Genomic DNA, 72,089 nt, shown 5'->3' with positions numbered 1-72,089 from the left:
TTAACCTGTTACAGTACATCTGAACACACACACACACACACACACACACACACACACACACAGAGAGAGAGACAGAGAGAGAGAGAGAGAGAGAGAGAGAGAGAGAGAGAGAGAGAGAGAGAGAGAGAGAGAGAGAGAGAGATGGAGGAACGACAGTGTTATTAACTTGTTACAATACGTCTTTGAACGCACACACACACAGAGAGAGAGAGAGAGAGAGAGAGAGAGAGAGAGAGAGAGTACGACTGTTTAACTCTTCCCTTTGCTGGATTCTTAACTAGTTTAAAGTCATCATGAAACAGAAGTTGCTCTCGTCTTCTCTCCTCTATTGTGTCGTTTCTCCGAGTGAAACGCTTCAGGAACAAGAGCAAATGTGGGCGGGGCTTGATTGTGTCTGTGGGGAACTGATTGGCTGGTTGGATGGTTGTGGTTTGCTATTGGCTGATCTCATGTGAGTGACAGGTTGCCCCGCCCTCATCATCAGAGAAGAGAAGAGATGCTGCTGTTATTCTGATTCAAGATTATTAACACAATAATCATGTGCACCGATAAATCATTTACAATAAATATTCTGCAATAAATATTCAATATTCCCATAAAAATAAGAATTGTCCATTTTGATTTCATGGTGACTTTAACGGTTATTTTTCTAGCATTACCAGAACGCTGGATGAACAACAAGTTTCTGCCAGTTGATGAACATAAAAACAGTGATTTCTATTTTGGGTTGGGAACCGAGAACCAGTTATCATTCAGAGCCGAATTAAAGATGAATGTTTTGTATTTAAAAACTAAACAAAAAAACATTTCCATGAAAATCTGCGCTTTTTAATGAAAGGGAAAGTTCACTCAGAAATGTTCTGTCATTATTTACTCGCCCTCATTTTCCTGTCAAACATCGAGAAGTAAAGGTTTTGGAAAAGATCAAAATCACATTAAATATCACATAATTTTGACATGTATTAATCTTCCCTCCAGCTAACAGGGAGCAGTCCCATGACTTTCACTATAACGTTCTCTAAAGGTTATTTAAATGTTAGGACTAAATGTTCCTAAAATAATGTCTATTGAACGTTCCTATAACATTATTAATAATATACGTTCTGTAATGTTGAGAGAAAATGTTCCGAGTACAACATCCTTATGATGTTATTAATATTCGCTGAATGTTTTTGGAATGTTTGCATAAAACGCTGAGAGAAGAATTTTAATGAAAAGTCTTAGAGTGTTATTTCTCAAAATCTAAATATTTTTTTATTTATTTATTTATTTTTTTTTGCATAGGGCTTTTCACAATACAGTCTTTCAAATCAGCTTTACAGAAAATCCATGATGTTCTAATGTTTATAATATCTTAAAGTCCCCCAGTGGTGTAAATCCAGCTTTTAATGTTGTTTATGTGTCTATGTGGTGTTTTTAATCTGCTTTAAGACAAAGCATGTGTAAGTTCATAAGTCGACAGCATTGCTGAGTATTTCCTCCTTAAAACTGCAGTGAACCAAAGACAGTCTCAAAAACACGCTTTGAAATCGCTGGTGTTTCTGACGTCACAAACTACCTTGTAACCAATCAGATCAACGTGTGATCGTCAACCAGTGGATCTCTGAGCTGAGTGAGTGAGTGGAGGCGGGGCTCATTTGCATATTAGCGTTACGAATACGAATACACAGTGCGATGCATTGAAGAAATCAACTAGTCACGACTGTTTCCCGAAACTCAACTCAGCGGCATATATATATAAACATATAAACCTCCACACACTCACACACAGAGAATCAAACCTCCACACACTTACAGACACTCTGTCTGAAGCAGAAACCCAGCAAACCTTCACACACACTCACACACAAACACACACACTCACACACAAACACACACACACACACACACACACACACACTCACTCAGAGAATCAATACGCCTGCAGACGCTCAAGGACGATCCGTTCCACTGCGCAGGAGATTCACATCATGCTTTGAGAAACAAATGAGCGTGAACGGTGTGTGTGTGTGTGTGTGTGTGTGTGTGTGTGTGTGGAAAGGAGGTAAACAACCCAGGCTAAGTGAGTGTTTACTGGGTACATACGGCTGGGAAATGGTGTTGACTCGGGATTAGAGGCAGAGGAATATGCGATGGTCAATACACCTACTAAAGGTCACTTGTGTTGATGGAGAGACGCCAGAGATCTGTGTGTGTGTGTGTAAGTGTGTGCGTGTGTGTGTGTGTGTGTGTGTGTGTGTGTGTTTGTGTTACTGTGTCTCAAGCGGTCAGTCCTGAGGGATGTGTAGAGGTTATAAAGGTCTGAAGAAGTCTTGTATAGTTCATATTCTCCACACTGATGTGCTGATGAAGAGACTGAGGTGTGTGTGTGTGTGTGTGTGTGTGTGTGTGTGTGTGTGTGTGTGTGTGTGTGTGATTGATTTGATCAACGCTGATGTAGCCGACTAACATGATGACATTATCAAACACTAGCCTATAGCTTTTCCAGTGGCGATCTTCAGTTTTCAACGACTCAGATAACAGGGAACGTTCTGGCAAGATTCTCTCAGAGTTAGAACTTATATTCAGAATTATCTGGTCTTTAATAATGTTCTCAAAACGTTAGCTCAAAAACATGCAGTTCACATCCAAAATCATCCAAATCCTCAGTTCTCATCCTGCTGGATCTGTCTGCTACCTTTCACACAGTTAACCACCAGATCCTCCTGTCAATCCTAAAGATGAAGGGCATCTCGGGAACCGCACTCCAATGGTTCAAGTCTTACCTCTCAGGTAGGTCCTTCAGGGTATCGTGGAGGGGTGAGGTGTCTAAGACCCAACATCTAGCTACTGGAGTGCCTCAGGGCTCAGTGCTGGGACCGCGTCTCTTCTCCATCTACATGACATCACTAGGATCTGTGATTCAGAAACATAGCTTTTCCTATCACTGCTACGCTGATGACACACAACTCTACCTCTCATTCCAGCCTGATGATCTGACGGTAGCTGCTCGCATCTCAGCCTGACAGACATTTCTGGCTGGATGAAGGACCACCACCTTCAACTAAACCTCGCGAAAACAGAGCTACTCGTGGTCCTGGCCAACCCAACACTTCATCACAACTTCACCATTCAGCTAGGCTCGTCATCTATAACTCCATCAAGATCAGCCAGGAACCTTGGTGTGGTAATTGATGATCAACTGAACTTCACAGACCACATTGCTATAACTGCCCGGTCATGTAGATTTGCCTTGTACAACATCAGGAGGATCAGGCCCTTCCTTTCAGAGCAACACAACTCCTTGTCCAAGCAGTAGTTCTATCCAGACTGGACTATTGTAATGCTCTCGTGGCTGGTCTTCCAGCTTGCACGGTCAAACCTCTGCAACTGATCCAGAACGCCGCAGCTAGAGTGGTCTTTAACGAGTCGAAGAGAGAGTACGTCACTCCTCTCCTCACTACACTGCACTGGTTGCCAGTTGCTGCTCGCATCAAATTCAAGTCACTGACGTTTGCCTACAGAACAACCACTGGTTCTGCTCCCTTTTACTTTAACTCTTTACTTCGGACCTACGTGCCATCCAGGAACTTTAATAATAATAATTACTGCGTTAGATTAAACTGAGAAGGGTCATAGCACTTGCATATTGTTATCCTACTGTTAGTTTAACTGCTTCTATTGTTCTCATTTGTAAGTCGCTTTGGATAAAAGCGTCTGCTAAATGAATAAATGAATAAATGTAAATGTAAATGCATAACCGAAAAAAACGAAACATTTAAAATGTTTAAAAAACTGGACGTTTTGAAAGTTCAGAGAACATTCAGAAATAACATTTAAAGCAACACTAAGGAACTTTTCCTCTTCGGTCGCCCTACAGGTTGGAAGCGGAATTGTCCATTACGTGTAAATCATTTAGCCTACCGTCACACACACGCTCGCTCACTGTTATCCAGCATCGGCTTTGGAATGAACGATGTCCACAGACAAGGTAGAGTATGATGCATGATTTCATGAAAGTATGATGTATTGCGACATCAGAAATTAAGAAAAACTAAATAATGACTATTGTAACGCTTGACGTAAAGCAAGTCAAATTTGTAGTTTTCTTATGTCTCATTCGAACTACAGAAACGCGACCCGGTTCCAGAAGTGCCTTTCACCCTGTTACGACTTGATGAACCACTGAAACTAGTTTGGAAACATTATTTTAAAGGTGCTCTAAGTGATGCGACGCGTTCTTTAGGCCAAAACATTTTTTGTCACATACAGCAAACATCTCCTCACTATCCGCTAGCTGCCTGTCCCCTGAACACACTGTAAAAAAAACGCGGTCTCTCTAGACACCACAGGCTCCACAAACGGCATCAAAAACAAACTGGGCTCACCCGCACCACGAAACATAATAAAAAGTGTTGCAGCCAATAACCGACAAGAAGTATTGGAGGGTGGGGTTTGGGGGGTTATTGCGCGTGCACGTGAAGGGGGTGTGGAGGAGAGAGAACAGAGAAGCATGAAGAGGGAAGTTTGAATTATGGCCGACACACGACCAAAGAGACGACGTTCCGATGAACAAATTGCAAAGAAGAGGGACAAGGATAAAGAACGCGCGAAGTCCCGAATTTACATCGGAAAAACCTTCGAAAGGTGGCGAGAACTCCGCCGGCAGAAGGGCTTCCAATCCCACATAGTTGCTCTGTTTTTGCAGAACAGGTAAATCCATTTTTCTTTCTAAACTGACGTTCATGTTCGCCAAACCAACACAAGGATGTAATTAGCTAGATCTATGCAGTCAGCGTTAACTTTGGTGAATACAACATGTATGTTTCTAGCAGCGATCAATCTCTATTGTAAATGATAAAGCAAATTCACAGTAGGGCGACAATTTGTGTGAACGATTGTTTTCAGCCACTGTTTGTTATGAATTTGAATGTTCATTTATAGGCTATTGACAACTTTGACTAAATTTGTTTACGCCGCCACCGTTGTTTATGCTCACTGGGAAACGCGAAGCTAACGTTATCTTGCTATTATTGCGTCCTTGTATGGGAGCTATAACGTTAGTTATAACCTCAGGTGGCGAAAAGATTTTAAGATAATGTTTCTCTTTTTCTGCATTCTGTTCTGCAATATATAAAAGCATTTATCTAACTTGGCGACATTACACATTGAATGAAGTATCAGTAAAACTTAACTTTGTTTGTAGTGACTATTTGGACTTTCCTTTATGCCGGAGGGGAGGAGGGAGGGTCTAACTAGCCTCCGTTTTGTTTGACAACAATTCGAATGTCAACAAGAAGTAACGACTCCCGGGATCGCTTAGAGCACCTTTAAGGTAAAAAATGTTCCTTAGTGTTGCTTTAATGAAACAAAGGGAATATTCCAGCTATTTTGGGGGTCAGAATGCTGCGTTTCACTGCGTCTGCAGCTTTATTAGAGCTGTTTTCAATATGAGAGAACCTTGACAGAACGTTCTGTTAGTTGTGTGTTTCCCATATGAACACACTGCAGTTGTTGTTAGTCGTGCACGCGTGACAGATTGCTCATATTGTCCTCTCATTAAAGTGTCAGTGACATTTAAAGCGCAAGATGCCGCAGACAGACGGCAGTGGAATGAGAGAGAGATATGAGAGATATGAGTGTTGTATTGCATGACCTCCTCTTCAGATTTCTCCTCCATCTTCTTCATGTCTTCTCTAAAGGACTTTCCTCATAAACCCTCCAGATGATCGCTTTCATCCTCTTCTTTCTCTCTGCAGCAACTGTGCAAATTATTACAACTGAAACTATATGCCTATATAGGAACATTTGCATACAATGAATTTTGAAATGGTTATTTCACTCTTTATTTCATCGTAGCTTTAAACATGATAATTCATATTATCAGAATAGAAATTTAATAGGTTTGGGTAAATCAATTAAATCTATAAGTAGCACATAATGAAAAAGAAATGAGGAAGGAATGAAAAACAGTTACCAAGACAGTTTTAACGTGACCTTCACTACAGAAATTAAATTTGTCTTAATTTTTCGGTATATTTTCTCATGTTTAGAGTATATTAGAGTAGGCTACTCTCTTTATAATTGTTTGAGGCGCCCTGTGAGATTCCCACTCATCCATATCTCACAGTAATGAGAGTTTCCAGCCGTTTCCAGTTGCACTCGAGCTCCGGGAGCCCCCGCATTGTCATTCCCAACACTAGTGTGTTTCTCCCGGTGAGTGGCCGTGAACAGGTCAACATCGGGATCGATGGGTTAGAGTCAACAGTCCAGCGCTCTCCAAACTCTCCAGAGACACCAGACCTTCACACTCGCTGTAAAACCTGCCGGCTCACTCGAGTCTCTCCCTCGGGACGGAGCAATGTCACAAACCCCGATGCTTTTATAATCTATTTAAAGTCCCGGCTGTGAGAGCTCTCCGTGTTTCTAATCCCAAAGTGGCTTTTAAGACTGAACTGCGAGGAGGATAATCAATTTTACACGGAGTCCTCAGAAAGACAGGAAGATGGAGAGGGCGGGAACGGGAACGAGAGGAGACTCGACACACACTGATGACGGAGCGGACCGCATTACACTAGATTAATCAACACTGATCAGCATTACCTCAGGGGCGGCATTCATCAATTCTGCAACAGTCTGGACCTTTTCTGAGAAGAAACAATTAACATGAAAGCAGACTGTGTGATATCGCGTATATACAACAGTTCAATTAATGAATCGGTTGAGTAAATGATTCAGTGACTCACTCAGACGACGTGCTTGTTCCAGTATACAACAGTTCAATTAATGAATCGGTTGAGTAAATGATTCAGTGACTCACTCAGACGACGGGCCTGTTCCAATATACAACAGTTCAATTAATGAATCGGTTGAGTAAATGATTCAGTGACTCACTCAGACGACGGGCCTGTTCCAATATACAACAGTTCAATTAATGATTCGGTTGAGTAAATGATTCAGTGACTCACTCAGACGACGGGCCTGTTCCAATATACAACAGTTCAATTAATGAATCGGTTGAGTAAAGGATTCAGTGACTCACTCAGACGACAGGCCTGTTCCAATATACAACAGTTCAATTAATGAATCGGTTGAGTAAATGATTCAGTGACTCACTCAGACGACGGGCCTGTTCCAATATACAACAGTTCAATAAATGAATCGGTTGAATAAATGATTCAGTGACTCACTCAGACGACGGGCCTGTTTTAATATACAACAGTTCAATAAATGAATCGGTTGAATAAATGATTCAGTGACTCACTCAGACAACTGGCTTGTTCCAATATACAACAGTTCAATAAATGAATCGGTTGAATAAATGATTCAGTGACGGGCCTGTTCCAATATACAACAGTTCAATAAATGAATCGGTTGAATAAATGATTCAGTGACGGGCCTGTTCCAATATACAACAGTTCAATAAATGAATCGGTTGAATAAATGATTCAGTGACTCACTCAGACGACAGGCCTGTTCCAATATACAACAGTTCAATAAATTAATCGGTTGAATAAATGATTTAGTGACTCACTCAGACGACGGGCCTGTTCCAATATACAACAGTTCAATAAATGAATCAGTTGAATAAATGATTCAGTGACTCACTCAGACGACGGGCCTGTTCCAATATACAACAGTTCAATAAATGAATCATTTGAAACACACACTTGTCCACTTACATGACGTATTTCCTCTATTCCACCCAAGTGGGCATGAAGACCACAAGTGTGTTTTATTACCCAGTTTTTACACACTTAATGCATAGTGTTAAAAAAATACAAATACGTTTTTACACAGCTTTATATATATTAGTGCTATAAAACGATTAATCACGATTAATCGCATCCAAAATAAAAGTTTGTGTTTACATAATATATGTGTGTGTATGGTGTATAATTATTTTGTATATATAAATACGCATATATGCATGTATATATTTAAGAAATATTTATTATATTATGTTAACACAAACTTTTAAATGTTCATTAGTCTCTAGGTAAAAGAAGGCACAAATTAGTAATAATTGTGCTTGTAATTAAGTGATAGAAACATAATACAAAACACATATAGGGCCTACATCTCTGTGCCAACAAAATCTAGCAGTTAACTATATTAGTAGGAAAACACTTTATGTGTTACTACCAATTAATATGTAATATGTAATAAATTGGTTGCATGAATGATTCAGTGATTCGCTAACTTGTCGCCACCTACTGGCTGAATGATGTAATGAGCAGAAAGAGAAAACAGTCCCCTCCACTGACTGACAGCCTGCTGGAATGCTCTTAATAAATAAAAAATAATAATTAATAAATGTAAATGTTCACTATCAGTCAATCATTGTTGCCATGACATCTTACACACCTATAAAAGCGATTCGTTATTCGTATAACAGCTGATGCAGGACTGAAGCGCACGAGTTGAAATCTGCCATCATGTGACTAATCAGTCTGGTTTGGTTTGAGTCAGTCTGAGGATTATGTCTGAAATAAAAGAGTTTTACAGGCTCTGAGACAGCAGTTATCAAGTTATTATAAAACACAGACTTGACATTCATTCATTCAATCAATAATGGGACAGAAAAAAGAATTTCTCATCACAGAAACAATGATTTTGCAGCGATGGCTCAAGAGGCATTTATTGATCCTTCAGGGCTGGCTTTATTACACCGAAGAAATTGTTTTTATATGTGCCTGTGCTCTTGAGTCCGGTGATGATGTAATGCCTCACGCAACTGTGCCAATAGTTCAGTGTCAAATCTCCCTCACACTATAGCGCGAGCTCATAAACGTGCAACTGCAGCATTTCCAATCAACTAAAGTCATGCGTCGGGACTCTAATCTGAGCTGAAAGCCCATTAGGCGTAACTCATCGGGCATGATGTCATGACTGCAGGCAGCAGCTGATCAGCACTTCATCTCAGATTCACTTCTAGATGCTCTTTGTCATGATAAATAGGGCTGCAATTGTTTTTTAGAGTATAAAGCTGCGATAGAAGACGACTGGGCTGGAAAGAAACACACTGGCTCAACTAATGCCGTAGTTTTTGGTGCCTTTTTTTAGATCAGTGAGTGTGTTGACAATCATGTAATGGCAACACTGATGTCGCCGCAAGAATGCACAAAACACCATCATCATGCATGTGACTTTCGTTGTTGTGACAATAGGTGAGTTCACGCCGTCCCGTAATTGGCGTAACTTTGAGATTCCAACTTGTGAAAAGCGCTCATGCCCTCGTACACTGTAAAAAATAAATTCTGTAAAATTTACGTAAAAAAACCCAGCAGCTGTGATGCCAGAAATTTACCGTAAAAAAATATGGTAGCAACATTTAGGTTTTACAGAGTTAACTTAAATTTACAGTAAATAAACGTATTTAATTATCTGATGATATAGGGCCCTATCTCGCACCCAGCGACGCATGTTTCATTCCTATTTCTCACCAGCGCACAGCGGACTTTTCCCTCCACAGACGCACGTCGGTAAACTAGGGAATGAACTTGCGCTCCCGGGGGCGGTTCAGGGAAAAGAGGAGGCGTGTTCCGGCGCAAACGTTCCCTGGTGCTATTTTGCAGTTTCAGAAAACAATTCCGAACCTTAAGCTTAGACTTAAGAACCTTAAAATATCATTTGAATAACGCGCCACTGACTTTAGACGAGGTTTCTCCTGGTCAGTGGCGCTGTGATGTGGAGTGCCCGTGTGAGCCACTGGAGGGCACTCTCTCTCCCTGCATTGTTTCACCATGGACTCATTATGTTTAATTATGTTTCAGTGGTGTTTGATTATGGGTCATTGAGTTCCTTATTTAAGCTTGAGTGATCCCTGTGTCCGGTGCGAAGTCTTGTCACACTGTAAGCGTACATCTCTGAGCATTCTTCCCTGTTTGAGTATTCCGTGTTTCTCTGGACTCTTGACCCTTGCCTGCTTCTTGGACTGTGTATGAACCTGTGCTGCCTGCCTCGACCAAAGCCTGTTATCACCACGAGTTACTGGATTGTCCCTTGCTTAATAGTATGCCGGAGTTTATGTCTACTTGTGAGTGAGTTGAAATAAAGTACTGCATATGGATCCGACTGCCTCTGTCCTTACGTTACAGAAAACTTCGCCCTTACAGGATCCAGCGGACTTTCAGCATCTATCCATCGTGGCCAAGACCCAAGTTTCCATGCTAGCCTCTCATCATTTACAGCTGACGAGACTAACATCTCTCCTCGAGGAACTTACAAGCTCTATGCAATCTGTGTCTCCGCAGAGCTCAAGCACAGCCAATAATCAAGCCCAAGCTCTCGCTGCACCTATTCCACCGCAACCCAGTGTGAGTGCTGTATCTAATTATCCTAGTCTGTCATTTCCTGAAAGGTTTAATGGCTCACCTGTGGCATGTGAAGGATTCCTTCAGCAGTGCAGCTTGTATATGAATCATCACCCTCAGTTTTACACCTCGGATGATGACCGCGTTTCCTTCATTTGTTCACTGTTCACTGGAAAGGCTCTGGAGTGGGTAGGCGCGTTCTGGGAACCAGGTCGGATATCGTTCCCTTCTTATGACGTGTTTATCGCCCTATTCAGAGAGGCTTTTGAACTCCCCGCAGGAGAAGAGGATCCCGAGGAACTGTTCTTGTCCTTGCACCGGGGAGGTTCGTATGCGGCGGATTTCTCTCACTCTTTCCGAACGCCGCTAAAGCCTCATCTCGCCAAACTGTTCGATCCTCCCTTGATGACCGTTAGAGGGGCTTTCAAGGATACAGTTTCTGTTAAACCCATTCGTCGTGTCGGACCTCTCGAGCCCGTATTCCGCACTGGTCCTGTTGAATTTGTTAATCCAGAGACAGTGGAGGTTTCGCCGGCTGAACCGGAGTTCGAGCGCGTGCCAGCCGACTCGAAAGAATCAAGTGCCGAGTCGAGTGAATTGAGTGGGTTAAGCGAGTCAAGTGAATCGAATCTCAAGTCAAGTGAACCGAATCTCAAGTCAAGTGAACCGAATCCTGAGTCAGGTGAATCGAATCCTGAGTCAAGTGAACCGAATCTCAAGTCAAGTGAACCGAATCCCGAGTCAAGTCCTGAGTCAAGTGAATGTAGCCCTGAGTCAATTGGATTTAGTTCCAAATCAAGTGAATCCAGTGAGTCAAGTGAATCAAGTTCGGCTGAATCTATGGAGTCCGGTCCAGTTAAGCTAAACGAGTCTGTTCTCCTGGATCCAGAGTTATCAGTTCCTACAGCGCGCCGTCGCAGGAGGAAGAGGAAGAGGACCCGCTTGGCTTGCCAGGCTCCGGTGAGCGTACCTAGACTTCTCGCCCTGCCGGCCCCGCCTCTGCGCCTCGCCCTGCCGGCCCCGCCTCTGCGCCTCGCCCTGCCGGCCCCTCCTCTGCGCCTCGCCCTGCCGGCCCCGCCTCTGCGCCTCGCCCTGCCGGCCCCTCCTCTGCGCCTCGCCCTGCCGGCCCCTCCTCTGCGCCTCGCCCTGCCGGCCCCGCCTCTGCGCCTCGCCCTGCCGGCCCCTCCTCTGCGCCTCGCCCTGCCGGCCCCTCCTCTGCGCCTCGCCCTGCCGGCCCCTCCTCTGCGCCTCGCCCTGCCGGCCCCGCCTCTGGGCCTCGCCTTGCCGGTCCCGCCTCTGCGCCTAGCCTTGCCTGCACCCTTCAAGCTCCGGGAGGCTTCTCTTGAACCCGTTTACAGCCAGGAGGTTCTTCCCGTGGATTTCCCCAAGTATTTTTTGGGGGGGGGCAGTAGGTATCCTGAGAGGGCCATGGAGGTGGCGCTGACATGGACCTTGTCTGTGCTATTTTCACTTGAGCCTCCTATGTCGCTAGTCTTGTCTGGTCCTGTGCTTCCCATGCCACTGGTCACGTCCAGTCCTGAGTCTGCTCCGTCCTTGTCTCCGCCTAAGTGTGCTTCGTCCTGGTACCTCTCCAAGTGTGCTCAACCCTGGTCTCCGGTCAAGTGTGTTTTACCCTGGTTGCCTACGACACGTGCTTCCCCATGGTCTCTTGCCCTGCTCTGGTTTCCAGGCCTTAGGTCTCTCCATTGGCCTGGCCTCCTGCCTCTCCACGGGCCTGGCCCTCCATCCCAGCCCCCGTTGACCTATGTGATGTGGAGTGCCCGTGTGAGCCACTGGAGGGCACTCTCTCTCCCTGCATTGTTTCACCATGGACTCATTATGTTTAATTATGTTTCAGTGGTGTTTGATTATGGGTCATTGAGTTCCTTATTTAAGCCTGAGTGATCCCTGTGTCCGGTGCGAAGTCTTGTCACACTGTAAGCGTACATCTCTGAGCATTCTTCCCTGTTTGAGTATTCCGTGTTTCTCTGGACTCTTGACCCTTGCCTGCTTCTTGGACTGTGTATGAACCTGTGCTGCCTGCCTCGACCAAAGCCTGTTATCACCACGAGTTACTGGATTGCCCCTTGCTTAATAGTATGCCGGAGTTTATGTCTACTTGTGAGTGAGTTGAAATAAAGTACTGCATATGGATCCGACTGCCTCTGTCCTTACGTTACAGGCGCGTTATTCAAATGATATTTTAAGGGTGCATGCTTGGCCATTATGTAGCCTGTGCACAACACACACACACTTTGCTTATCTCATCTACACAGACGCAGCAGTTCACATTTTTAGAAAACCATACAATATTACAAGGAAAAATATTAACACACGAGGGAAATCATTGTTGTGTCCATGAAGATGTGAAAAAATAGGCATAAAACTAGCTTACACATTTACAAAAATTATCATACGCCTGTTTAAATTAAGCTAATTTGTGTGTGTTTCTCCGTCCCCAATGTCACTTCTCTGTGTTTTACGGCCCTGACGAGAGCGTCGGTCTCCTCGGCTGTGAACCGCTCCTGGCAAATCCGCCGTTATAATAGCAATCCGCCATGGAACAAGCACGCCTGCTCTTAAAGGGAATGTGAGATGACGCTCTGATTGGTTTATTTCACGTTACGCCCAAACCACACCTATGAGTAATGAAGCTGCTTCAGACCAACACATTTTAGATTTGCGTCGGAAGCAAGAGTCATTTATCCCGCCGGTATAATAGCAACAGCGCCGAGATCCGCCCACAAAGTTACTTGTGTTTCACGCTTGATACTTGCGTTTCAGATTGTTAAAATAGGGCCCATAATGTTAATTCACCAAGCTATTGAAGTACTAATATCTGTTTTGTTCCACTGTAATACACTGACAACAACCAATCACAGTGGAGATGAGTCACATGATCAATCAATGCTCATCACAAGCAGCTTTTACACTAGAAAGTTAACACTAATATATAGAAGCTGCACAGTGTCATTCACACACACACTAAACACCATCATGGTAACTCATGACATGTTAAAAATGCAATAAACATTATTTTAACAACATTAAATGTAACATAAAAACCTAATGTACACAACTGTATAGAAAAAAAAAATAAGAAAACCTGTGAAGAAACAGACAAAAATACACCAAATGTGACGCGTCACGCAGGGAATTGTGGAAATGTCAATTCATGTTTTTTTATACAATGACTTGTTCTTTTTCACTTCCAAAAACTGTAAATTTAACGGTATTTTACTGTAATTCACCGTATATAATACGGAAACTTTGTTAACCAATTAACAGCAGCATTTTTACAGTCTTTTACCGTTAAAAAAGCACAATAACTATTTTTTTTCAATGAGAACTCGTAATTACTACTTGTAACCTGGGAATTCTCCAAAAGCTTGTACCGCCTGACCACTGCAGACTCATTTAGGCTCTGATAGAGCCATAGAACGTCATGTGTTGTCATCTCAAAATCAGGGTAATTACGACATGGCATGAATGCGGTGAATGCGGTGAATGCCACTGTCGGCTCGGGTGTGTGAGCGCGTGCATGTTCACGTCTCAGCCTTCTCGTCCTCCTCTCTCTCGGCGACGGCACACATCCGCTCTGCTCTCGTCCTGATGGAAAGTGACACATGAAATGCAGTTAATTGAAAAGCCTTCTGGCACCTAATTTCACCCGACAGCAAATACATTTTTCAGTGTTCCACTTCTCCCTTGCAGCTCATAAACACTAAAAAACAAAAACATTTCCAGCAAACAAGACAGCAGATATTGATGGATCGATCGCGAGACGTCTCTTTATGGCTACGCTGCTATTTTAAGCCATGACGTACAAATAACATCATGTTTTTGGCCCTCTGAGATGAGGGCGATTCGTCCTCAACGGGGACACACGCACATCAGTACGTCTCTGACTTGATCTCCATGAATGAGGACTGAACCTAACAGGATAATGATTCATTCTGGATATATATTCAGTAAACTATGAGATGTGAGATGAAAGAGAAGCGATGTCTTGAAACTGTAATGGCTCGCTCCTGAGATTGAGCTTTTGCTGGAGAAAATAAACATGAGAATTGTGTGTGTGTGAGAGAGATGTCTCCACATAAGTGTGTGTTGTGTCCGTGTCACAGATGCAGATCGATTGCAAAACCAGCCGATCTTGAAAAGTCAACTATCAATCTTCCTGAGATTCACAGGTGAAGAACAAAGAAACTGAATTGACTTTTCTTGTCTCTGTTGTTCTGCAGGAGCCTGGGGGAAACGGAGAGAGAGTCAGGCAGAACCACTTTAAATGTACAATATTTGTGTCATCAATCTCTCAAAAAAAAAAAAAAAAAACGTAATATGAGTTTAGATGGAAAGAAAGCAAATGATCCTGAGCATGAAATGTTAAATCGCTCAGTCATAGTCGTAGATCCGTACAGATTTTCTCTCGTTTTTACACACGAGGATGCAGAACAAAAAGAGGAGAATCTCTCATTCGCATTACAGTGTATCCTGGAATCATCTGAGGGATCAAAAGTGAGCATCAGACGCCAGACGCCTGATATAGACTGTTCTGAGATCAGCTTCATGCGTTCAGACGACCCGAGGTCACGGATCTGTGTTCGGTCTGACCTGGAACACACTCAACATCAGCTGAAGCCCAACGGCTCCTAAAGGAACTCACTCGATTATTCCCAACACGGAGATACCACACCGCTTCAGGAGTTATAGAGCCGGATATAGAGGCATATGGACCAACTGGAGTCTCGGGAAAAACTGGCTGATGGAGAGAGAGAAGGAGAGAGAGGATGGAGGGATGGAGGGATGGAGGAGAGAGAGAAGGAGAGAGAGGATGGAGGGATGGAGGAGAGAGGATGAAGGGATGGAGGAGAGAGAGAGAAGGAGAGAGAGGATGGAGGGATGGAGGGATGGAGGAGAGAGAGAAGGAGAGAGAGGATGGAGGGATGGAGGGATGGAGGAGAGCGAGAGGATGGAGGGATGGAGGAGAGCGTGCTGAAACTGATGAAGTGATCTGACGTGTGTTAATGAAGGCCAGCATCTGGACAGCAGAGAGAGAGAGAGAGAGAGAGCAGAGAGAGAGAGAGAGAGAGAGAGAGAGAGAGAGAGAGAGAGAGAGAGCAAGAGAGAGAGAGAGAGCAAGAGAGAAGAGAGAGAGAGAGAGAGAGAGCAAGAGAGAGAGCAAGAGAGAGAGAGAGAGAGCAAGAGAGAGAGAGAGAGAGAGAGCAAGAGAGAGAGAGAGAGAGAGAGAGAGAGAAGAGGAAGAAGTGCAGACGGTGAAGCCTTAAAGAAACATAGGCCTATACAATCTATATATGCATGTCTGTACAGTTTAATCTGATTTATGGCACCTAATGTGAGATGAAAAGGTCATTTTTCGTATACTAAAATGCAAGATTTTGTTCTGTTCTGATAAGTTATTATCAGTTCATTTGTTTTAATGCAAAAAAAAAACACCTTTTGGAAATCTAACTGTGGCTTTAACAGTAGATTGTGATGTAGTGAGAGTGTAATAGAAATGTTATAATGACAATAATAGATGCGTCATTCAAGAATAGGATATGACTATATCATAGAATTATGTATAAATTAAATATCTGCCACATAAAAAAACAAAACAGATTGTGCTTTTGAAAATCATAATTGACATAAAAAGTTGAAACTATAACATATAAGTCATATTTATGAAAATGATGACAATTTGGAATTATGACTTAAAAAGTTGAAATTTACACTAAATACTCACTTAAAAGTCTATATTATGACATGCTTAGTCAAAATTATGAGAAAAAAAGACAGAACATTTATCTAAAACTAAATACAACTCCATTTTTAATCTCATAATTATGACTTAGCATGTCATAATTAAGATATTTACCAAAGCATGATATTTTTCCCTTGGGGAAATGGGCTTTCCATAAATAATAGAGCATTAACCAAATAGAAAGAATATAAAGACTGATCAACTCAAATTACTCGTGAAATATATTATTGCAAAAAAAAAAAAAAATGCTTTAAAGTCCACATGAATTCAAAATTGACCATATTTACTTTGTTTGCCTAAATTGTTAGTTTTGTGGTGAACAATTCATCCATGCAAGTCAATCCACACAAAACAATTTTTTGGCTTTGTAATCTTTAATCAAAATCTGAAAATGCCCCTCCCCTCTGCATTGGAGGACCTTCCCTGATGACGTATGTTTGACGGCTTGGTTTGGGAAACGCTTAACCACTCCCCTCAAACCGTTAGTCTGCTATGAGCGAGAGATGGAGAGGAGGAGCACTAGAGTAAAACCCTGCCCTCTGTTCAATATTCCTTTTCACTGGGAAATACGTCACAACACTGGAGAAAAGTCGTTTGCAACTTCCGGTTCACGCGGACTTTAATAATATACGCACGAAATGTTCATGACGGCATTTCTTTATATTTGAGTCCAAGTTCAAACACAATGAAACGCTCCATTAACGTACAGAGCTCTGAAACACAATATATATATATTTTCATTTCTCCCATCCCAAAATGTTTCCACCACAACGTCCCTTCAGGGCCTCCGTACAAGTCAAATGATTGTTGCTTCAAATTTTTGCCTTTAAAGTGAAATGTAGGACAATTACAACAAGAGGACACAACCTGAACACTCTTTCCAGAGTTTGACTACTGTAACCTGAAGTGAGTCAGGGTTCAGATGTGCATATATATTTGCATTAATATGATCACAGTGTAAACATGAGAATAAACACGTAGAAACGGCCTGAAGGCGTGACTGTGAATCTCGCCTGTGAAGATCTATTCTGGAGTTGATTATGAAGGATTGCAGTGAAGCTGTGGAGGCTAAAGGCTAACAGAAGTGAAGCTGTGAAGGCTAAAGGCTAACAGAACCGCAGATAAACACAGCCAGCGTCAGGATAAGCATCTTATCAGCACAGGTGAAGTGTGTGTGTTTACTTTCCCAGGTTTCCCACTCACTGACTTCACACTCCGCAGACTCAACGGTGGAAACATGTTTACAGTGAGTGTGAGGAAAGGAAGGAACTGATCAATCATTCACCAAACAAATAAGTGAAGAATATACTTTAAAAAGGCCGTCGTGTCTTATTTTCTACATTTTTCCCCCTGTGGTCCAAGATTAGTTCATAAAATAGTCATAAAATAGAACATATTTATGCTACACCCTTAATACAGTATGTGAGTGGCCACATCTATGCAAAAATATTTGTATAGATTGATTTGGTGGACAAAACTTTTCAAACAAAAATCAGCAGTTTGGTTATTTTATTGAAGAAGACCTATCGAGCCCTCCTCACAGTCTTGATGTTGTTTCTCTACTGGAACAGGTTTTCCTGCTTGAATGTTGATTATTCTCCTCATATTCTCCATTGTTGCGGCTCCTCTCTTCCCAGTCTGTCAGTAACGCTCTGTTTACTTCCTGTCTCTATGAAGCCCCTCCTTCTGAAAAGCACACTGTGCTCTGATTGGTCAGCTGGAGCAGTGTGTTCTGATTGGTCGAGCACTTTGAGTGTGCTCCATAACCACCAGTTTAACACACTACTAACTAACTCAACCAGGCCCCGCCCCTTTATTCTGCGTGTGAATTATTATAATGAGGAATATTGTGACGTTCGTTCCCGGGAGAAACTCAAGACTACAGTGGAGGCGTTTCAGGAGTTCAGGAACACTGACACTGATATAGAGAAGAGCTGGAGCTTCTTCATGATCACACAGCAACATTACACACTAAAGGAAGAGGGAAAAGCATAGCAGGTCTTCTTTAATACAATTAATTTAGCCAAACTACTTCAGATTTCAAGAATTTCATTTTTAATATTTTATTGTGATATATATATATATAAAGCTCTTTTAAACCTTTTTATGTTTATTTACATCATCAAAAAGATGAAGGAAAGCCTGATCCTCATGATGTGAGTTTATTCAGACACATTCACCTGGACTGAACCAGGATTTCTTCCTTTCCCTCATAACTTCCCATCATGCTGATGAAAAAATGCTCCATATTCATTCACAACCCTTCATCTTAATAGATGAAGACTCTTGCCTCACTTTCACTCGTCCATAAAACATGTCAAATCCTCTATTAGTTTTCTCCGAGCGTCCCTGTCCGAGACACCTAATTTCCACATACGTATGAATTATGCTTTCAAATGGAGCAGCCGGAAGCATCCGCGGAGAAATGTGTGCATGAGGATCATCAATCAGCACATCGTTCAGGAGACCTGCTCTTCTGTGGGAATCACACCTGGAGAACTGAAGCAGTCCTATTACACACACACACACACACCTTTCAATAGGGTTCATCAGGACAGAGAACAGGCCATCTCTCTCTCTCTCTCTCTCTCTCTCTCTCTCTCTCTCTCATATATATATCTTCTGTGAGGAGAAGTCCCCTATATAGAGAGCTTCACGCTCCAGTGGCCACAGCTCAAACACAGATGGGCCGAGACACAGGCCTGGTGTTTCACTGCATGAGGGCCGACGGCATCACAATAGACACACTATATTCAGGGTTTAAATTCACTTTTTCACTCACCGGCCAATTTGGCTACTACATTTTTAAAGGTGCTCTAAGCCAGCGGTCCCCAACCTTTTTTGCGCCACGGACCGGTTTAATATCAGACAATATTTTCGCGCACCAGGTGTGGCGGATAAATACAACCAAATAAAATGATACGACCGGCATAAAAACTGGGGTATTTTTTAAATATAATAATAAACGTGAATCCAATGTGTAGGCCTACTCGCAACTTTATTAGCAGCGTCCTCGTAACATCACGCCTAAAGTCAACTGAGAAAGCCTGAACACAAACAAAATGCCCCCAAAAGCAAAAAATCTCCATGTTTTCGGTGCTGATGCGTTCATGTCACATGTAAGGGTGGCGCTGCCAATAAAGCACCTAAAAGCTGTCACAACGAACCGGCAAAATTAATGATTATGAATATGTCAAATATAGCAAGGAGACATTTTAATTGTTTATTAATAAACAAGTGTTTTCTGTGTCAGTGTCGGCTGCAAAGATGAAGTTGACGATGCTGACTCGCGATCTTCGCAGTAGTGAACGCGCCAGAGAGAAATGCACATTTCATACGGACTACATAAGTTTTCTTTCGTTTTGAATTGTTCTGTTTAAAAGTAGACATTTCAAGCTTTCTATATATATCTCAGGTCTGTGAGGCGAGTAGGCTCCCTTATACGCTGAGTTTCGGTTCATTTATGAGACAAGCTCCAGTTCACGCGCCTCCATGTCGTGATTATCTATTTTCTAATATATTTACTTCTTATTTATTAAATCCAGGCAATTGGTTGATGAAACATTGATTAAAATTAAGATACAATTAATACAAAACGAAATTAAATGTAAAGACAGGCTTTGTGCTTTCTGTTTGAGGTCTCTGAAAGTTTTAAAGCAGTCTTTTAGTGTCGCTTTCAGAGCGCTCACGTCCGTAACGGAGAACTGTCCCGTCTGTAACATTTTTTGCTTGTTTTGTGAAATAAATTTCTAAATAAATGCGACTTATAGTCCAGTGCGACTTAGGCTATATATGTTTTTTCTTCTTCATGGCGCATTTTTTGACTAATGCGACTTATACTCCGGAGCGACTTATAGTCCGGAAAATACGGTAAGTTATTTATTCTTTCTGTGCGGCCCGGTACCAAATGGCCCGGGGGTTGGGGACCCCTGCTCTAAGCGATGTCACACGTTTTTTAGGCCAAAACATTTTTTGTCACATCCAGCAAACATCTCCTCACCATCCGCTAGCTGCCTGACTCCTGAACACACTGTAAAGACACGCGGTCTCTGTAGACAGCCCAGGCTCCACAAACTGGGCTCACCCGCACCACGAAACATAACAAACTGTTCCAGCCAATAACTGATAAGAAGGATTTGGGGGTGGGTTAGGGGGGTTAGTGAGGATGAGGAGGAGGGAGGGTCGAGCTAGCCTCCATTTTGTTTGACAATACTTTGAACGTCAACATGAAGTGATGTCACCCAACATCACTTAGAGCAGCTTTAAGTTACCGGCCATTGAGAGAGAAAAAAGAAGAAAACGAAAATAAATAAACCAGATTAATTACGTCACAGATTATATTCACCAGATTATATTATATATGTGTGTGTGTGTGTGTGTGTGTAATTAAATGTACATAAAATGTACATTTTACATACATTCATTTCTTTTTCAAACAAAATCCTGTCATCCAGCATCTCCTCTTCCTCTTTCATCCTCATCACCAATAATGTGTTTTAGGTGGACAGATCAATACAGGACAAGGAACATCAAAAACATGTCGGATGTTGGAAAATAACAATGTGTTTTCTGTCAACCAAATGCTTTTTAATCTTCGCTATTGCTTAAATGCAATTGAACAAGCGAGCTGTTATTTATTGTGTAGTGACGTGTGTGTTTAAGTATGAGCAGATTCTGTGCAATACACTGTATTTAATGACGAGTTGAGTATTTGTTGAGTAAACAATAAGTAACACGTCAAATTGGCTCGTGATTTGACAGCGTTTCCCGCCACAGTTGATTTGTACCCGTATTTGGCGGGTTGGTGAGTGTTTATTTCAAACCCTGACTATATTTATGCTCTTTGCCTATTTTGTTTGTTGTGCACTTGTTCATGTTACACACTAATATAATCTTTGCACTACAAAATATTGTTCAATAATATACACTATATTGCCAAAATGTTTGGGACGTCTGCCTTTACATACACATGAACTTTAATGACATCCCATTCTTAATCCATAAGGTTTAATATGGAGTTGCTCCACCCTTTGAAGCTGTAACAGCTTCAACTCTTCTGGGAAGGCTTTCCACAAGGTTTAGGAGTGTGTTTATGGGAATTTTTATCCATTCTTCTAGAAGCGCATTAGTGAGGTCAGGCACTGATGTTGGACGAGAAGCTCTCAGTCTCCGCTCTAACTCATCCCAAAGCTGTTCTATCGGGTTGAGCTCAGGACTCTGTGCAGGAGTCCAGTTCCTCCACACCAAACTCCTCATCCTCAAGAGTTCCTTTCACTGTAACTAAGGGGCCAAGCCCTAAAAAACAACCCCACACCATCACCCCCCCTCCACCAAACAACCCCACACCATCACCCCCCCTCCCCCAAACAACCCCACACCATCACCCCCCCTCCCCCAAACAACCCCACACCATCACCCCCCCTCCCCCAAACAACCCCACACCATAACCCCCCCTCCACCAAACAACCCCACACCATAACCCCCCCTCCACCAAACAACCCCACACCATAACCCCCCCTCCACCAAACAACTCCACACCATAATCCCCCCTCCAACAAACAACCCCACACCATAAACCCCCCTCCCCAAACAACCCCACACCCTAACCCCCCCTCCACCAAACAACCCCACACCATCACCCCCTCCCCCAAACAACCCCACAGCATAACCCCCCCTCCCCCAAACAACTCCACAGCATAACCCCCCCTCCCCCAAACAACCCCACAGCATAACCCCCCCTCCCCCAAACAACCCCACACCATACCCCCCCTCCAACAAACAACCCCACACCATCACCCCCCCTCCCCCAAACAACCCCACACCATAACCCCCCCTCCCCCAAACAACCCCACACCATAACCCCCCCTCCAACAAACAACCCCACACCATCACCCCCCTCCCCCAAACAACCCCACAGCATAACCCCCCCTCCCCCAAACAACCCCACACCATAACCCCCCCTCCAACAAACAACCCCACACCATCACCCCCCTCCCCCAAACAACTCCACAGCATAACCCCCCCTCCAACAAACAACCCCACACCATCACCCCCCTCCCCCAAACAACTCCACACCATACCCCCCCTCCAACAAACAACCCCACACCATCACCCCCCCTCCCCCAAACAACCCCACACCATAACCCCCCCTCCCCCAAACAACCCCACACCATAACCCCCCCTCCAACAAACAACCCCACACCATCACCCCCCTCCCCCAAACAACTCCACAGCATAACCCCCCCTCCAACAAACAACCCCACACCATCACCCCCCTCCCCCAAACAACCCCACAGCATAACCCCCCCTCCCCCAAACAACCCCACACCATAACCCCCCCTCCCCCAAACAACCCCACACCATAACCCCCCCTCCCCCAAACAACCCCACACCATAACCCCCCCTCCACCAAACAACCCCACACCATCACCCCCCCTCCCCCAAACAACCCCACACCATCACCCCCCCCTCCACCAAACAACTCCACACCATCACCCCCCCTCCCCCAAACAACCCCACACCATAACCCCCCTCCACCAAACAACTCCACACCATAACCCACCTCCACCAAACAACTCCACACCATCACCCCCCTCCCCCAAACAAACAACTCCACACCATCACCCCCCTCCCCCAAACAACCCCACACCAGAACCCCCCTCCCCCAAACAACCCCACACCAGAACCCCCCCTCCACCAAACAACCCCACACCATAACCCCCCCTCCACCAAACAACCCCACACCAGAACCCCCCCTCCACCAAACAACCCCACACCATAACCCCCCTCCACCAAACAAATCCACACCATAACCCCCCCTCCACCAAACAACCCCACACCAGAACCCCCCCTCCACCAAACAACTCCACACCATCACCCCCCTCCACCAAACAACCCCACACCAGAACCCCCCCTCCACCAAACAACTCCACACCATCACCCCCCTCCCCCAAACAAACAACTCCACACCATCACCCCCCTCCCCCAAACAACCCCACACCAGAACCCCCCTCCACCAAACAACTCCACACCATCACCCCCCTCCCCCAAACAACCCCACACCAGAACCCCCCCTCCACCAAACAACCCCACACCATAACCCCCCCCTCCACCAAACAACCCCACACCAGAACCCCCCCTCCACCAAACAACCCCACACCATAACCCCCCTCCACCAAACAAATCCACACCATAACCCCCCCTCCACCAAACAACCCCACACCAGAACCCCCCCTCCACCAAACAACTCCACACCATCACCCCCCTCCACCAAACAACCCCACACCAGAACCCCCCCTCCACCAAACAACCCCACACCATCACCCCCCCTCCACCAAACAACCCCACACCATAACCCCCCTCCACCAAACAAATCCACACCATAACCCCCCCTCCACCAAACAACTCCACACCATAACCCCCTCTCCACCAAACAACTCCACACCATAACCCCCCCCCCCACCAAACAACCCCACACCATAACCCCCCTCCCCCCCCCCCACCAAACAACCCCACACCATAACCCCCTCTCCACCAAACAACCCCACACCATAACCCCCCCCCCCCCCACCAAACAACCCCACACCATAATCCCCCTTTTGTTTTTTTTTATAAAAAATACACCTTATTTATACACTTGTGCCATGGCAGTGATTGGAACACCTGAATTCAGTGATTTGGAGGGGTGTCCCAATATTTTTGATAATAAAGTGTATAGTATTATTAAAGGCCCTCTTGAAAGCATACATTGCACACGCAAATATCAATCAATCAAAATCAATAAAAAATCACAGCCAATCAGATGAGCGTGTGGGCGGAGTGTCTCTGCAAATGCACTGCACTCACAACCAAATAAATCACAAATCACAGCCAAGCAATTCAAAGTTAAATTTTGCACAAAGTTTGCAAGGACAGAATTCAAATACAATGCAAATTCAAAAGGCATGTTCAATGCAATGTGACACAACTCTAGTCTAGTCAAGTTTAGTGTTCATTACACAGAAAAGCATCTGAGGTCTCTGTCTCTGCGCGAATGTATTAGCACTGAGAGTTCAAGCTCAGCATCTATTTGCCCAAGTTTCCATTATGCTTCATTTCACAGGGATTCATTAACAATAAATTAGTGTTCGCCGATGGCCAGTTGGAGAGAAAACAACCAGAAATTGCAGCTTCGGCTCACAAAGTGCTAGTGAAGCATCAGCTGTGGGGAACGTTACAGAGGAAGGAAGAACAGATTAGATAGTCGACAGCTTGCTTCTTGATTTAAATTGCTTTTCTTGCCCACACGAGCTTCCCTCAGTGACCAGCTGATTGGGCCGAAGCCTTTCTGCAATGATTACAGCCAGAATGAGAGCGTGAAGCTGAAGAATGAGGGTTTTCATGACGGAGGGAGCTTGTTAAAGTAGGCTGCTATCTCACATGTCAACAGGGCGTCCATTTAAAACAATCCATCGAGTGATGTTTCATCTCCATTCATAAACGCATCCCTGTGTTGATGGAAAATCAAGCTGTGCTTCCATGACGACGGGCCGACATCAAAGCGGGATTTATGTTTTACCGTCTGGGTCTCGCCGATGCATTTCCTAAAGCACTATCATGATGTCCAGCTGAATGTCAAACCCGTCATTATTTTACAAACTGAGAGACAAGCAAGTATATGTAAAGTAAAACAGTTCGCCAAATTCATCAGGTATTCATCACAGATGGAGTCAGAGCTATTTTCTTTCTTTTTTTTGGAAAATGCAATGCAACACCAAGATTATGGCTTCGATTCCCAGGGAATGCATGAACTGATATACAGTGTTGGGTGTAACTCATTACAAGTAACATGAGTTACGTAATCAGATTACTTTTTCAAGTAACTAGTAAAGGAACGCATTACTTTTTTCAAATTACAAAAATGGGGGCTCTCCTGTCCCCATGTTGAGAGAAATAAAGTGAGGAGGTGTGTGTGTGTGTGTGTGTGTGTGTGTGTGTGTAAACATGATGGTTATTTCAGTTCTAGACTAAATGTGAACATACATTTACTCATCTCACTTGCATGAAAACGTTCAGTATTCCTCAAAATAAAATGGAATAAAAACAGTAAAATGCAATCTCAGAATTTTATGGACAACTTTTATAATCAACTATATTAAATTACACAAATATACTTTATGTATTTAATCTCACTTTATTAATCAATGTCTTTGCTGCTGACCTTCAATGATCGAATTCAACCATATTAATAAGCAGAAATGACTTTAGATTAGATTTAGAAATAAGAGTGTTGAACTTCCTTCTCCTGTATCCTATTGTTCTTAATCAAGTCAAGTCAAGTCAACTTTATTTATATAGCGCCTTTCACAATACAGATTGTATCAAAGCAGCTTCACAGTATTAAATAAAATAGTACATCAGTGTTTGTTTCTGGTGTAAAACATCCACGTTTGATAATGCAGATCAATAGCACTGTTGAATCGATTAATCAATTTAAGTATCCCCAACTGAGCAAGCCAAAGGCAACAGTGGCAAGGAACCGAAAAACTCCATCAGGTGACCTAATGGAGAAAAAAAAACCTTGGGAGAACCCGGGCTCAGTCGGGGGCCAGTTCTCCTCTGGCGTTTATGAAGTAGAGACCGGATTTAACTGTAAGATTAAAAATATTATATGAATGCCTGGCTGAAGAGATGCGACTTTAATCTAGTTTTAAACTGGGAGAGCGAGTATGAGCAACGAACAGTATCAGGAAGGCTATTCCAGAGTTTTGGAGCTAAATGTGAAAATGCTCTCCCTCCTTTGGTGGTTCTGGATATCCTAGGTATGACCAAAAGCCTTGAATTTAGTGATCTTAAAGAGCGCGATGGATTATAGGGCGATAGAAGATCCGTTAAATAGACTGGAGCTAAGCCGTTTAGGGCTTTATAAGTCAGTAGCAATACCTTGTAATTAATACGGAACTTTATAGGTAACCAATGTAGTGATGATAAAATTGGTGTTATATGGTCAAACTTTCTTGATCTAGTAAGAACTCTAGCGGCGGCATTCTGGACTAACTGTAGCTTGTTTATTGAGGATGCAGGACAACCGGCTAATAAAGCATTACAGTAATCTAGTCTCGAGGTCATGAATGCATGAACTAACTTTTCTGCATCAGAAACTGATAGCATGTTACGTAGCTTAGCAATATTTCTAAGGTGAAAAAAGGCTGTTTTTGTAACATATGAAATATGATTTTCAAAAGACAAGTTACAATCCAATATAACACCCAGGTCTTTTACTGTAGAGGATAAAGTAACAGGACACCCTACTATGTTAAAGTTGTATTGTGAGAGGTTTTGTGGGTGGTTTTTTGAACCGATAAGTAGTACCTCTGTCTTATCTGGATTTAATAAAAGAAAATTGTGCGTCATCCAATCTTTTATATCTTTAACACACTCTGTCAATTTGGATAATTTAGCGTTTTCATCCGGCCGTGATGAAATATATATTTGAGTGTCATCAGCATAACAATGGAAACTAATTCCATGTTTCCTTATAATATTTCCAAGTGGCATCATATATATTGAGAATAATAGAGGGCCTAACACAGATCCCTGCGGCACTCCATAGTTTACTGGAGTTATGATCGATTTTTCTCCGTTTAAATAGACAAAATGGTAGCGGTCAGATAGGTATGATCTGAACCAGCTTAATGCTTGTCCTTGAACACTGGTATAGTTTTGTAGTCGATCTAAGAGTATTTTGTGATCTATAGTATCGAACGCAGCACTAAGATCGAGTAAAACTAATATTGAGATACAGCCTTGGTCAGAAGCTAAAAGTAAATCATTTGTGATTTTAACAAGCGCAGTTTCAGTGCTATGATGCGGCCTGAAACCAGACTGAAACTTTTCATAGGTGTCATTTTCTTGCAAGAAAGAGCCCAGTTGGGCAGACACAACTTTTTCTAATATTTTGGACATAAAAGGAAGATTTGAAATGGGTCTATAATTTGCTAGGTTATTTGGGTCTAATTGTGGTTTCTTAATGAGAGGTTTTATAACTGCCAATTTAAATGTTCTTGGAACATGACCTACAGATAAAGACGAGTTAATAATATTGAGGAGAGGCTCTTCCACTACAGGTAACACTTCTTTCAATAGTTTAGTTGGTATGGGATCTAATAAACATGTTGTTGTTTTAGAGGAAATGATAAGTTTATTTAACCCTTTTTGTTCTATAGTTGTAAAGCACTGTAATTGTTCTTGCGGGGTGATAATCGAGGCTGAATTATAAGGCGCGATTGAAGATTGAACGTTTACAATTGTGGATCTGATGTTTTCTATTTTCTCAGTGAAAAAATTCATGAAATCATTACTACTAAACTGTAACGGAATATTTTGTTCAGGTGACGCTTGTTTATTTGTTAGTCTAGCCACGGTGTTAAAGGCAGGGTAGGTAGGATTTATTAAAAATTAAAGATCCAAATTTGTTAAAACTTTCTATATATATCAATACATAATTAAAATGTAAGAACTCTGAAAAAAAGAGTATAAAAATCAAGTGACTCTAGACCGTTTAATCTGTATTAAACACAGCTCATTATTTCGATTCGGGACGAATCAAAGGATTGGCTTAGGCGACTGTCACTCTCTCGCAACCATGGCAACCACCCTTTTGCCACACAGCACCTGCCCACTTGCGCGCGACCGTTTGATTTGAGGAGTGCGAGAGGCACGGAACCTGATCACACCTCCGTCCAGTAGATGGCGGTAATGCACTATGTTTGCAAGCTGCCAATAAAATCTATCGAAGAAGAAGAAGAAGGCACTGAACCTAGGAATACCAAAACAATGGCAGAGAAAGAGCAATCTAAATTTACAGTACCGGCATATGCAGTTAGTGAAGGCAAACCAGGCAAAAAAATGCCCCTTCCCCTCCGCTTGTCTCAGGTAAATAATGCGTCCTCTAGCTCAGCGGTCGGAGTCGCGCGTTCATGTGTTTTGGGGGCGTGGCTTTGGAAGAAGCACAGAAATGAGGGGGTGGAGTGAATGGAAATAATGAGATGTCTTTAAAACAGTCGTGAGAGGTCTACAGACACTCGATTTTGATACTTTCTTTTTCAGAGTACTTACATTTTAATTATGTATTGATATGTACATAAAGTTTAAACAAATTTGAAAAATAAAATTTTTAGACCATTTCTACCTACCCTGCCTTTAAATAAGAACCTAGGATTGTTTTGGTCATTTTCTATTAGTTTGCGGAGGTGCTCAGCCCTGGCCGCTTTTAGGGCCTTTTTATAGCGTGACGTACTGTCTTTCCAAGCGATTCTAAAAACCTCTAAATTAGTTTGTTTCCATTTACGCTCTAAATTACGGGTTTCTCTCTTTAGAACACGAGTAGTATTGTTGTACCATGGTGCTTTAATTTTCTCTCTGACCTTTTTTAGTCTCATAGGTGCAACAATATCCAATTTTCCAGAGAGAATGGTGCTCATAGTGCTGGTTAGTTCGTCTAGTTCATCTGTTTGTTTAGGTTCAGGCAGCAGCTGAGACAGATCCGATAAGCAATTTGAAAAATTATCTATGGTGGATGGAAGGATTGTTCTGCCTAATCGATAACGCGGCGCAGCATGATATATTACCGGGGTACGTAATATGCAAGTTACCATGTAATGGTCAGTTAATCCTAATATCTGGATTAGCGGCACCCTCTACTGTACTCTACTGTACTCTACCTCCACTGTACTCTACTATACTCTACCTCTACTGTACACTACTGTACTCTACCTCTACTGTACACTACTGTACTATGCTGTACTCTACCTCTACTGTACACTACTGTACACTATTATGCTCTACCGCTACTGTACACTACTGTACACTACTGTACTCTACCTTTGTGCACTACTGTACTCTACCTCTACTGCACACTACTGTACTGTACCTATACTGTACTGTACTGTACCTCTACTGTACACTACCTCCACTGTACACTACTGTACCTCTACTGTACACTACTATACTCTACTGTACTCTACCTCCACTGTACACTTCTGTACTGTACCTCTACTGTACACCACTGTACTCTACCTCTACTGTACTCTACTGTACTCTACCTCCACTGTACTCTACTATACTCTACCTCTACTGTACACTACTGTACTCTACCTCTACTGTACACTACTGTACTATGCTGTACTCTACCTCTACTGTACACTACTGCACACTACTGTGCTCTACCTCTACTGTACACTACTGTACTATGCTGTACTCTACCTCTACTGTACACTACTGTACACTATTATGCTCTACCGCTACTGTACACTACTGTACACTACTGTACTCTACCTTTGTGCACTACTGTACTCCACCTCTACTGCACACTACTGTACTGTACATATACTGTACTGCACTGTACATCTACTGCACACTACCACTACTGTACCTCTACTGTACACTACTATACTCTACTGTACTCTACCTCCACTGTACACTTCTGTACTGTACCTCTACTGTACACTACTATACTGTACTCTACCTCCACTGTACACTACTGTACTGTGCACTACTGTACTGTACCTCTAATGTACACTACTATACTCTACTGTACTCTACCTCCACTGTACACTACTGTACTATGCTGTACTCTACCTCTACTGTACACTACTATACTCGACTGTACTGTACCTCTACTGTACACTACTATACTCTACCTCCACTGTACACTACTGTACTCTACATCTACTGTACTCTACTGTACCTCTACTGTACACTACTGTACTCTACCTCTACTTTACACTACTGTACTCTACCTCTACTGTACTCTACATCTACTGTACACTACTGTACTGTGCCTCTACTGTACACTACTATTACTCCACTGTACTCTACCTCCACGGTACACTACTGTACTCTACCTCTACTGTACACTACTGTACTCTACCTCTACTGTACACTACTGTACTCTACCTCTACTTTGCACTACTGTAAACTACTGTACTCTACCTTTGTGCACTACTGTACACTGAACTCTACATCTACTGTACTCTACCTCTACTGTACACTACTGTACTCTACATCTACTGTACTCTACCTCTACTGTACACTACTGTACTCTACATCTACTGTACTCTACTGTACTCTACTCTACATGAGTAAATATGCATTTCCTTCAGCCTGAGGATTATTCATTTCACTTTTGGTGTGAAAGGGCCTTAACGTTTGGCAAAAATATAAATTAAAAAAGAAACAAGCAAGCCCAGCCCAGGTGAGAAAAAGTAACGCGCAAGTAATGTAACACATTACTTTTCATAAAAAGTAACTAAGTAACTCAATTAGTTACTTTTTTGGGAGTAACACAATATTGTAATGGATTACTTTTAAATGTAACTTTCCCCAACACTGCTGATTTACATCTTGAATGCAATGTAAGTTCCTTGGGATAAAAGCATGCATAAATGTAACGTATTGTTCACAATAACACAAATAACATCATGCAGACTTTAACATCGCAAGCCTTCTGACAGCGTAGAGTCTAAACGAGTGCAGTGAGAGTGGAACAACACACTACAGGACCGTTCCCCATGATGAAGTGTGTGAGTTAGTGCGCGCTGCATGCGTGAGCGGTGTGTGAAGACGGATTGCTGATTATCAGCCCACCGTGAGCGCTCGGACAGATGGACATCTGAGTCCTGCTGGAACTGACCCATGATGAGCGCTGTGATCAGAGAGGCTTCATTCACTGCTAGTGTTGGAGGATTTCAGCACAGTAATACAGTGTTCACACTCATCAGGGGATTCAACCTGCAGACGCTTTTCCTTACAGTGCATTTACAAGACAAATGATGCACACTTTAATGCTCATATTCAGTGGTGTTCAATTCTGATGATTTAATGTTTGTCTGATGCAGACGGTTTTTGACACTTAATTGCATGTTATTTACCATTAAATGAAAAAGTAATTTAGTTTAAATTTATATTAAATGCAACTGGTTGAACTCTGGGTTTTTCTGACCCACTTCAGTTCATCTTTATATGTAATTTCATAATTACTTCTATTGTCTTTGAAATATGGTTAAAGTTATGTACTGACAAGCATTTATGGTAAACTAAATGATCAATAACAATATATATATATACAGTTTATACCATTATATATATATATATATATATATATATATATATATATATATTAAGTTTAAATGTAATACCAAATCACAGTTAAAATGATAACTTTACAGGCGCTTTAGTGTGTTCGTCAACATATCAAAATAAGTGCACGGTTTTAAAGACTATATGAAAACATAATGATTTAAAATGTCCTTTAAAGTAAAGGGAACTTTTAAAAGTAACCATAAAATTGTACTTTCTTAAGACACTTTATTTTGTATTATCTGCATGTACAGTTTTAAAAATATATTTTTTTAAGACTCGCAACACTCTAGAAGTGCACATTCAGAGCAATATATAAAACTATACAAATATACTTATATATATATGAGACTTGCAGCACATTCAGTACAATTCTCTTCTCTTTGCTTCTCTTTATTTCTAAAGACATGTAATTGGACACTGACTGACCACATTAAACCAGGTCTGGTTTCTCAGTCTGGATTGATAATTACCCAGCAGCCCCTGCAGGTCATGCTAATGAGCGGCCGGCGCGCTCATAATCAGGCTATCTATATGCAGAGTCTCCTGTAATGGATTTGCTCATTTATTACTGTTAATGTGTTAATGTTCACTGATGAGGAGGGGAAGAGATGATGAGGATGACGACATCACTTATAAGAACTTGAACCGTCCGGAGACTGAAGACTGAGATATTTATTCACATTACCAGCTTTTAGACACACTTCATGTTTATGACTGATTGTTGTCATTCTCGTTCAATATCTGCGGTCGACAACGTCTCAGTCTTCATCCACACGCGCACACACACACACACACACACACACGGACGCACGCACACACACACACACACACACACACACACACACACACACACACACACACACACGCTTCGAGCACTTAGCAGTGTTTCTGTGGTTTATATGCGGTTCTTCAGCTCGCCGTCGGCGCCGGATACACCGGCCCATTTCCCCTGAAACCTGAGATGCATTGTGGGTAATAAAGGGCCATAAAGTGTGTAAGTGAGAACCTGATCCACTGACTCCCATCAGATCCCGATGACATCGTGCCGGATTGATGGAATGAGGGACATTAATACAGTTATAGCAGAAGAATCACTCAGATCAGGCGAACCCCGGAGAGAGTCACGAGGACAGAGGAAAGTCATCATGTGTGTTCGTCTCTCGGGAAATAAGAACAGTGTGTTGATATCAAACGCTGTTGTATCTGTCCATCATATTCTAATACACAGAGAAATCAATTCAGTAGTACATTCAAGTACAGTACGCTTTATGATCTATATATTCAATAACAAGAAGTTAACACTGAATTAGATTAGAAACAGAGCACTTCCATGATCGTTTCTTAACACTCTTTTAAAAAGTGCACTTTGTAATAATGTCACATTAAAATTTTAAAGTACATTTTAAATCACTATGTTGTTCTTTAAAGAGGTGCACTGATTTTGATGTGTTGACTTCATTGCAATTTTAACTCTATTGTGTTATTTGATATTACATTTAGAGTTAATATATTTTAAAGCACTAAACTGCAACACAATCATTCAAATGTGCATTTATAAATATATGGCATGCAAGTCGCAATAGAAACAACATCAAAGCATGATTTAGTTCAATATAAATGTTTGTCAGTACATTTAACACTTTAACCATATTTCAGAGACAATAGAATTATGAAATTACACATAAAGATGTGCTTAAGTGGCTCAAAAGCACCATAAAGTTCAGCTAATTGCATTTAATATACATTTAAACTATACTACATTTTAATTTAATAGTAAATAACATGCCATTAAATGTCCAGAAAATATTACATTCAAATATTGTTTTAAAGTAAATTATTTCTGTAATTACTGAGTAATATTAATGAACTACAATGCCCAATGGAGTCCCATACCGGCTTTATAAGAACACACCAGGGGTATTGTGCTTTTTATGGAGGCTGATGAAAGTAGTGTGGCAGAAACAAGAAATTCCAACTGCATGGAGGAGGGCAGGAGGCATCCTAATCCCGAAGGAAAAGGACTCTGTGGACATCAGCCAGTTCCGCCAAATTAGCCTCTTGAACGTTGAAGGCAAAATCTTCTTCAGTGTAGTGGCTAACAGACTAACAGCCTACCTGGAAAAGAACCACGACATTGATACCATGGTGCAGAACGCAGGGATTCCAGGCCTCTCTGGTTGCTTAGAGCACACAAACATGATATGGAATCAAATCCAAAACGCCAAAAACAATGGAAGAAATCTCCATGTTGTGTTCTTGGACCTTGCAAATGCCTTTGGGTCAGTTCCTCACAATCTCCTCTGGACTGCATTGCAGTATTTCAGCATCCCAGAAGAAATCACCCGCCTCGTCAAATCCTATTTTCAAGACCTGCAGCTATGCCTGACTACTAATGAGTGTACCACAGCATGGCAACGATTAGAAATAGGAATAATGGCAGGATGCACCATCTCACCTTTAGCATTCACGATGGCTATGGAGGTCATCATTCGCACATCTCGGTGGGTAGTAGGAGGTCAGAAGCTCAAGTCTGGTCTTTGTCTCCCTCCCATCAGAGCCTATATGGACAATATGACCATCCTCACCACAACCAAGGCTTGTGCTAGGCGGCTGCTGAACAAGCTACAGGAGAACATCCAATGGGCTCGGATGGAAATAAAGCCAAACAAGTCCAGGAGCATTTCAGTCGTCAAGGGGAAGCTGTCAGAACAGCGGTTTTATGTGGGCAAGGAGCCTATACCAACAGTGGCAGAGAAGCCAGTCAAGAGTCTTGGACGTTGGTACCATGCCACCCTCAAAGACACAGAGCAAGTAGACCAGCTTAGGCAAGACATCATGCACGGCCTCGAGAGTATCAACAAGACCATGCTCCCTGGCAGGCTAAAGCTGTGGTGCCGTCAATTTGGGCTACTGCCTAGGATGATGTGGCCTCTTACCATCTATGAGGTCCCAATCTCAAAGGTAGAAATGCTGGAGAGATTGATCAGCTCATTTGCCAAAAAGTGGCTGGGACTCCCCAGATGCTTTACTAACATCGGACTGTATGGAAGAGGCATCCAGGCATCTTCCAGCCTGGCTGAAGAGTTCAAGTGCTCTAAAGTAAGGCTGGAAATGACACTAACAGAGTCCCGTGACCCATGCGTTTCCCAAACAGCTCCTACCCTGGTGACCGGAAGGAAATGGAACCCAGCTGCAGCCACTCACCAGGCCAAGTCAGACCTCAGGCACAGAGACATCATTGGCAATGTGCAACAGGGGAGAGGAGGCCTTGGATTTGGAGAGAGCAGACCATTGTGGCATAGAGCAGCTCCAGCTCAGCGCCGACGGCTGGTTGTCGAGGAGGTGCGACGGCACAAGCAGGCAACGAGGTGTGCAAAGGCTGTCTCACAAGCCAAGCAAGGGCAGTGGATGAGATGGGAGACAAGAGGAGAAAGTTCTCTTGGAGGGAGCAGATGAGCATGGAAGCATTTCACATCAGCTTCATCTTACGTGCAACGTACAACGTCCTGCCTACCCCCTCAAACCTCAACCAGTGGTACGAAGAAGACCCAACGTGCCCCCTCGGTCCATCCTCCGCAAACCTCAAACACATGCTGGTTGGATGCAAGACAAGCTTGTCACAAGGCCGCTATACCTGGCGGCACAACCATGTCCTGAAGTGCCTAGCAGCCACCTTGGAGTGCAGACGACTAAAGAACAATGCCCTGCCTCCTCCATCATTCCATCCTTCATACGCAAGGGAGTTCATTCGAGAAGGAGTAAAGACAGCCAAAGGCTCTACAACAATGGACATCGGCCAGCTCGGAAAGGCTCGAGACTGGAAGTTGGTGGCAGATCTGAACCAAAGGCTTTACTTCCCTTCTGAGATTGCCACAACGAACCTAAGACCAGACCTCGAGCTCTGGTCCTCATCACTCCACATCGTGTACATAACAGAGCTTACCGTTCCCTGGGAGGCTGCTGTAGAGGAGGCATTTGAGCGCAAGAGCCTTAAGTACACCGAATTGGCAGCTGATGCTGAGCAACGCGGATGGAAATCCAAGGTTTGCCCAGTGGAAGTCGGCTACAGAGGCTTCGTGGGCAAGTCAACCATTAGGCTGCTTAAGTAACTGGTAGTGCGAGGTCAAACCCTACGCCAAACCATCAAAGCCCTCTCAGGTGCAGCAGAAGAGGCAAGTCGATGGCTATGGGTGAAAAGGGGAGACTCCAACTGGGCCCCTAATACCACCTGTGGCATGTAAGGGTTGAAAGCAGAGGGGGGCACACCTGGGACGCCAGGTGCTGCCGATGAGCCCTCTGGAGGTGTCGTGGGCCTATCATTGAAGCACCAGAGAAGGGGGGAGCCCACATGATGACCCCAATGAAGCTTAAAACCCCCATTCTCAACCCACTAAACCACCACCACAGAGAGGAAACCACTCCGATGGATGCATCGTCACCACTCATACCTCAGGTCTTAAACAGGGGATTGTTTCACCTAGTCCTAAAACATAACATGTACTTACTTTAGGGTTAGGGTAGGATTAGGTTTAGGGTTAGTTGCATGTAATTATGCATAATTTACTGTTGTTACTATGGTAAGTACATGTAACTTATGTAACAAGGACACTGTAAAATAAAGTGTTACCGTCTTTTTAAAAATATGTAAAAGTGTACTTCTTTTTCGCAATGGTTAAAAACATGTGATGCACTTTTTTCACATGATATCCCTCTTGTTTCTTGGTAATTCATTTCCAGCGTCCCAAACATCTGCATTCATAACATTTATAGACATTTACAAATCCACTAACCCATTTATAACGGTAATAAAAAGCTTTTTAATACCATCAGAATGATCTGAACAGCATCAGACCTCTTTAGCTCGAGGGATCTTGGGGAAAAACTCTCCAAACGCAAACAGAATTACAGAAGAATGGGCCATTAATATCGACACTGACTCCAGCTGGAAGTGAGTCGCAGGGTCTTTACAGTAATATATGCGTTCTGTCAGCGGGCATGAACACACTCCAGGCACATTTATGAAAAGCAACAAGCCGAAATGCCTGAGAAGGTCATTCCCTCGATGCTGATGTGCTAATTGTAGTGAAATGAGATTCATTCCTGGAGGAGAAAATGTCACAGGAGTTAAAGAGCAGGGAATGTGGAGACCTCAGACCTCAGACCTCGCGGTAATCCAGTGAGCGAGGTAAATATGTGCTGTTATACAGCCTCATCACTGGATATATAAGGATATATATGTTCTGCCATCTCTCTATTGATCCTGTAGCCTCAAAAATACTTCATAATCAAACTATCATAACTGTTTTTAATGACCTCATCGGTCGACGAGCAGTTCACTCCACGGCCACCGGTGGCACTAATAACAACGCTTTCTGAATTATACATATGTGACCCTTATCATATTATTTGTGGCAATACCCAACAATACATTGTGTTGGTCAAAATTATTGATTTTATTTTTATGCCAAAAATCACTAGGATATTCAGTAAAGATCATGATCCATGAAGATATTTTGTAAATTTCCTACCGTAAATACATAAAACTTTTGTTTGTGTGAGTGAATGCTGCACAATCGCCAACATAAATGAACAACTTTAAAGCAGATTTTCTCAATGTTTCGATTTTTTTGCACCCTCAGATTCCAGATGTTCAATAGTTGTATCTCGGACAAATATTGTCCTATCATAATAAACCATACATCAATGGAAGGCTTATTTATTCAGCTTTCAGATGATGTATAAATCTCAATTTCATAAAATTGACCCATGTGACTGGTTTTGTGCTCCAGGGTCACATATAGCCTAAACCCTTTTAAATATTTCAATAGTAATGTGATTTTAGTTGCATGTTAAATTAGGGCTCAGATAACAGATGTGTGGATCTTCAGTGGGGTTTAATGCAGTCGACGGCACACGCTTTAATGAATTCATTTTGATTTCCATCGCCTTGTGTCTGTCAGCCCAGAAACACTAAAGCAATTTTGACTGAAATAAAACATGTGATTGCAAACATCCTCAGTGGAAAATGAAATATTTACTACGGTAAACATGAAGATAATAGCCATGTTTTCTTTATGGAAGGAAACGGACAGATATTCCTGAGTGAGTTTCGGCCTCCGGCGTCGATGACAAACACAAATGCTGAAAAATTACATTAATTGTTCAAATGTTAAATTATTATTGGGGGAAAGTGGGGCATGTTGTCAAAGTTTTACTTCAGTGAACAGCCTCATGTCGTACGCCCCGCCGACGTGTGTGTGTGTGTGTGTGTGTGTGTGTGTGTAACCCTTATCTCCTGGCTGACAGTGTTAGTCTGTGATAACGGCCTGTCCAGAGATGACGACCAGTTGCTCTCATCTTTAGTTCAGATCATACACAGAAATTCAATTTGCCAATATAAATGGAACAGGGCTGGAATAAGCGCCGTGTTTCTCTCTGATGTGCTGTACAGCTCCTGCTATCTCTCTCTCTCTCTCACACACACACACACACGTCTGAGATCTCAGTCGTTCAGAGGATGAGCCGCTGAATTTCGGACGGATTGATCACTCGGTCTCAGAGGTCAGGGTCGAGATGATGTGGATCTGACCCCGGGTCACCTATCTCTCTCTCACACACACACACACACACACCCCCCGGGTCACCGGGGACACGGCCGGATCAACACAGAGACACTGATCACAGAAGCAATGGCAGCGCTTTCATTCTGTTACAAAATCCTCATTATTAAACAGATATCCAAAGATTTTTATTTATGTGGAATCAGAAACTTTTGCCTGTAAAACAGCTGATGAACACCTTCACTCTCGCTCAGCGATGGACACACACACACACACACACACACACACACACACACACACACACACACACACACACACACACACACACTACCAGTCAAACGCTCTTAATGTTTTTAAAATAAGTCTCTTCTGCTCAGCAACGCTGCATTTACTTGATTTAAAAATACAAAAAAATATAGATATATTTTTATGTAAATCATCTGTTTTCTATGTGAATATATTTTAAAGTGATTATTAAGTATAAAATTATACTGATTTGTGAAGGATCATGTGACACTGAAGACTGTAGTAATGATGCTGAACATTCAGCTTTGATCACAGGAATAAATTACACTTTACTATATATTCACATAGACAACAGATGATTTACATTATAATAATAATAATAATAATAATAATAATAATAATAATAATTCACAAGATATATACAGTGAGGAAAATAAGTATTTGAACACCCTGCTATTTTGCAAGTTCTCCCACTTGGAAATCATGGAGGGGTCTGAAATGGTCATCGTAGGTGCATGTCCACTGTGAGAGACATAATCAAAAAAAAAAAAATCCAGAAATCACAATATATGATTTTTAAACTATTTATTTGTATGATACAGCTGCAAATAAGTATTTGAACACCTGTCTATCAGCTAGAATTCTGACCCTCAAAGACCTGTTAGTCTGCCTTTAAAATGTCCACCTCCACTCCATTTATTATCCTAAATTAGATGCACCTGTTTGAGGTCGTTAGCTGCATAAAGACACCTGTCCACCCCATACAATCAGTAAGAATCCAACTACTAACATGGCCAAGACCAAAGAGCTGTCCAAAGACACTAGAGACAAAATTGTACACCTCCACAAGGCTGGAAAGGGCTACGGGGAAATTGCCAAGCAGCTTGGTGAAAAAAGGTCCACTGTTGGAGCAATCATTAGAAAATGGAAGAAGCTAAACATGACTGTCAATCTCCCTCAGACTGGGGCTCCATGCAAGATCTCACCTCGTGGGGTCTCAATGATCCTAAGAAAGGTGAGAAATCAGCCCAGAACTACACGGGAGGAGCTGGTCAATGACCTGAAAAGAGCTGGGACCACTGTTTCCAAGGTTACTGTTGGTAATACACTAAGACGTCATGGTTTGAAATCATGCATGGCACGGAAGGTTCCCCTGCTTAAACCAGCACATGTCAAGGCCCGTCTTAAGTTTGCCAATGACCATTTGGATGATCCAGAGGAGTCATGGGAGAAAGTCATGTGGTCAGATGAGACCAAAATAGAACTTTTTGGTCATAATTCCACTAAACGTGTTTGGAGGAAGAAGAATGATGAGTACCATCCCAAGAACACCATCCCTACTGTGAAGCATGGGGGTGGTAGCATCATGCTTTGGGGGTGTTTTTCTGCACATGGGACAGGGCGACTGCACTGTATTAAGGAGAGGATGACCGGGGCCATGTATTGCGAGATTTTGGGGAACAACCTCCTTCCCTCAGTTAGAGCATTGAAGATGGGTCGAGGCTGGGTCTTCCAACATGACAATGACCCGAAGCACACAGCCAGGATAACCAAGGAGTGGCTCTGTAAGAAGCATATCAAGGTTCTGGCGTGGCCTAGCCAGTCTCCAGACCTAAACCCAATAGAGAATCTTTGGAGGGAGCTCAAACTCCGTGTTTCTCAGCGACAGCCCAGAAACCTGACTGATCTAGAGAAGATCTGTGTGGAGGAGTGGGCCAAAATCCCTCCTGCAGTGTGTGCAAACCTGGTGAAAAACTACAGGAAACGTTTGACCTCTGTAATTGCAAACAAAGGCTACTGTACCAAATATTAACATTGATTTTCTCAGGTGTTCAAATACTTATTTGCAGCTGGATCATACAAATATATAGTTAAAAAATCATACATTGTGATTTCTGGATGTTTTTTTTTAGATTATGTCTCTCACAGTGGACATGCACCTACGATGACAATTTCAGACCCCTCCATGATTTCTAAGTGGGAGAACTTGCAAAATAGCAGGGTGTTCAAATACTTATTTTCCTCACGGTATATATATATATATATATATATATATATATATATATATATTAATCAAATAAATGCAGCCTTGGTGAGTATAAGAGACTTCTTTTAAAAACATTACAAATCTAACCTCCTGGAGAGATTCAGAAACATGGTTTAATCCAGACGATACTTCATCATATCATTCATTTCTGTTGTGCATGTGTTGGAGAGCTCGAGAGAGAAGAAGGTGTGGAGAAGACTAATGATGAAAGACTGAGATTGATTAGTGTTTCTCAGAAGGACTCTTAAGAGCATCATATTGAACGCAGCAGAACATCAGTGACTGGGCCTTACATGCAGAACCTGGACCAGAAACACAAACTCACTGTGAAAGAATGAGGGAATAGACAGAGAGTGAGTCCTGTGGTTCCCTGGGCTGATGCTGCCCTCTGCTGGACACACACACATCTGCTGCCCTCTGCTGGACACACACACATCTGCTGCCCTCTGCTGGACACACACACACACCTGCTGCCCTCTGCTGGACACACACACACCTGCTGCCCTCTGCTGAACACACATCTGCTCTTTAAACTCATCTTTGATCACGAAAATGTCATATTTAAATGTTTTTTCCTTAAAATTTTTATTTCTATGTCTTCATGCCTTAAAATATCTTGAATGTAACTCGACACCCTTGCCTCATTTAGTATGCGCGGTTCTATGAATATGCAAATGAGCCCCGCCTCCACTCACTCACTCAGCTCAGAGATCCACTGGTTGACGATCACACGTTGATCTGATTGGTTACAAGGTAGTTTGTGACGTCAGAAACACCAGCGATTTCAAAGCGTGTGTTTGAGACTGTCTTTGGTTCACTGCAGTTTTAAGGAGGAAATACTCAGCAATGGTGTCGACTTATGAATCTACACATGCTTTGTCTTAAAGCATATTAAAAACACCACATAGACACAAACATTAAAAGCTGGATTTTCACCACAGGGGGGATTTAAATGAAAACAGACACTAATAGAATAGATCAATGCTACTAGTATAACACTGGGCTGCAATGTGAGAAAAGACTCATTTTGAACAGGATTCATGTAAAAAAAAAAAACCTCTAAAATTACTCTTACATTAAATTAATCTGAGCACAAAGGAATATGCATTTATTTTTGGTTTAGCATTTCCCTCACAATTGCCTGATAATAAAATAAACATGTAACTTTACTTTGGTCACTATGCACTGATGTATCGGCTGATGAAAGCAATTATCTGCACTATTGGCCATCCATAAAAACAGCCAATAATCAGGGCCGATTATATCCTGTCAATCAAAAGAGAGAAGAGAAATGTGTCATCGGTATCAGTGGAGACATTTAGTATCAGTGCAATCAATCAATCAATCAATCAATAAATAAATATATATAGAGAGAGAGAGAGAGAGAGAGAGAGAATATGGAGTTTGATTCCTTGAGTTAAACGTGATGGAATGAAACGTCTAAAACAGCACGACAGATTACACTGATGTATTTCTTAAAATTCTTTATTCATAAACTTGATGCAAGTTTACAAATTGTACTGTACATGGTCAAAATTACACTTACAATGAAAAAAAAAAAAAGTAAAATAAAAGCAATATAACCAAAGCATGCTAACAGTGCATAACTGTGTGAACGCTCCCCGTGGACGGATCACACCGGCTGGATGAGGATCTGATCTGGAGTCAGCTGTTGAACACACTCTCTGTGTGTCAGACGCTTGAGCCGATCCTGAAACATGAGAGCGTTTTCCGGGATAAAACCTACGGGTTCGATCTATGGCTTGATGTCAGAGTGGCATTATTTATTTATTTTTAATTTACCTACACAAACAAAAAAGTGAAGCGGACATTGTCCCATGGGAGTTTCAGGAACACTTCCCAGCACGGCTCGGGAAAAAACAGGAATTATCCTCTAAAACCCGGTCAGCGATCGGAGGGAACGTTTGGGATCGCCTGAAGGGCTTGAACAGAAACACTGGAGAACAGCAGGACCGAGAGGAACACTCACTCTTCTCCTCTTTAAGGCATTATGGGTCACCGCCCAGCGTTCCCAACACATGCTTCACACCAGTCCACAACTCCAGGCTGTTCTGTTGGAGATGTGGTGAGGAAAGCTTCTGGAGCGTCAGAATGTCCGTCAGCTCCGTGTGTCTCGCATCCCAGGGTTTTTAAAGGCCGGTTCCTCCAAACACAGGATCACTGGCTCGTCCTGAACACAACGAGTCCACGGACACACACGTCAGTCAGCCAGAACGCTCTCAGGATGACGGAGAGGAGATGTTGGATCAGGAGCGCAGGAATAATGACATTATCTGAGATGATAAAGCAAAAGAACAAAGAAAAAGAGCTTTTCCCGTGGATCGAACTCGACCCGATCAAGTCGAGCGTCTTCGACCCAGTGGAAGTGACGGAGAACAAACGTGGCGGAGAGTTAAAAGAGGGATGAGAGGGAAAACGGGAACAAAGAGATGTCCACCTCGAGATACATGTTCATGTGTGGAGCGCTCGCTCTAGCCGTCCTCTTTCGGTGGTGTGTACCAGCCTGTGGGAGACACACACACACACACACACACACACGTTTACACCGCGAGCTCAGATGTCCGTGTCTGCTGGTCTACAGCGCACTACACACATTAATAACAAATACACACACTCCTAAAAGCCTAATCAACTCACTTGGACCAAAAATACTGATGATTCGGTTTGTTAATTACAATGTAACATGATCTTTTTTTAAATAAAAGGTTTTCATGTAATTGCATGTAATTATGCACAATTTATGGTAATTACATGTAACCTGCAAGAAGGACACTGTAAAATAAAGTGTTACCAAATAAAATAATAAAACAACAAATGATAAATAAAAAAATTGGCAACATTATTTTACAGTCTCCATGTTATATTACATATATAGTAATAACAGTAAATTTGACATAATTACAAGCAATTAATGCTAAGCCAGACCCATATTATATAGCAAATAGACTTTTTTAATTAAAATTACTCCAAGCTTAAATGTATAATGTGTAAGTATATAAATTACACTGTAACAAGTGAACCGAAAATGTCAGTAGGAAATGAACTGCACTCCTCAAATCATTTAATGGTGTTTAAAAATGTACAAATGACTCTTCTGTAAAGATGCCCTGTTTGTTCAGTCACATGATCTCCAGCAGAATGTTATTGCAACTCAAACTGTGAAATATCTGAAGATGAACAACAGTTTCCAGCCGTAAAGCTGTAGTTCTCACCGTTCTTCTCGTGGATCTGCACCAGTGATTTGTACGACTGCTGCGCTCTGGCGAGGTTGTACTGATTCTGAAACACAGCACATCTTCATTCTAGTCTCTGCTGTGCAATTATAATACGCTTTAATAAATAACCTGAAATGTGAGACACAAGTGCATGACAACTCCTGCCATCAAACTATGGAAGCTTGTTTCCGCCACGGAGTGAATCAATACATCAAATAAATAACGTAACGTTTCTTTCACAGTGGAAAACTATTTTTATATCCCAACATTCTAAGAAAAAAGTTTCTGCAACAGAATGAAACATTTAATTGCAATTTTTTTCTCACAATTCTGATTTTTTGCATTTTACAACTCGCAAGAAATCAGAATTGTGAGAAAAAAATTGCAAATAAATGTTTTATTCTGTAGCAGAAACAAGCTTTCATACCAAACACCACAATCAGACAAAACTATATTATTCCGCCACTGAATAAATAATAGCAACTTTTTATCTCACAATTCTGACTTTTCTTCTCACAATTGCGTGATATAGTCACAATTGCGCGATATAAAGTCACAATTGCGTGATATAAAGTCACAATTGCGTGATAAAAAGTCACAATTGCGTGATATAAAAGTCACAATTGCGTGATAAAAAGTCACAATTGTGAGAAACTATTCTGAGATAAAAAAAGAAAAAAAAGTCATTTTTTTCCTTAGAATTCTGACTTTATATCTCGCAATTGTGACTTTATATCACGCAATTGTGACTTTATATCACGCAATTGTGACTTTATATCACGCAATTGTGACTTTATATCACGCAATTCTGACTTTATATCACGCAATTCTGACTTTATATCTCGCAATTGTGACTTTATATCACGCAATTCTGACTTTATATCGCGCAATTCTGACTTTATATCACGCAATTCTGACTTTATATCACGCAATTGTGACTATTGCACAATTCTGACTTTATATCGCGCAATTCTGACTTTATATCTCGCAATTGTGACTATTGTGCAATTCTGACTTTATTTCATGCAATTCTGACTTTATCTCGCAATTCTGACTTTATATCGTGCAATTCTGACTTTATATCGCGCAATTCTGACTTTATATCGCGCAATTCTGACTTTATATCTCGCAATTGTGACTATTGCGCAATTCTGACTTTATATAGCGCAATTCTGACTTTATATCGCGCAATTCTGACTTTATATTGCTAAATTCTGACTTTACATCTTGCAATTGTGACTATATCACGCAATTGTGACAATATATTACGCAATTCTGACTTTATATCTCGCAATTGTGACTATTGCGCAATTCTGACTTTATATCGCGCAATTCTGACTTTATATCGCGCAATTCTGACTTTATATCGCGCAATTGTGACAATATATCACGCAATTCTGACTTTATATCGCGCAATTGTGACTATCACGCAATTCTGACTTTATATCTCGCAATTCTGACTTTTATTCTCACAATTGCGTGATATAGTCACAATTGCGCGATATAAAGTCACAATTGCGTGACATAAGTCACAATTGTGAGAAACTATTCTGAGATGAAAGAAAAAAGTCTCTTTTTTCGCAATTCTGACTTTATATCTCGCAATTCTGACTTTATATCTCGCAATTCTGGCGCAATTCTGACTTTATATCACGCAATTGTGACTATTGCGCAATTCTGACTTTATATCACGCAATTGTGACTATTGCGCAATTCTGACTTTATATCACGCAATTGTGACTTTATATCGCGCAATTCTGACTTCATATCACGCAATTGTGACTATTGCGCAATTCTGACTTTATATCACGCAATTCTGACTTTATATCGTGCAATTGTGACTATTGCGCAATTCTGACTTTATATCACGCAATTGTGACTTTATATCGCGCAATTGTGACTATTGCGCAATTCTGACTTTATATCACGCAATTCTGACTATTGCGCAATTCTGACTTTATATCACGCAATTCTGACTTTATATCACGCAATTCTGACTATTGCGCAATTCTGACTTTATATCACGCAATTCTGACTATTGCGCAATTCTGACTTTATATCACGCAATTCTGACTTTATATCTCGCAATTGTGACTTTATATCACGCAATTGTGACTTTATATCACGCAATTGTGACTATTGCGCAATTCTGACTTTATATCACGCAATTCTGACTTTATATCACGCAATTCTGACTTTATATCACGCAATTCTGACTATTGCGCAATTCTGACTTTATATCACGCAATTGTGACTTTATATCTCGCAATTGCGACTTTATATCTCGCAATTGTGACTTTATATCTCGCAATTCTGAGAAATAAAGTCAGAATTGCGAGATGTAAACTCAATTGTGAGATAAAAAGTCGCAATTATCTTTTAAAATGTTTTATTTTGTGGCGGAAACAAGCTTCCATACAAAACAGACTAAAGGCTTGATCACACCGAAGACGAGAACTAGAGCGAGACAGATGTAGTTCTAACAATCGCTCTAAATGTCAGAGAATAAGCGAGTCCACAGCTATAACGATAACGACGCTGAGGAACGATGTTTTTCAGCTGATGAAGGAGAAACACTGACAGCCAATCAGAATCCTGCTCTAAAGAGCTCGAGCATTTAAAGAGACAGACGCCAAACCGCAGCGCTTAATATAAACAGAACACGAAATTTAAGTCACTGGCCTTCATTCCGCAAGCAAAGATGGAGTTACGTCGCAATATTGGAAATCTTTCAGTATTAAATCATGAAGGCGAGCGAGTGGAATTATAACTATCTTTATTTTCTTAATATTGATCTTGTGGCCCATACGCGGAAAAAAATGAGAAGTATTTTGTGTTAAACAAGTTGTTTCGGTGTTTGAAATAATGCTATTGACTCAAACCCTGATCGTTCTGGTTCTGATTCTGGGTGTGAACGGGTCTTGAGTGAGATTACCTTATTGGCTCCAAACTGCACTCTTGCTTTCCCCTTGACTAAAGTGGCGTTGATCTGCATGATGACGGACTCTATGGAATAGGCACTGCTCCAGCCCTGAGGACACAGATCACATGACCGTCAGTCACACACACACAGCTCTCTTACAACCTCATGTCGTATGACAGACTAGCATCTGTACATCAGGACACTAGAGGACTCATATCAGGATTGTGAGCTTTTTAAATTAAAGAGTTTGATGCCCTTTGAAAACAGACGATTTCAGTTTAAAACTGAACATCAGAAAGAAATAATGCAGTCAAACCAACAGACTCCTTCAACATGTCTCACATTAGCACAGTTTATTCGCTATAGTTTAGAGAACGGTGATAAAATATGAGCAGAACTCAGTTGATATTTGACTGGTTTTGTCCGTCCTTCTGTTAGACTGTCTCACACATGAATTATGTTGAATATCTGTCAGCTGTTAAATTTAACTACACAATTAGATAATACCAGTTTAGCTCAACCAATCACCAAGCAATGCTTCATTGTGTTCAGTCTGTGTGTAAAAAGAGCATTATCAATTAAAGAAAACACACTTCAGCAAAACATGATCAGCTCAAAGTGTCCCAATCATTTTTGGGCCCAGATTGTTATAAACGTCACTGGTAGTCTCTGTATGAAGAGCTTCTGGGTGTAATATGTCACAGTTTACTTTATTCTGCTCTCCTCACTCACATTAATGAACTATAGTGTCCTGATCACACTAGTGGAACATATCACACATTATATCTGGTGTCTGAATAATCTTTGCTTTGACTGTGTATTAAATAAATGCATGATATGAGCCTTAAGTTGAGGCCTGTTACGTGTCCTGAGTGCAGAAGCTGGTCTGAGAAATGAAGGAAAGCATGATTGATGTGTCTGAGTCTCGAGTAGTGAACAGAAACACACACCTGTTTAGTGAGTAGCTCCATACACAGCGCTCCTCCACCCAGAACATACCTGAACACACACGACAGTTAACCTGGGCTTTATATACACACACACACACACACACTACAGTTAACCTGGGCTTTATACACACACACACACACACACACACACACACACACACACACTACAGTTAACCTGGGCTTTACACACACACACACACACACACACACAACAGTTATCCTGGGCTTTATACACACACACACACACACACACACACACACACACACACTACAGTTAACCTGGGCTTTATACACACACACACACACACACACACACACACACACTACAGTTATCCTGGGCTTTATACACACACACACACACACACACACACACACACACACACACACACACTACAGTTAACCTGGGCTTTATATACACACACACACACACACACACACCTGGGCTTTATATATACACACACACGTAATGAGATTCTACGTACAGTATGTAATAAACACTCTGCTTTATAATCAAACCCTAAGAGTTTGGCTCAACACACTGGATGTGTAATATAGAAACAATGCATAAATAAATAAAGATATATGTATACATTAGTATGAATAAAAATTCGCTTCTGTATACAAATGAGTTTGATTTCTGAGAGAATTAATAATATCATAAACAAAATGCATCACAATAACACTAATAGGATGAATAATGAATAATACCCTCCGGAAAGCACAGGAGAAACCACTCGTACGAACGGAGGATCGAAGGGGAAGTTATCCTGAAGACAGAAGAGAGACATTATCATCATTCTGGGAAAACCTACATTTAAACTGTACATATAAGCATTTGCACATTTAAAGGTCCCATTGCATGGATTATTTTATTATTTTAGAATGTTTCCTGGGGTGCCCTTATAATGTTAGTATGTTTTTTAGATCAAAAGTTGTTATAATTTATAAATAAAAGGCATTTTTCCTAGCCTGATTTTAGCCTCTGATTTGAACACTCTGTTTGAAGGGGCGTGTCTGTGTGAGACTGCAGTGTAAACGCCCACTGCTGTGATTGGCTGCTGTGAGACTTCAGTGTAAACGCCCACTGCTGTGATTGGCTGACATGCTTGCATATGAAATATTTAGCATTACATGTGGAATTCTCTCGAAAGCTTTTACTATTACAGCTATTATAAGTTTTTACTATTACAGCTATCGAGATTAACGAATCGTGAGAAGGTTTTTAAGTATTTAGATCTATTCCCATCACATAAAAGGTTGCAGTGATGAGCATTGAGCAGATGACAGCCTGTTGATCGCGTGAATGAAGATCTTATTCCAACGCAGTTTCTGCACTCTCACTAATGATTTCACCAATGCAAACATGAGGTGAGTACAGTAAGAGCTTCGTTGTGTAACAGCGTCATTGATTTCATAACGAGTTTTGGCAAGTGTTCAGATAAACTCGCGCTGTGTGATTGACAGCTTGGGCGATTGGAAAGGGATTGTTCTTTGATCACTTTCTGTATATTAATCAAAGTTTAAGTACGATTATTTTCATCCTACTAAGAGAAACGACGTGAAGTTGATCGTTTAGTCACTGGCTTGATTTACTGATGCATAAACAGTATTGAACGACTTTGAGAGAAAGATTATCTGTCTGAACTTAACCACACATAATTCACATAACCCACTGGTTCTTCAGAGGCTCGGATGAAGGAACTAAAAAAATACTTTTGTGTTCATTTGTACATCCAAACACTGAGCAACTGCCATGCTTCGTTTGCAAGCCATGATGTCTCTCGAGGAAAAAAAACAATATGGCGCTCGCGCAGCTCATTTTCTCATGGGCGGCCAAATTCTTTTTGCGGGCAAAGCAGAGAAAGGGGAGGTGACCTTTACCCTTACTAGTTTAGTTTATTTAGTTTAGTTTATTAGCTTATGACGACATAAGGGGAATATTTCTAGATTCGCCCGTCTGAGCTTTCTTTTCTCAAAAATACCCAGGGCTTGGTTTACACCCATCAAACCGTCTAGCCACTGGGGGACCATAGGCAGGCTAGGGGAACTCATATTAATGTTTAAAAAACCTCATAAAGTGACATTTTCATGCAATGGGACCTTTAATAAATAAGTTGAACAATTATGGAAGGTAAATTGTTGTCCCCTTATTTACAATGTATCATGAACTAAAGGCTAAACTCTCTCTCTCTCTCTCTCTCTCTCTCTCTCTCTCTCTCTCACTCTCTCAACTGTATATTCTGTCCTCTTACACTAATCCTAGCCATCTCACACACACTATCTAACCCTACCCATCTCTCACACACACACACACACACACACACACACACACACACACACACACACTAACCCGACCCCTAAACATACCCATCACACACACACACACACACACACTAAGCCTACCGATCACACACAAACCCTACCCATCACACACACTAACCCGACCCCTAAACATACCCATCACTCACACACACACACACACACACACACACACACACACACACACACACACACACACACACACACACACACACACACACACACACACACACACACACACACACACACACACACACACACACACACACACACACACTAACCCTACCCCTAAACATACCCATCACACACAAACCCTACCCATCAAACACACACACTAACCCTACCCCTAAACCTACCCATCTCACACACACACACACACACACACATACACATACACACTAACCCTACCCCTAAACCTACCCATCACACACAAACCCTACCCATCAAACACACACACTAACCCTACCCCTAAACCTACCCATCACACACACACACACACACACACAAACTAACCCTACCCCTAAACCTACCCATCACACACACATACACATACACACACTAACCCTAAACCTACCCATCACACACACACACACACACACGGGCATGACCAGCGAACTCACTTTGTAAGAGAAGTTGAGGAGTATGTAGTCGATTCCCTCCTTCTCCTTCAGCACCTGTAGGTCACTGTGCAGAGGACTGTCTGGATCCACACTGAACAACACACACACACACACACATACTTTCAGCTCTCTGAAAACTCCTAACACACACAAGCAAAAATGGGAAAATCCAGTTCTTACGTTCTTATCTTCACATGCCACTCGTACAGGCTGTCGTTGAACAGCTCCACTGAGTAGATTCCTGGAAAACAGAATAAAGCAGAATAAGAAGAGCGTTGACGCTTCCAGTGGCGACTCGTTCATTCACACATCAGTTATCAGGTGTCCAAACCGTTTTTATAACTCTGAGACCGGTAGATCTCCCTGAGCTCCTTCATGAGGCGATCCGACGCTTGAACTGATCCAGACACAGCGCCCTACAGGACCCGAGAGAACACACTCAATCAATCAATCAGATGCATTATTATTGACCCAATGCGCACATGAACTCTTATGAATCCCACAGCTCAGATTAATGAGCACTGGGAGCCCGACAGCTCAATGAACAAAACAAGACGTGTCGTTTCAAATATTTTAGATTCACTGTACCACTTTACAATCAGGTTTCATTTGTTAACATTAGTTAATTACATCAGCTAACGAGAAATAACAATCCATGTTAAAATGTAACAATTAATGCACTGTGAACTAACATGAAGATTTTAATTAAGTAACAAGCAACGGTTAATACATGCTGTAATACTGTTCATTGTCAGTTCATGCATTAATGTTAACAAATAAGAGCTTATTGTAAAGCAATGTCAAATTATTATTATTTAAGAAAAGAAAAGAAAAATGTAATGCTACAATACAGTCAAATCTTTAACTGCATTAAATTGTGTCATTATTGAATTCTCTTTAGTCTGTTTATTTGTGAGAAAATGTTTTTCAACGCCATGCCAGCTTATATGGTGAAATCTAGGTTACATGACAAAATACATAAATTAACTAAAAACCTTTACAGGATGTTTAAAATCAAGTCAAGTCAAGTCAGTCAAGAAAGTAAGTCAAGTAAGTCAAGTAAGTCAAGTAAGTCAAGTCAAGTCAAGTAAGTCAAGTCAAGTAAATCAAGTCAAGTCAGTCAACTAAGTCAAGTCAAATAAGTCAACTAAGTCAAGTCAGTCAAGTCAGTCAAGTAAGTAAAGTCAAGTAAGTCAAATAAGTCAAGTAAGTAAAGTCAAGTAAAGTCAAGTAAGTCAAGTAAGTCAAATAAGTCAAATAAGTAAACTAAGTCAACTAAGTCAAGTCAGTCAACTAAGTCAAGTCAACTAAGTCAAGTCAACTAAGTCAACTAAGTCAAGTCAGTCAACTAAGTCAAGTCAAGTAAGTCAAATAGGTCAACTAAGTCAACTAAGTCAAGTAAGTAAGTCAAATAAGACAAATAAGAAAACTAAGTCAACTAAGTCAACTAAGTCAAGTCAACTAAGTCAAGTCAACTAAGTCAAGTCAACTAAGTCAAGTAAGTCAAGTCAAATAAGTCAAATAAGTCAACTAAGTAAAGTCAAGTCAGTCAAGTAAGTCAAGTCAGTCAAGTAAGTCAAGTCAGTCAAGTAAGTCAAGTAAGTCAACTAAGTAAAGTCAAGTCAGTCAAGTCAGTCAAGTCAGTCAAGTCAGTCAAGTAAGTCAAGTAAGTCAAGTAAGTCAAGTCAGTCAAGTCAGTCAAGTCAAATAAGTCAAATAAGTCAAGTAAGTCAAGTAAGTCAAATAAGTCAACTAAGTCAAGTCAGTCAAGTCAAGTAAGTCAAGTAAGTCAAGTAAGTCAAGTCAGTCAAGTCAAGTAAGTCAACTAAGTCAAGTCAGTCAAGTCAAGTAAGTCAAGTAAGTCAAGTCAACCAAGTCAAGCAAGTCAACTAAGTCAACCAAGTCAACTAAGTCAAGTCAAGAAAGTAAATCAAGTCAGTCAAGAAAGTAAGTCAAGTCAAGTAAATCAAGTAAATCAAGAAAGTAAATCAAGTCAGTCAAGTCAGTCAAGTAAGTAAAGTCAAGTAAGTCAAATAAGTCGAGTCAGTCAACTAAGTCAAGTCAGTCAAGTCAAGTAAGTCAACTAAGTCAACTAAGTCAACTAAGTCAAGTCAAGTAAGTCAACTAAGTCAACTAAGTCAAGTCAAGAAAGTAAATCAAGTCAGTCAAGTCAAGTAAGTCAACTAAGTCAACTAAGTCAAGTCAAGTAAGTCAACTAAGTCAACTAAGTCAAGTCAAGAAAGTAAATCAAGTCAGTCAAGTCAAGTCAGTCAAGTCAAGTAAATCAAGAAAGTAAATCAAGTCAGTCAAGTAAGTAAAGTCAAGTAAGTCAAATAAGTCAAGTCAGTCAACTAAATCGAGTCAGTCAACTAAGTCAAGTCAAGTAAGTCAACTAAGTCAAGTCAAATAAGTCAACTAAGTCAACTAAGTCAAGTCAAGAAAGTAAATCAAGTCAGTCAAGTCAAGTCAAGTCAAGTCAGTCAAGTCAAGTAAATCAAGTAAATCAAGTAAATCAAGAAAGTAAATCAAGTCAAGTCACTGAACCGATTCGTTCAAAACCCCGGATTAGTTTAGTGACTGACGAAACACCACTGTACGTTATTGCCACATAGACGCGCAACTCTTTTGCAGTGGCTTGTTTGGAACTATTGTCCTTGGAGAAAGAGCAAAAACAAAGAACATTGACAATGTTATGTCTAAAATGTCACTTATCACAATATTCACTCTGTTTACTGAACTGTCATATAAAGCCAACATCACATTTGCAATCGCGCAAATTTTCTGGAAATGGTGGTTAATATCATATGTAATAAATATAAAAATACATATTCAAAAATCTCCTTTTATGAATATGGTAAATTTTGAAGTCTCGAGTCATCAAATCTCAACTCAAAATCAAGATTCAAAACAGAAGCTTTCATCAGAAGAGGAGTAGTTTGCTTGCCTGAGTTCACGAACAATTCATTTCAAAAGGAACTACATCAATCACTCTGAAGGCCATCAGACTGAACCTTCTCATCATAATCATTCAATCTCCATCTAATCAGGACTGTGAAACTACTGCTTCCAACAAAAGCCTCCATTTCACCCCACCAGAACCCCGAAACATGAGGAAAGTGACCTTACCGAATGAGCACTTACATTCAAGTGGTCCTGCCTCTGGTTCTTGCGGATCTTCTCCAGAATGGCCAAGTTCTCCTTCTCGATCCCATCATCCTCAGACTTCTTCCCATCCACCGGCTCCTCCTCTTTCATTTCATAGTGTTCCAGGTCGATGTCCTGCTGACAGAGAGCACATATATGATGAGGTCACTAGGGCTGGGCAAAAAAAGTAATTTTTCGATTAATCGTTTTTTTAAATGTGGTCGATTCAAAATAGATTTTTTTCCATATTTATTTCCGCAAACATTGAACATAAGATTTACGTTAATCTTATTACTAGTCTTCTCCAACCAAACAGTTGATAGGCCCTATTGACTTCCATAGTATTGAAAAAAAAATGAAGTCAATGGAGACCAGAAACAGTTTAGATACCGGTACCCATATTCTTCAAAATATCTTCTTTTGTGTTCAACAGAAGAAAGACATTTATACATGATGAACTATCACCCAAAAGCCAGTATTATTTTTCCTGCACTGTTCATAGGCTTGAAGCCTGCATGTTACAGCTAATGCTGTGAGATTTTATGATTGTTTTATCTTAAACAGAAAATAACCTGATCCTGTTTTATCAAGACATGCAACATTGTTCTGACTTGTCCAATTTTCAGCATACATTTTTCATCTCGCATCAAAATCCTGTCCATTCATTGTATGCATTTGAAATATAGAGTTGGGTTGTGTTTTAATGTACACAAGTGTACCTAAAATAAACAGTTTAATATACAGGTTTTTGACTTGTAAACTTATGTTCACTGTTCTTTTTTATAAATATAGGATTTATATTAAATCTATATTCATTGAGTCGAATTGAGAATCGAAAGTAAAATCGAAATCAAAAATCGAATCGAGAACCGAAATCGAATTGAATTGGAAGATCTGAATCGACGCCCAGCCCTAACGACACATTCATCATAATAAACATGAGGAAAACTAGGGATGCATGATATATCGGCATCGGACAATATGTGTTCATTTATAATGTTATCGTTATCGGCCTGATAAGAAAATTTGGCCGATATATTAAAGCCGATAAATAATGTATTATTTCCCTCAGCTGAGGCACTTCAGATGCGCACTGTTCAACATGATCAGCGTTCTGAGTTGCTTGAAATATGATTGGAATCACCCCAAAAAAGGAAAATACAGTTCAGTGCAACATGTGCAGCGCAAGTCCGTCATGTCGGCTACATAACATTATAATTGTGTGTTTGGGTCATGGCTTTTAATGGTGAGACTTTTGTTTTTGTAATCAGGCTCTCAAAAATGATATCAAAAATTTGGATTTAGATTTATCGGCCAATATATCGGTTATCGGCTTTGAAATAGAAAGAATTATCGGTTATCGGTATCGGACAAAATCGGTGCATCCCTAAGGAAAAAGGATACGAACCTCTCCCATCTCTTCCTCCTCTTCCTCCTCTGATGTGACCTCATCCGTGGTCCCAAGCTACAGGATAAAACATTCGTTAAAAAAACATCATAAATTAATTAATTATTTGCTATTCTGTCATTATATCATGTACTTGGGCGATATCCAGAGTGTCAGTGCAGTTCTATTTAAATGATCTGTTGTATGCATTTAGGTTAGTGTGTATGGTGTGTTACGTAGTTGGAAGGGCATTCACAATTTGTTGTATTTTAAATGCAATGACAATAAAGTTTTCTATTCTATTGTAAAACTTAAGTTTCACAATTCACGTAAATGCTTGTCAATTTGAGTAAAAAAATTATTTATTTTCTCTTTATAACAGTTCTGGTGGCTGGAGTTCCTACAACAGATGAATAGATGTTCACCTTGCGGTCCGGGTTCAGAGGCGCTGCGGGGAGCGGCTGGTCCAGCATCTCCACATCAGGGTGTTGGGGAAGATTATAGAGGCGACACAGATCACAGATCAGCCTCTTCAGCTGCTGCAAGAGCTGAAACACAAACACACACGAGCAAGCTCACCAATCACACCGAAACTGACCAACATGTCCCTGAAGCAAAGAGAAATAAATGTGGGAGCAAAATATACCCTCATTATCAACTCCCACATATTAACCCTTGAAGGAGTAGTTCACTTCAGAATGAACATTTCCTGATAATTTACTCATCCAAGATGTTCATGTCTTTCTTTCTTCAGTGGAAAAATGAAATGAAGGTTTTTGAGGAAAACACTCCAGGATGTTCCTCCATATAGTGACTTCAATGGGGTCCAACGGGTCGAAGGTCCAGATGTGAGTTTCAGTGCAGCTTCAAAGTCTCGACACGATCCAGCCGAGGAATAAGAGTCTTATCTAGACAATCCAGCGGACATTTTAGAACAAAATAATTACATTTATATACTTTTTAACCACTAATGCTCGTCTTGCATTAGCTGTGATGCGCCACACATTACGTGATCAGGTTGAAAGGTCAAGCGTGACGTAGGCGGAAGAACAGACCCAGTGTTTACAAAGCAAATGTGCAAAGACTGAGTCAAAATGCCAAATATAGTCAAAAATAAAAGGTAAAACAATGATGTCGGACGATTTTGAGTAGAAAATGGGATGTAGTTTTCTGCGTGAAGTGAAGTCGTGGAAGTGCAAGACCAGCATTTGTGGTAAAAGGTAAATAAATGTTTATTTTGTTATAAATGTCCGCTGGTTTGTCTAGATAAGACTCTTATTCCTCGGCTGGATCGTGTCGAGACTTTGAAGCTGCACTGAAACTCACATCTGGACCTTCGACCCGTTGGACCCCATTGAAGACACTATATGGAGGAACATCCTGGAATCCTTTTCCTTTGTTTCTTTTCGACTGAAGAAAGAAAGACATGAACATCCTAGATGACGTGGGGGAGAGTAAATTATCAAGAAATATTAATTCTGAAAATTCTTTAACGGAAAAGATCATTTCTGACACGGACCGCAACCACTGTCATGAACGGTTAATAACATGCAGGAAGAGATTTGGTAGCATTAGTCAAGTTAGAACAACAGGACTTATGGGTAATTTGTGCACAAGATCCGTTCCCTTTAGAGGGAAAAGACCAATCCTGTCAGAGAGTCCTGATCTCAACTCTACAATACAAGCAGATAGACTTTCACTTGCATGTAATGAAAACCCGACTGAAAATAAATCAGGCTTCATGAGGAGGAAGAGAGCAGTCGAGTTTAATACACACACACACACTGCTGTTCAACGCTTGGGGTCGGTGAGATGCGTTTTAAAAGAAATCAAGACTTTTATTCAGCAAGGACACATTCAATTAATCCAAAGTGACAGTAGAAACATTTATAATGTTACAAAAGATTTCCATTTCCTTTCATTCATCAAAGAATCCTGAAAATCCAGTCTCACGGTTTCCACAAAAATCATATTTAAGTTAAACTTATTGCGAATGAGCCCGTGTGTTTGCTGGACAGCGCCTTCTTCACTTTAGAGGATTCCTTTATACAGAAATGTATATCCTGTCCTAATTTATGAAACCCACGTCGTCCCACACCCGTATGAAGCTTTTCTTCTGTGTAACACAAAAGTAGAAGTTCAGCAGAACGACGCTGAGGCTCTTTTCCACGCAGCGACAGCTTAGCGGACGGGATTAACTTCACCAGGGTAGATGGAGTGGTGTAGTTTGACCACAGGACGCCTGTGATATTAATGACCAGTTCACACGGGATAAAGTAAACTCAGTAGATCTCAGTAAACCAGCAGAAGTGTGAGAGTAACTCGCTTCACACACCGCCGTCACTCCTGTCCTCATGTGTGTGTTACACTGCTTCCTGATATCACGTGCGCAAACACATATAACCTATATTTTTAAAACAGTTATATCCGGTCGAACGATGTATTAACTTTGACTGGATTGTGTTGGTAATTAACGCTAAAAGATGTTTGGTGCCTCTAACGAGTGCTGTCGATCTTCTTCTGATCTGATGGTGTGTGTGAAACACGTGAGTTTTACCACAGACTCGTTCCAGCGGCTAGAACACAACTGATGCTTTTCAAGCGTCTCCATACTTGGAAAAAAGCCGGAAACTACTTTTAAACACGGAATATTTACGTACATGTTTACAGCGGGTCTGTTCGCACGGGATCAGTACCACCTGAGGTCATTTTTCCGGACCTTTTTACTGAAGGTAAAACTCTCCGTAATCTTTCCTGACATTATCCGTAATGATCTCTGAGATGCACATTCAGACGGGAATAAAATCACGGAGAAGCTCTGGTGATTATTACTGTACCGCACCTCTCCATGTTACACTAGTCCCGTCCGGATAGAGCTTTAGACAATCGACTCCAAAAATACACCCATTGATATGATGATCATCGCTCATGAAACAACCAATTATTGAAGTCAAACCTGTTATTGTTGACGACAAACACGAACAAGATTTGGAGTGAATGAACATTTGATTGGCACAGAGCATTGTGAGTGTTCAGAAGATCCTGCCAAACGCCCTCTTTTGTGTTGAAGAACAGAAGTCACAGGTTTGGAACGAGACCCAGTAAACCATGACTTCCAGGTGAAACTAATCCTTCAAGTAGAACGAGTTTAAATGAGGAAGACTTGAGGAAGTCCACCTTCCTGTTTCACTCAGGCATGCAGTCCGTCTAGAAGTGTGCCGGAGTCCCAGTTAATCTAGTGAGAGCCCGGCTCACAGAGACTCGTGTGTGTGTGTGTGATCACCTGTGGTCGTCACTGAGAGTGCGCGCTCATATTACACTGTGTTGTGTGTGTTGTGTAACGGTCGACTCGATTACAGTGTAGCTCGGCTGGTAATCACTGTTTACTGCTGTTCAAAGCATCGTGATTACAACACCATCGTTAACACTGAGTATATTACTAATCACCTTCATTTACTGTCACTTGACATGAGAAATTAAATATGACTTGAAGAAGATCTAGTGTGTCTCTACTAGAACAGCTGTAATGTTGTGAATATGAATTCATAAATAACACGCATTCATTATATGCGAGTATGAAATGCATTTATTATTATGATGGATGAATTGAAATGAACTTTTCTTCCCAATAAAATAATTATTGTTTTAAATATTGACCGATTAATTTCCTCATTTGATTATTATTGTTGGTATTCTTTAGTAATGTTATAGCTCATTAAACGAGGGGGGGAATTAACGGACAAAGTAATGCTCAGTAATGTAATGTTAACCCTACACAGATTAGATGCCCGTTATCAGCTCTTCAGCACGTGACTAATTATAACCAATGAGACTAACGACCTGTCAGTCACTCAGCCGAGGTCATCCGGGTCACAGCTCCTCGCTTCCGTCAGGCAAACGCTTGAAACTTCTGTCTTGTCTTTTAAAATTCGTGATAAAAATAGTGGTGAATTAATTAATTCAATTAATTGTTTTAAAAATACATCTATTTTAGCCTGATTATGAGTATTAATTGTTGCTGTTTAAAGTAACCGGCCAATTACCCTTATCCTTCTAAATTGTTCTCTTTTAAAAGTTGCATGTGAATGAACTGACTGGAATTAATTTACATCCATTTTGTTGTTAATTTCTATTTATTTGTGGTTTTTATGAAAGATGTAATCGAGCCATGGGTGTAAAGGCCGGCCCAGAGCCGCTAGACGAGTCGATGAACGTAACAGCACAGGTGAACAACAGCACAGGTGAACAACAGCACAGGTCTTCCTCAACGCCACCAGACGGAGTTTAAGGAACAGTGTAGAGTAATGTCAGTACAGTGAGAAGAGTGTGATCGTTTACCAGTGTGTTTCCCTTCCTCACGTCCTCCAGCCGCTCCAGAACCTGGGTCAGACTCGGGTCATCGGAGTCCACGAACCATATCGGGGACGTCGAGGGGTAGGACTCCTGCAAGACGAGGCCAGAGAGGTTACACCACATTACCCATAGTGCAACACTGCAAATCTGAAGAGCTTACACCACGAGGACACATTACCCATAGTGCAACACTGCAAATCTGAAGAGCTTACACCACGAGGACACATTACCCATAGTGCAACACTGTAAATCTGATGAGCTTACACCAACGAGGACACATTACCCATAGTGCAACACTGTAAATCTGAAGAGCAGAGCCAGTGAGAGCTTGGGACTGGGCCGATCTGCTCGTGATCCAGCTCTGGGCTTTACACGCTCAGAAGAAACGGTTCTCCGCAGAACTCGTAATGGGTTATTCCACGTTTTCAAGTGATAAAGTATGTTTACCAGCGGTTTAAATCATACAATTTAATTGAAATTAAAATAGAATTAAACTAGCTAAACCCATAGCATGATCTCACGATGGGTCTCTACATACACTACCGTTCACAAGTTTGGGGTCAGTAGGAATTTTAATTTTTTTGGAAAGAAGTTAAAGAAATTAACACTTTTATTCATCAAGGACACATTAAATTGATCAAAGGTGACAGTAAAGACATTTATAATGTTACAAAAGATTCTATTTCAGATAAATGCTGTTCTTTTGAACTTTCTATTCATCAAAGAATCCTGAAAAATAAAATGTATGGCGGTTTTCACACAAATATGAACTGTTTTCAACACTGATGATAATCATAAATGTTTCTTGAGCATCAAATCATCATATTAGAGTGATTTGTGAAGGATCATGTGACACTGAAGACTGGAGTAATGATGCTGAACATCCAGCTTTGATCACAGGAATAAATTACACTTTACTATATATTCACATAGAGAACAGCTATTTTAAGTTGTAATAATATTTCACAATTTTTACTGTATTTTTAAATCAAATAAACGCAGCTTTGCTGAGCAGAAGAGACTCTTTTAAAAACATTAAAAATCTTAGCGACCCCAAACTTGTGAACGGCAGTGTATAAACTCTTCTTCTGAGTCTCCTAATCCTGTTTCTCTTTTATTTCATAGTTATGTTGACTTTACTGTCAAATGTGGCTAATAGTAATAATAATAATGACCGGTAATGATGTTATTCCAACATTCCCATATTTAAGCAGGTCCAGGAACTTCCATTAAACATGCTCATATTTACATATCTAGATCTATATAAACTTCCATAAACCCTGGACAGAAAAGCTCCGGCAGAAAGCTTGTTAATCCTACACTTTATTCTACAGTAAGTGCCTTAACTCAGGCACTGGGATATGAGGGACCAAAGGAGTCAGGAGCACTGGGATATGAGAGACCACAGGAGTCAGGAGCACTGGGATATGAGGGACCACAGGAGTCAGGAGCACTGGGATATGAGGGACCACAGGAGTCAGGAGCACTGGGATATGAGGGACCACAGGAGTAGGAGTTAGGAGCACTGGGATATGAGAGACCACAGGAGTCAGGAGCACTGGGATATGAGGGACCACAGGAGTCAGGAGCACTGGGATATGAGGGACCACAGGAGTCAGGAGCACTGGGATATGAGGGACCACAGGAGTTAGGAGCACTGGGATATGAGGGACCACAGGAGTAGGAGTTAGGAGCACTGGGATATGAGGGACCACACTGGGATATGAGGGACCACAGGAGTTAGGAGCACTGGGATATGAGGGACCACAGGAGTCAGGAGCACTGGGATATGAGGGACCACAGGAGTTAGGAGCACTGGGATATGAGGGACCACAGGAGTAGGAGTTAGGAGCACTGGGATATGAGGGACCACAGGAGTCAGGAGCACTGGGATATGAGGGACCACAGGAGTTAGGAGCACTGGGATATGAGGGACCACAGGAGTAGGAGTTAGGAGCACTGGGATATGAGGGACCACAGGAGTAGGAGTTAGGAGCACTGGGATATGAGGGACCACAGGAGTTAGGAGCACTGGGATATGAGGGACCACAGGAGTTAGGAGCACTGGGATATGAGGGACCACAGGAGTAGGAGTTAGGAGCACTGGGATATGAGGGACCACAGGAGTAGGAGTTAGGAGCACTGGGATATGAGGGACCACAGGAGTAGGAGTTAGGAGCACTGGGATATGAGGGACCACAGGAGTTAGGAGCACTGGGATATGAGGGACCACAGGAGTTAGGAGCACTGGGATATGAGGGACCACAGGAGTAGGAGTTAGGAGCACTGGGATATGAGGGACCACAGGAGTTAGGAGCACTGGGATATGAGGGACCACAGGAGTAGGAGTTAGGAGGACTGGGATATGAGGGACCACAGGAGTAGGAGTTAGGAGCACTGGGATATGAGGGACCACAGGAGTTAGGAGCACTGGGATATGAGGGACCACAGGAGTAGGAGTTAGGAGGACTGGGATATGAGGGACCACAGGAGTTAGGAGCACTGGGATATGAGGGACCACAGGAGTTAGGAGCACTGGGATATGAGGGACCACAGGAGTAGGAGTTAGGAGGACTGGGATATGAGGGACCACAGGAGTAGGAGTTAGGAGCACTGGGATATGAGGGACCACAGGAGTTAGGAGCACTGGGATATGAGGGACCACAGGAGTAGGAGTTAGGAGGACTGGGATATGAGGGACCACAGGAGTAGGAGTTAGGAGCACTGGGATATGAGGGACCACGGGAGTTAGGAGCACTGGGATATGAGGGACCACTGGGATATGAGGGACCACAGGAGTCAGGGACGTTTAGTAGGATCAGGGTTTGTAATACAGTTATTTTAACTACTATAATAAGTATATCGTCGCTGTCGGGTGGAAACCTCGTATGTCCAAATTTGGTCAATTTCATATTTTTTCACAAATCGATGCTATTGGTCAGTCCCCACGTGGTTCTGTTATTTTTACAAATTATTAACCAATCTAAAGTGTTGAAAATAGCTTGAGAGCAAATCTCGTAACTCCATTGGACACTTAAACTGTCTGAGAATCCTCGTAACTCCACCTCTTCTTCACTCCGCGGCGGGAGCTTACGCGGCATAATCCGGCATTTTGTCTCCTCAGGATTGAACGTCGCAACGATAAGAAATCCTCGTCGAGCAACACGTAAAGCAAGCCTTAACTGATTTTATCTGTGTTAAACTATGATATCAGTTATTGATGTATTTTAAAGGTCTACGTATTATAGGCTTATTATTACTAGGCTTATTATATGTGTGCATTGTTTTAAAATGTATCTAATATAATACTTGAATTGAAATAAATGTTTTGGATACCAGCATTAAATTATTGTTTTTATTATTATTTTTAGGGGTGACCCCGAATAGTCGAAGATTCGATGCTTCGATAGGAGGAGCCTGATTCGACTACCGATCTCATGGTCGAATCTTCGCAGAGGTGTTATGAAACGAGGATGCCCCTTTGGCTATATGAGGGCGCTCAATTTCACATAGAACTAGCTTTTATGTCAATACGTTAATATTCAGCCTATTATGATAATGCTGTATATAAAAATGTGCAAAGAAAGAAGCTTTTAATAAATATTTTTTAACGTGCGTGAATAAATCCAAACACCCCGTGATAGATTTAAGTTTCACTTTCGATCCGTGACCGACAGAGGAGCGTCTTCGCGGCAAGGATTTAAATCTTTAACAATGTCTGGGATAAGATAATCTAAAGTGTGGATGTACACCATCAGAAAGGATATTCTCCAAGGCTGGATTTAGCATCAGGAAAACCATTATCGCACTTCTGCCGGCCAACGTTAACACGTTTCACGCATAGACTGGGTTTCACGTTAGAATGTATTTTATCCGCGCGCACAATTTGAAAAGACTCCAACGGACGCAGACAGAGTGAAAGACTGGATTTGTTCTCTCGATCAGGAAGGGTACAAGTGACTTCAAAACTTTTCAGCCAGTTCTAATTTGATTTTTGGATGCTGTGAACATTTTTAGCTAAAAAGACTGCCTCTCCAGTTTAGCATTTATTGTTGTTTCTGCAGTTAAAAAGACAAAGTTGAAAATTCTGGCTACTACCGTTATTTTAATAATTTATTTATTTTTATTTGATTTATTAATCTGTCAGGGTTATCTAATCTAACTATTTGTGGCTTGTGTTTTGAATATATGTTCCCCAGCACTTTAGGCATTTTGCACACATTTGCTCCTCATCTTGTGACTTGATTCTAATTTATTTCGTTTTGTATTTTTTATTTATTAGAAATTGGTATAGGCCTATTCTGTTCTAATTTAATTTTAGTAAATTAATTGTTTATTTTTTTTCGGTGCATCGATGTTGTGCTGTAGGCTGGCCTGCTCGCACAGGTACTTTAGCCGATTTAATTTGATTTGCATGTGAAATGCAAATCCTGTCTGCAGTGTGACCTTTCTGGAGTTATGTTATTTCTTAGCTGTATTGATCCAAAATGTTTTTATACATTTTCTTCTATATCTTTATGTGATTTTCTGTACATCACGGCTTTGAAACGTTAAAGCCCCGCCCCCATACACATGATTCGACTATTAGTCGACTATAGGCAAGACATGACGATTCTGATTCGACTATGAAAATCCATAGTCGGGGACAGCCCTAATTATTTTACTGACTGGAAGTTGGCACTGTGCATGTAAAATACCCCAAGTAGCAGGTTTTATTTATGGAAGAAAAAGGGTCTGTCTAACGTTACCGGCGCCAGTAGCAGCTAAGCCTATCATTGCATAACTCTGTCTGTTTTTTTTAGACAATAACGAGTTAAAATAGTTAGGTTAGATACATTTGAGTAGGCCTGTTTTGTTAAAAATCGATTGCTGTAATGCTTTGGTGCAGAAGGAAGCCCGTGAGCCACGGTAAGTTTGCGTGCAGATTAGGCAAATTTCCGCCTATTAGACAGCCTAGTTACCTCATCGTTTTTTGTTCTGCTTCACGTATAGCTCTTAAACCTTTAAAATAGAGTTTAGGAAGATGTATGTAACCACAGTCGTTAGCTTTGGTTAACTATTGAAGCCTTTTCTCTTGTCAAAAGGCTCAACGCGACCGCCGACTTTGTTTGCGTGCAGATTAATTTCCGCCTATTTTAGACAGCCTAGTATTTTGGTATTGCATCACTCATATCTCTTAAACCTTTAAAATAGAGTTTAGGAAGATGTATGTAACCACAATCATTAGATTTGAATATCTTATCTCTTGTCAAAAGGCTGAACGCGACCGCAGACTTTGATGAACACTGCTGGCAGCAGCGACGTCTGTGTCCGTACCGTTCTCATCAGTGACAGCGTAACCTCGTATCTCCCCGCTCCCAACTCATAAAGCCCGTATCTCCGATTAAACATGATTTTGGGGAAATGTTGTGTTAATGTTGGTATACAACAGTATATGATAGCAATATAAGTTATAATACCAACTTTAATGATACAATGTTCAATAACTCAAAAAATATGCAGTTTTTTTTATTTCCTGAAAAATAATGGTTTTGGAGATGCGAGGAGTCCACCCGACAGCGACGATAGAGTCTGTATGTGCGAGACCGGACTGTAAAATAAAGGTTTCATTAGTCAACAATGAAGAATACTTCTAGACTACAGCATTTATTAATCTCAGTCTTAACATTTACTGATACATTTCTAAGCTCAAAAGTTGTGTCTGTTAGTATAACTAATGCACTAAAAAAACACTTTGCATCTTTAAGCATTGTATAATGTTTGTTATTAAAGTGTGTTGCTATATTAAACGTACTATGTCATTTTTTCGCCGCTAGGGGTCGCTAACCTCTTACAATAACAAAGGCGTAGTTTGATGACGCAACATTTGCTAAGAATTATGGATCTTGTCGTCAACGTCAAGCCGACCGATCTAATAATGTTTATGGATGACTGAATACATCGATGCTTTTATCATGACTGTGATATGAAGCAGGTCGGGATTGCTAAGAGACAGCTAGCAGCTCCACACGCGACGCGAGTCCCGCGGATATAAAAGGAATAAGGACATTTCATTCTACCGAACGCAAGTGCAGAATTACTACTCACAGGTCAGTTTATTAGACAAATTAAGCTTGTGAGGTAACGCAGCGCTGCTTCACTCTGTCTAACGTTACACTAGCACACTAAACTGCATTTGAATGTGTTGAAATTTGTGTTAGTTTGTCTGTATGAGACTAGCATTAAGCTAGATCAACATTAGAATAACATACAGATAGTATTCTAACATTTTATCATTGTTGAACTATATAACATTGACTAGTTTTATGTAAATGTGCTCACCTGTTTAATAAAGTACATGTAGGAGCGGTCGAAGTCTCGGACGTGGAGCTCTCGGCATCTCGAAAACGCCGCGCTGATATTGATTCTCGTTTTAGTTCTCCTTATTTATCCAAAGTCTGCTTGCCATGGTCCATAATGTTTGAGCGAAACAACAACAGCATGCAGATAGACATTACGAACTACACAGTTGTCCACGTCTGTCGCCTTGGTTACTATCAGAGGGCTCTGGCTGCTATGGCAATACGAGCGGAAACCAGGGACAACGCGGATATGACAACATTGATGGCGACAAAACGGAAATAAAGAAACGGTCCGTGTCTTCGAATTAAATTACAAATTTCTCCTGGTTTGAAAGTTGTTGGAAACTGTCGGGATAATGTAAGTACACAACTAAACAAAATATATAACATAGATATAGTGGTTTTTGCTATTTTTAAAGCAAAAAAATTACATATTGTACCTTTAAGTAACTACATCTTGTTTAAAACATGCAGCAAGTCAAGAAAAAATTGAAATAATAAATAGTACTATAGTGAGTAAAAAAATTATAATAATAATATTTTACACATTTATAATATTAATTTTCACCAGATAAATAATACAAATAAAATTAAAAATAAATATAATAAATAAATAAAAAGATTTAGTAAAGGGTTTAAATACTACTATAAGTAGAAAAATTTAAAATAAAAACATTTTACGTAAAAAATATATATATTTTTAGCATGTCTAATATTCGTTTAGTATAAAATAAATATATAAATTAAATAAAAAATAAAAATAAATATTAAATAAGTACTATAATGAGTAGAAACCTTTACATTATTATTTTAAGAAAAACTAATTATTTTCCAAATAATATTTTAAGCATTAAATATATTCGTTTTCACAGTATAAAATAAAAGAAATATTATAATAAATGAAAAAAAAAAGATTTAAATAAGAACTGAGTAGAAAAAAAAAAGTTACATTATTATTTTCCAAATATTATTTTATGCATTTCTAATATTCGTTTTAAGTATAAATAATAATTTAAAAAATATATTTTTTAATAAGTACTATAATGATCAGAAAAACAGTTACATTATTATTTTTAAGAGACCAAATACTTTCCAAATATTATTTTATGCATTTCTAATATTCGTTTTAAGTATAAATAATAATAAAAAAAATAAAAAAATGTTAATAAGTACTATAATGATCAGAAAAACAGTTACATTATTATTTTAAGAAAAACTACATAAATATTTTCCAAATATTTTACGCATTTAATATATTTGTATATACAGTATAAATAAATAAAAATATTAAAATAAATAAAGACAAATAACATCTAACAGTACTATAATTAGTAAATATGTTTATTTCATTATTAAATATGTTTCATAAATATATTTATATTTAAAATAGAATCAACTAATTTATAATAATAATAATAATAATAATTTAAATAACTTTAAATAAGCACTAGCCTATAATGAACACAAAAAAAAATTCACATTATTATTTTTAATAGACCAAAAACTTTCCAAAAAATATTTTATGCATTTAATATTCGTTTTCACAGTATAAAAATACTATTTAATAAATAAATATAAATCGTTTTAATTTACTAACTAAATAGTTAGTATTTTTTAAAAATATTAAAAATAAAAGATTTAAATAACATCTACCAGTAATATAATGAGTAGGATTTTTTTTTTTTCAATAGACCAAATATTTACCAAATAATGTTTGACACATTCATAGTGTAAGTTTTCACAGTATAAACTGAGTCTTTCACCATGATAATAAACAGCTGCCTATGAAGTGTTATGATATATGATCATGATCATATGTGTGGATTGATGACGTCAGAGTCGCCACAGAAAATGGCATCCGGAAATTAAGAAAGCCCATGAAACGAAACACCAGAACTGGGTCAGTAAAGGTCTCAGAAGTGCGCACTTCACAATAATGACTCCTGATTGATTAACTTTAAGATAATAAACCTGAGGTGAAGCTGGTGTGAACACACGGAGCCGAACACTGATGTTTACCGACGCGAACGCGCTTGAGTTCGGCTATTATCGGAGCCGCGCGCCCGAACCCACCGTGTGTTGTGATGAAGAGTGTGTGTGTGTGTGTGTGTGTGTGTGTGTGTGTTCGGTCTCACCGTGATGTTGCAGTGGATGATGAGCAGCTTCTCTCCGGTCACGTTGAACTGGCAGCTCAACTCGTCCGGCTTCCAGTCCAGAATCCTGAAGCGTTCGTGGTTCGGGTCGAAAATGGACTCCAGAAACTTCAGCTCGGCCTTCAGTCCCGAAACCGACATGTTCCTCTACTCATCTCCGGGCATCAGGAGCCGAGAAACCGAGAGAGCGAGAGAGAGGTGGACAAAAGAAGAAGAAGAGACGCGCAGTTGCGATCACTCCGCCGTGTTTTTGTGGATGTCAGTGCAGAAATAAAGCTGTTTAATCTCTGAACGCGCTTTGAATAAGTTCCTCAGGTCTTTGCTAGTACAATCCGTCGATTTAAAACGCAGATCTGGAGCTCAAAGTGTCATAAATGTGTGTGTGAACGCAGGATCTTGTGTGTGTACGACTGAGCGGAAGCTGTTTTTTTCCCCTCTGGGGTTTAAAGATGGAGGCGCGCGTGGAGGACCCGCAGTCCCAGCATGCACCGCGGCCGCGAGCGAGCGAGCGACAGGATACAAATGAGAACCTGAAACTTTATTTTCTTTTTGTTTTGGGTTTGGGTTTACTGTCTGGACATTAAAAATCAAAAGCACAACATTTGTAAAATTACATTTAGTGGCTTTTGTTGAGTTTGTTAGCTCTACTGCTACGCCTATGTTATTGTTTTGATAGTTCATCTCATGAAAACAAGAGTTACGGGTATGAAATAAACTAATCTAAAACTTTTAAAGTCCCCCTGTGGTCAATAATGGCCTTTAAACTCATCTTTGATCACCAAAATGACATATTTAGACTTTTTTTTTCCTTAAAAAATGTTTCTTAATGCCTTGAAATATCCTGAATGTAACTCGACACCCTCGCCTCATTAGGTATACGCGGTTCTATGAATATGCAAATGAGCCCCGCCTCCACTCACACAGCTCAGAGATCCACTGGTTGACGATCACACGTGGATCTGATTGGTTACAAGGTAGTTTGTGACGTCAGAAACACCAGCGATTTCAAAGCGTGTTTTTGAGACTGTCTTTGGTTCACTGCAGTTTTAAAGGGATAGTTCACCCAAACTAGCTCTCCCTCACGCCATCCTAGGTGTGTATGGCATTCTTCTTTCAGACGAATACAGTCAGAGTAATATTAAAAAATGTCCTGGCTCTTAAGCTTGATAATGGGAGTGAATCAAAGAGTATAGAAGTCCAAGAGGCGAAACTCAATAGAACGCTCCATAGCAACAGTTGCCCCCATGACGTGACGGCGCGGCCGCCATTATGGACTGAAAACTGAAGGAAAACGCCGAAAAATAATGGGAGTCAATGGCACTGAAAAATTTAACATAACAAAAACTTAACATAACTTAATTTTTTCTGGCCGTCATATCTAAATATGAAAACAATTTAAAATACATTAATGAGGATGACCGACGTTAAATGACGTTAAATGACAGAAAATATTCGTCTATGTGTTGGTTATGCATGGCCTAATTACCCTTAGGAAAATAGTATTTTGGGACAAAATATTACTAAGTACTATAAGACTACTATAGAAATACTATAGCGGCTCTAGGATATTATAGAGGTATTACAGAACATAACATACTTCTGTGATTTTCTGTAATACCTCTATAATATTTTAAAGCTGCTATAGTATTTATATAGTAGTCTTATCGTACTTCTATGTCCCAAATTACTATAGTATTCCTATAAGATTACTATAATATTTTGTCCCAAAATACTATAAGATTCCTATAGTACTTTTTAGTAAGGGTATGTCCCCCACCGAATCGGCTTCATTAGCCTACCACTGGTTTGCAAAGATACAATTATAAAATTACTGCAAAACTTTAATCTATCAATATTTATCTTCTATTATGCATTTTCCTTGTTATATAACTAACAGAAATTCATTAAATAATATAGGCTATAGGCAGACACACAGTTATAAGATATAAGTAATAAGATATTTATTCAAATGTTGATTTTGAAATTAGTGAACACCACCATATATATGTTAATATTTTACATAGAATATCACAAAAATATTAACAACTTGTTTTTTCAACATCTTCAGTGAAAGTGCACACAGTGAACGTTTCAATGGGAAGAACAAAAACAATCTGTGAATGTCCTATTACAGGCGGAAAGGTACAAAAAAGATGTGCAATCTAGCAAGTGCACACATGAACTATAAACACCTAATAAAATGGATTTTGCCATTGACTGGCGCTAACGATTTCAGCAGCTTTCAGTCCATAATGGCGGACGCGCCTCCGCAGCGCCATCTACAGACTGTTACCCATAACACAACAGAGTTTCGCCTCTTGGGCTTCTATACTCTTTGAGTGAATGGCTGTATGACTTCGGATGTCCATTACAGCGCATCTATCCATCATAAAGTGCTCCACACGGGGTTAATGACGGCCTTCTGAAGTGAAGCGATGCGTTCATGTAAGACAAACAACTATATTTAAAACTTTATCGATTAGCTTTCGAATTCAATCGATCGAAGCTTTTCGCTTTAAGATTAAGCTTTCGATACAATCGATCATTGTTTGTTAATCAATAAACTGGAAAAGTATGGTATCAGAGGAGTTGTATTAGATTGGATGAAAAGTTACATAAGCAACAGACTTCAATTTGTTCAGATAGGGGAGAATAGATCTGAGTGCTTGGGTATCACCTGTGGAGTACCACAGGGGTCAATATTAGGTCCAAAAATGATTTATTATGTACATAAATGACATGTAGGGTGACTAACCTCTTAAAATTTGTGATTTTTGCAGATGATACCAATATTTTTTGTTCTGGGGAAAATCTGAAGCAGCTTTTGGAGGTGGTCACAGCAGAAATTAAAAAGTTAAAAATATGGTTTGACTTAAATAAATTATCGATAAATTTAGATAAAACCAAACTTATGCTGTTTGGTAATCGTAAAACTGACACACAAGTAAAAGTGTTGATTAATAATGTTAAAATGGAAAGAGTGTACGAAAATACATTTTTGGGTGTGATTCTGGATTACAAAATCTGTTGGAAACCCCATATATCAAATATGTTAGAACAAAAGTAGCGCAGAGTATTGGAGTAATGGGGAAATTGACTGGGTTGGGGTTATAACTTGAGAGGGGATTTAATTCTGAGACAACATCGGACTCGGACAACTCTCAAAAGTATGTGTATTTCTATTTGTGGGGTGCTGTTGTGGAACGCTCTGAGCAATTCAATCAAACAAAGTGTTAACATGTTGCAATCTAAAAAAAGGTACAAAAGTTTTATTTTTGATAAGTACAGAAGTGGTGAGGGTGAATGATAACTCTTAAAGGGGTCATCTAATGGTACATGCACTTTTACAAGTTGATTACTGAAGTGTGTGTTGGCAGTGCCTGTACACAACCATCATAAAATGATAAAAATTCATCCAGTGTTTTTTTTTTTAATCTTATATGTTTTCCCCCGTCTCAAATCAAGCCGTTCGACGCCCCTCCAACAATTGTTGATTGACAGCAGTGTTTCAACACAGACCCGCCCTCGCTCGTGAGAGAGCTGTCATCATAGTCCGCCATTGTTGATACGCTGGAGCACTGTCTATCAGCAGAATGGCGTCTCAGTGAGTGTGGTGTTCTCGGGTGTAATAATGAACACAGCATCATTTTGATGTTCCTAAACCCGAACCGCTGAAGACGCAGTGGCTGAGTTTTGTTTTCGAAGGGAATATTCCCCACGATCAACGTCAATGCTCTCATGTTTGCGCGAATCATTTCACACACCAGACTGCTTTATAAATGAGAACATTGAAAAAGGTATTAGCTCCTGTCTGAGTATGTGTTGTTTATGTGCCTAATGACTGTCATAGTCTCACAGACTGCTTATTTTTTAAACAGATCAGTAAAATGTGAGTGCTTCAGCCCTGACAGCTGTGCCTAACACTGCAGAGATAACGTTACGCATCACGGGCAAGCCTACATTTACCGGAAAAAAGGTTTTTCATGACCATTAGCTGTAACATCAATCTGTCAATGCACTAACGTATACATCAGTAAACACATAGCGTTCGTATCTCACTACTCTACCCTGCCAGTACACACAAAGATAGATCAAAGTGACTTTACGTTAACCAACCATTCAGAAACGTCCTGTTTTCAGACTCCGGTTCAAATTGAGACGGTTGCACAGACGTGTCCTCAGAGACTCCCGCTGCCATTCTCCAAAATATACCCTCAACTGTTGTCAAGGCAACACTCCACGTGTGTGTAAACGCCCACAGAACAGAGGGGCGGGGTCAGTAGAGCTCATTAGCATTTAAAGACACATGCACTTAAACGGCGTGCTGAAAACAGAGCTGTTCTTGACCAGGTAAAATGAGTGTTTTCTTACAATACTAATGAGAATTTTTAATTAAAGTATATTACAAACTTTTAACTTAGACCCTAAAGAATCATATTAGCTTGTACAAAAATGGCATTATATGACCCCTTTAACTTGTAAAGCATGCTTGATAATGGTTTTTGTTTATGCTTCTTTATCTTTATCTTAATATTAAGAAAAAGCATTATTTAATTTAGTAGTTTTTTCTGTATTATCTTAAACGTTATGTTGGATTATCTTGTTTGATTGTGATTTGGTTTGGGTAGTTA

At 40.7% G+C, this 72,089-nt stretch overlaps 1 protein-coding gene across 4 annotated transcripts; it reads right to left on the bottom strand.

The window, feature by feature from the left end:
- Window positions 1-41,501: 41,501 nt before the first annotated feature.
- On the bottom strand, window positions 41,502-67,954 carry ube2q1 (ubiquitin-conjugating enzyme E2Q family member 1). Of its 4 annotated transcripts, none has more exons than XM_084409339.1 (13): window positions 67,441-67,954; window positions 58,950-59,054; window positions 55,037-55,159; window positions 54,633-54,689; window positions 53,207-53,359; window positions 50,412-50,496; window positions 50,261-50,321; window positions 50,081-50,171; window positions 47,850-47,908; window positions 47,142-47,190; window positions 46,204-46,299; window positions 43,266-43,332; window positions 41,502-42,556 (listed from the first exon to the last, which is right to left on the bottom strand). In XM_084409339.1, the coding sequence occupies exons 1-13, from the start codon at window positions 67,597-67,599 to the stop codon at window positions 42,525-42,527; spliced, it is 1,137 nt and encodes a 378-aa protein (XP_084265465.1). In that variant the 5' UTR covers window positions 67,600-67,954; the 3' UTR covers window positions 41,502-42,524. The 4 variants fall into 4 exon arrangements, with proteins under 4 accessions (XP_084265465.1, XP_084265464.1, XP_084265466.1 ...); XM_084409338.1 differs by having other exon boundaries at window positions 53,207-53,362; window positions 67,441-67,896; XM_084409340.1 differs by having other exon boundaries at window positions 53,222-53,362; window positions 67,441-67,896.
- Window positions 67,955-72,089: the final 4,135 nt, after the last annotated feature.

This window comes from Rutilus rutilus, assembly GCF_951802725.1.
Source record: "Rutilus rutilus genome assembly, chromosome: 5".
In the NCBI taxonomy this organism is placed as follows: domain Eukaryota; kingdom Metazoa; phylum Chordata; class Actinopteri; order Cypriniformes; family Leuciscidae; genus Rutilus; species Rutilus rutilus.
Note: the sequence above shows the minus strand (reverse complement) of the source record. Positions and strands in the feature narration are given on the sequence as shown.

Coding starts and splice junctions, on each gene's coding strand:
- ube2q1 (XM_084409338.1), bottom strand. CDS start 67,599: ATGTCGGTTTCGGGACTGAAGGCCGAGCTGAAGTTTCTGGAGTCCATT. Junction 47,909..50,080: donor TCCTCAACTTCTCTTACAAA/GTGAGTTCGCTG, acceptor TTCTGTCTTCAG/GATAACTTCCCCTTCGATCC. Junction 46,300..47,141: donor TGGAGCTACTCACTAAACAG/GTGTGTGTTTCT, acceptor CTGTGTCCTCAG/GGCTGGAGCAGTGCCTATTC.